Raw genomic sequence first — 72,089 nt, forward strand, 5'->3', positions numbered from 1 at the left:
TTTCAGGTGCTTCTCAGCCATTCGGTATTCCTCAGGTGAGAATTCTTTGTTCAGCTCTGAGCCCCATTTTTTAATGGGGTTATTTGATTTTTCTGGAGTCCACCTTCTTGAGTTCTTTATATATATTGGATATTAGTCACCTATCCGATTTGGGATAGGTAAAGATCCTTTCCCATTCTGTTGGTGGCCTTTTTGTCTTATTGACGGTGTCTTTTGCCTTGCAGAAGCTTTGCAATTTTATGAGGTCCCATTTATCAATTCTCGATCTTACAGCACAAGCCATTGCTGTTCTTTTCAGGAATTTTTCCCCTGTACCCATATCTTCGAGGCTTTTCCCTACTTTCTCCTCTATAAGTTTCAGTGTCTCTCGTTTTATGTGAAGTTCCTTAATCCACTTAGATTTGACCTTAGTACAAGGAGATAGAAATGGATCAATTTGCATTTTTCTATATGATAACCTCCAGTTGTGCCAGCACCATTTGTTGAAAATGCTGTCTTTTTTCCACTGGATGGTTTTAGCTCCCTTGTCAAAGATCAAGTGACCATAGGTGTGTGGGTTCATCTCTGGGTCTTCAATTTTGTTCCATTGGTCTACTTGTCTGTCACTATACCAATACCATGCAGTTTTTATCCCAATTGCTCTGTAGTAAAGCTTTAGGTCTGGCATAGTGATTCCACCAGGGGTTCTTTTATCCTTGAGAAGAGTTTTTGCTATCCTAGGTTTTTTGTTATTCCAGATGAATCTGCTGATTGCCCTTTCTAATTCGTTGAAGAATTGAGTTGGAATTTTGATGGGGATTGCATTGAATCTGTAGATTGCTTTTGGCAAGATAGCCATTTTTACAATGTTGATCTTGCATATCCATGAGTATGGGAGATCTTTCCATCTTCTGAGATCTTTAATTTCTTTCTTCAGAGACTTGAAGTTCTTATCATACAGATCTTTCACTTCCTTAGTTAGAGTCACACCAAGGTATTTAATATTATTTGTGACTATTGAGAAGGGTGTTATTTCCCTAATTTCTTTCTCAGCCTATTTATTCTTTGTGAAGAGAAAGGCCATTGACTTGTTTGAGTTAATTTTATATCCAGCTACTTCACCGAAGCTGTTTATCAGGCTTAGGAGTTTTCTGGTGGAATTTTTAGGGTCACTTATATATTCTATCATATCATCTGCAAAAAGTAATATTTTGACTTCTTCCTTTCCAATTTGTATCCCCTTGATCTCCTTTTGTTGTCTAATTGCTCTGGCTAGGACTTCAAGTACAATGTTGAATAGGTAGGTAGAGAGTGGGCAGCCTTGTCTAGTCCCTGATTTTAGTGGGATTGCTTCCAGCTTCTCACCATTTACTTTGATGTTGGCTACTGGTTTGCTGTAGATTGCTTTTATCATGTTTAGGTATGGGCCTTGAATTCCTGATCTTTCCAAGACTTTTATCATGAATGGGTTTTGGATTTTGTCAAATGCTTTCTCAGCATCTAACGAGATGATTATGTGGTTTTTGTGTTTGAGTTTGTTTATATACTGGATTACATTGATGGATTTCCATATATTGAACCATCCTTTCATCCCTGGGATGAAACCTATTTGGTCAGGATGGATGATTGTTTTGATGTGTTCTTGGATTCGGTTAGCAAGAACTTTATTGAGGATTTTTGCATCGATATTCATAAGGGAAATTTGTCTCAAGTTCTCTATCTTTGTTGGGTCTTTTTGTGGTTTAGGTATCAGAGTAATTGTGGCTTCATAGAATGAGTTGGGTAGAATACCTTCCGTTTCTATTTTGTGGAATAGTTTGTGAAGAACTGGAATTGAGGCTTGTTTTGTGACCAAATATGTGGTCAATTTTGGAGAAGGTACCATGGGGTGCTGAGAAGAAGGTATATCCTTTTGTTTTAGGATAAAATGTTCTGTAGATATCTGTTAAGTCCATTTGTTTCATCACTTCTGTTAGTTTCACGGTGTCCCTGTTTAGTTTCTGTTTCCATGATCTGTCCATTGGTGAAAGTGGTATGTTGAAGTCTCCCACTATTATTGTGTGAGGTGCAATGTGTGCTTTGAGGTTTACTAAAGTTTCTTTAATAAATGTGGCTGCCCTTGTATTTGGAGCATATATATTCCTAATTGAGAGTTCCTCTTGGAGGATTTTACCTTTGATGAGTATGAAGTGCCCCTCCTTGTCTTTTTTGATTATTTTGGATTGCAAGTCGATTTTGTTAGATATTAAAATGGCTACTCCAGCTTGTTTCTTCATACCATTTGCTTGGAAAATTGTTTTCCAGCCTTTCATTCTGAGGTAGTGTCTATCTTTTTCTCTGAGATGAGTTTCCTGTAAGCAGCAAAATTGGGTCTTGTTTGTGTAGTCAGTTTGTTAGTCTATGTCTTTTTATTGGGGAGTTGAGTCCATTGATATTAAGAGATATTAAGGAAAAGTAATTGTTGCTTCCTGTTATTTTTGTTGTTAAAGTTGGCATTCTGTTCTTGTGGCTGTCTTCTTTTAGGTTTGTTGAGGGATTACCTTCTTGTTTTTTCTAGGGCGTGGTTCCCGTCCTTGTATTGGTTTTTTTCTGATATTATCCTTTGAAGGGCTGGATTCGTGGAGAGATAATGGGTGAATTTGGTTTTGTCGTGGAATACTTTGGTTTCTCCATCTATGTTAATTGAGAGTTTGGCTGGGTATAGTAGCCTGGGCTGGAATTTGTGTTCTCTTAGTGTCTGTATAACATCTGTCCAGGCTCTTCTGGCTTTCATAGTCCCTGGTGAAAAATCTGGTGTAATTCTGATAGGCTTGCCTTTATATGTTACTTGACCTTTTTCCCTTACTGCTTTTAGTATTCTATCTTTATTTAGTGCATTTGTTGTTCTGATTATTATGTGTCAGGTGGAATTTCTTTTCTGGTCCAGTGTATTTGGAGTTCTGTAGGCTTCTTGTATGTTCATGGGCATCTCTTTCTTTAGATTTGGGAAGTTTTCTTCAATAATTTTGTTGAAGATGTTTGCTAGTCCTTTGAGTTGAAAATCTTCATTCTCATCCACTCCTATTATCTGTAGGTTTGGTCTTCTCATTGTGTCCTGGATTTCCTGGATGTTTTGAGTTAGGATCTTTTTCATTTTCCATTTTCTTTGATTGTTATGCAGATGTTCTCTATGGAATCTTCTGCACCTGAGATTCTCTCTTCCATCTCTTGTATTCTGTTGTTGATGCTCGCATCTATGGTTCCAGATTTCTTTCCTAGGGTTTCTATCTCCAGCGTTGCCTCACTTTGGGTTTTCTTTATTGTGTCTACTTCCCTTTTTAGGTCTTGGATGGTTTTATTCAATTCCATCACCTGTTTGGTTGTTTTCCTGCAATTCCTTAAGGGATTTTTGTGTTTCCTCTTTAATGTCTTCTACTTGTTTAGCAGTGTTCTCCTGTATTTCTTTAAGTGAGTTATTTAAGTCCTTCTTGATGTCCTCTACTATCATCATGAGATATGCTTTTAAATCCAGGTCTAGCTTTTCAGGTGTGTTGGGGTGCCCTGGACTGGGCGAAGTGGGAGTGCTGGGTTCTGATGATGGTGAGTGGTCCTGGTTTCTGTTAGTAAGATTCTTATGTTTACCTTTCGCCATCTGGTAATCTCTGGAGTTAGTTGTTATAGTTGTCTCTGTTTAGAGATTGTTCCTCTGGTGATTTTGTTACCAAGAGGAACACTCTTACATTGCTAGTGGGATTGCAAGCTGGTACAACCACTCTGGAAATCAGTTTCTGCTTCCTCAGAAAACTGGATTTAGTACTAATGGAAGATCCAGCAATACCTCTCCTGTGCAATACCCAGAAGATGTTCTAACTTGTAATAAGGACACATGCTCCACTATATTCATAACAGCCTTATTTATAATAGCCAGAAGCTGGAAAGAACCCTGATGTCCCTCAACAGAAGAATGGATATAGAAAATGTGGTACAATTACACAATGGAGTACTACTCAGCTATTAAAAACAATTAATTTATGAAATTCTTAGGCAAATGGATGTGGAGGATATCATTCTCAGTGAGGTAACCCAGTCACAAAAGAACACACATGATATGTACTCACTGATAAGTGGATATTAGCCCAGAAACTTAGAATACCCAAGATACAATTTGCAAAACACATGAAACTCAAGAAGAAAGAAGACCAAAGTGTGGATACTTTGTTACTCCTTAGAATGGGGAGCAAATTACACATGGAAGGAGTTACAGAGACAATATTCTGAGCATAGCTTGAAGGACTGAACATCTAGAGACTTCCCTACTTGGGGATCTACCCTGTAAACCACCACCAAACCCACACACTAGGCAGATACCAACAAGTGTCTGCTGACAGGAGCCTGATATAGCTTTCTCTTCTGAGGCTCTGCCAGTGCCTGGCAAATACAAAAGTGGATGCTCCCAATCTTCTATTGGATTGAACACAGAGCCTCGAATTAAGGAGCTAGACAAAGTACCCAAGGACCTAAAGGGGTCTGCAACCCTTTATTTGGAACAACAATATGGTCTAATCAGTACCCCCTCCCAGAGCTTGTGTTTCTAGTTGTATATGTAGCAGAGATTGTCCTAGTAGGCCATCATTTGGAGGAAAGGCCCTTGGTCTTGTGAAGATCATATGCCCAAGTACATGGGAATGCCAGGACCAGGAATGGTATTTAGTGGGCTGGGGAGCAGGGTGGGGGTAGTATATAGGGGACTTTCAGGATAACATTTAAAACGTAAATAAAGAAAATATCTAATACAAAAATAAACAGGATCCAATATTTTGCTGCATACAGGAAACCCACCTCACCAACAAATACCGAGATCACCTCAGAATAAAAGACTGTAAAACAATTTTCCAAGTAAATGGTCCCAAGAAACAGACTGGAATCGCCATTCTAATATCAGATAAAATTGACTTTCATGCAAAAGTTATCAAAAAGGATAAGGAAGGATACTTCATACTCATCAAAGGAAAAACCTAACAATAAGAACCCTCAATTCTGAACACCTATGCTCCAAATGCAAGGGCACCACATTCATAAAAGAAACTTTAGTAAAACTCAGAGCACACATTTTACCTTATACAATAATTATGAGAGACTTCAACACCACCCTCTCATCAATGGACAGATCATGGAAACAAGCTGAAACTCACAGAAGTTACAGACCAGGTGGATTTAACAGATATCTACAGTGTTTCATCCTAAGTCAAAATATATACCTTTTCTCAACATTTCCTGGTACCTTCTTGAAAATTGACCATAAAATTGGTCACAAAAAAGGCCTCAATAGATATAAGAAGATTGAAATAATCCCACTCATCCTATCAGATCACCACAGACTAAGGCTGGTCTTCGATAATAATAAAAACAACAGAACAACACTCTACTCAAGGATAATTTGGTCAATGAAGAAATAAAATAAGAAATTAAAGACTTTTTAAAATTTAATAAAAATGAAGGTATAACATACCCCCAACTTATGGAACACAATGAAAGCAGTGCTAAGAGGAAAACTCATAGTCCTGAGTGCCTCCAAAAAAAAAAAAAAAATTGAAGAGATCATACAGTAACTACTTAACATCTCACCTGAAAGTTCTAGAACAAAAGGAAGCAAATACACCCAAGAGGAGTAGATGACAGGAAATAATCAAACTCATGGATGAAATCAACCAAGTAGATACAAGAAGTTCTCAAAGAACCATGTAGAAACAAAAAGAAGTATTCCAAGAATCAACAAAGCCAGGAATTGTTTCTTGAGAAAATCAACAAGATAGATATAAGCTTAACCAGACTAACCATAGGGCACATAGACAGTATCCAAATTAATAAAATTAGAACTGAAAAGGAAGACATAACAACAGAAGCAGAGGAAATTTTAAAAAAATCATCAGATCCTAATACAAAAGGCTATACTCAACAAAACTAGAAAATCTGGGTAAAATGGACAATTTTCTAGACAGATACCAAATACCAAATTTGGATGCTTCAGTGTATCTCAGAAGGGTGAACAAAATACTCACAGGAGGAAATATGGTGACATAGTGTGTAGCAGAGACTGAAGGATAGGCCATCCAGAGTCTGGCCCACCTGAGGATCCATCCCATATATAGTTACCAAACCTGGTTGCTATTGTGGATCCTGGGAAGTGTTTGCTATTGGAAATGTGATATGGGTATCTTCTGAGAGGCTCTGCCAGAGCCTGACAAATACAGTGGTGGATGCTTGTAGCCAACCATTGTACTTAACATGAGATATCCAATAAAGGAGTTGGAGAAGGGACTGAAGGAGCTGAGGGGGTTTGTAGCCCCATGGAGGGAGCGATACTGTCAACAGGCCAGACACCCAGGATCTCCCAGGATTGGACAACCAACCAAAGTTTACTCATGGAGTGACTCATGGCTCCGGCCACATATGTGGCAGAGGATGGCCTTGATGGACATCAGTGGGAGGAGAGGCCTTTGAGTCTGAGGGTGTTCAATGCCCCAGTGTAGAGGAATGCCAGGGTGGGAAGAAGTGGGTGGGTGGGTGTGGGGAGCACCCTCATAGAGGCAGGTCAAGGGGGGATGCGATAAGCGGTTTCTGAATGGGAGACCTGGGAAGGGTAAAAGATTTGAAATGTAAAACAAGGAAATATCCAATAAAAAAAGGATAAATGGATAAACAAAATGTGGTATTATACAAAATGGAACTTTATTCAGTTGTAAAGGAGAATGAAATAAAGATAGTTTAGGAAAATATACAGAAGCTGGATTTATTATATTAAGCAAGTTAGGTCAGAATTTAAAGGATAAATATTTTTCCCTTATATGTATAATCTAAATTCAAATTACACACACACAATATGTATAATCTAAATTCAAATCACACACACACACACACACACACACACACACACACACACACACGCACACGGAATTAGAAAGAAGACAATGACAAAGAGAACTTCTCCACAGTAGAAGAAGTGAGCAAAGACAATATTTGAATATATGTGTCATGAAAGCCGAAAGCTGATCTATTTTGGGGCAAAGGAAAAGGAGAGCAGTGATAAGGGAGAACATGGAGGAATGAATGAGACCAAAGTATTACTGAATACAGGTAGGAATGAAATGTACTTTATGCATTCACTAAGAAATGAAAAAGAAATGATTATATGTAAGTACACAAGTAAGTTAAAACCAAAGGGAAGAATTTATTGTGTGCAGAGAGCAGGGGTAAGAAAGCAGGATTAGTGACTACAATATAAGACAGAGTAGATTTTAAGCAAGAAAATATACTATGAGAGATTATATATAAACAGACTTGTCAATTGTTGATGAAAATCTACCAGTGTAAGCAGTAATGCACTGAACAATAGATTTAAAAAACTTTCTATAAACTGAAAATATTTCAAAAATTCATGAGGCACACATATACATAATTTGAGAAAGAACCTGACAGGTATATAGAGACAGTGGAGACTATAAAAAATGATTTTCAGTAGTGAGTAAGATAACTGGAAAATCAATAATTTAAAGGACAATAGAAATATTACCAAACACCAATTTGAATGAACACACACACATACACACACACACACACACACACACACACAAACACACACACACACACGCACACACACATACATGCACACATATACATATATACACACATACATACATGTAAATATACATATGTGTGTGTGTGTGTGTGTGAGTGAGAGAGAGATTGATTCCTGCTTATTTCATATTCCAGGGTATATATTCAATGCCTGAAGTGAAGGGAGTACTAAAGAGGGGAGGAGAGTTACATGCACTAAGAAAATACCAGCCAACTGTTTAGTTGATTCTAGACCATTGAATCATGCCAACTATAATGGTTTTGTTAAGAGATGACAATGTCCGTACTTGGTGATCCATTATAGTTGAACACTATAATTAGAGGTCACTGTACTTTTTGAATGCATCAGAGTATTAGTATAGAAGGTATAATGCAATAATAATCATTCAGAATACTTTAATATATTCTATTCAAGAATTCTATTCTACAATTATCCCCTAATGAATACAATTTGAATCAGGTCAATTTTTTAAAAGTAATATTCATATTAAAGTACTGTCTTGTACAATTTCTTATATTTAATTCTCTAAAGATGAATGAATAAGTTCTTCCATCTCCTAATTGTTAAGACCTTAGGATGTACTTTCGTCTGTTCTCTCACTTTTAAATTAGGTGTGAAAACATTATTTTCTACATTTTGTCTTCCAGTGTGAGCTATTATTCTAGCTTCATATACAACTACAGGAAGCACTGTTATTGTTTAATAATAATAATGATAATAATAATAATAATCATAGATATATACACACCTGTATCTGATAATAATTATTGTAAATTACAATAAATACTATTTTATAAATAATAAACATTATTACATTTTCATTATTTTTAAATTTATTATTATTTTATAAATAATTTTAATATACTTATTAAACATACTATATTATAAATATTCTATTATACTAATATAAATATTAATATAATAATTATTGCTTTATTATTATTATAAATTGTTATCATTACCACCACCACAAACACCACTACCACCACCACCACTACCATCATCATCATCACCAACATCATCATCATCAACATCATCATTATCATCATCACTTCTTGAAAAGGAAATATTTTATTTTCAGGTTTTAATTCTTCCACTATACCTTTGATGAAAATCATTGCATCATCAATAATAAATGATTTATAATATGAATAAGATACACTAGAGTTAGTATCAATTGCTGATTGAATGTAATCAAATATCAGACAAAAGCCTGTAACCCTGACAAATTGAATAATGCTTTTATTCAGGGGCTAAAACAGTGAGGTTATATTTGAAGGCAAAAATATAACCCTGACATTTTCCTTTTCATAGAAAACAGATTCATGATGGCAGGTAATTTTCTATTATTAATAGAACTTTAAATTACAGCTTTTCCCCTTTCAGGTTGTTTTTTTCAGTAATGGAATTAAGCATTTGTGGAACAATTTTATAATCAAGATGAATGTCTATCCCACTCTGATTATGTTGCCAGAACAGGTAATTTTTGTCTTACTTGTTTATGTGCCCCATATCTAGCTTCATAGTGCTCCCAGTACCAAATTAACATTCTATCAAAGCAGATCTGAACTTTTCTTTTTCTACTTTAGTGCCTATTTGTCAAATTGATGTTGTTTTTAATCTATTTTGTGCATATCCCAGAAGTAGCTCATTTTAATGCACCTAAATATTTGCATATGCTTTGGAAGGGATATTAGTTTGGGTTTTCTGGAAGAACAGAACGAACAGAATGAATATATATTAAAGAGTTATTTATTAGACTGGCCTACACAGTATGCTCTGGGTAGTTCAATAATAACCAACACTAGATCCAAAATCTTAGGATTTATTCAGTCCACAAGGGTAGAGGCTTTAGCAGTCTCAGTCTTGTACTGAAGACCTGAAGAGCTTCTGACATCCAGATTCTTTGAAAAGCTTAGTTAAACAGATTTTGATATCAGTGAAGAAATGAAGCAACAACAGGGTAGATACATTTGCAAGTGAGAGTAAAGGCAAGTATATTTTAAAAAAGCAAAGCTTTTATTCTTTGTACATCTTATCTGCACTGTACCCCAGAAAGTTCTACCCACATCTAGGGCATTTCTTTCCACTTACAACAATCTGACCAGCAAAATCCCTCACAGGACTGCCCAGTAGCTTATATTTTAGTTGAACTCATAATGCCACCAATTTGACAATCAACACTATCACAGAAAGTATTATTTACCATTTAAGTCTTCAGCACAATTGGAACTACTGGAGCAAATTCATCTTCAGATGCAATCTCTCCAGTAATTTAGCTTCCTTTGTGCATGTCATAAATTTGTTTAGTAGAGGAGCTGACTTAGACTTCTTTTCATGCTTTACAGCAGTTATTTTTATCAATGTGTTTTATTTGTACAAAATAATTAGATTTCATTATAACATTTTAATGCATACATTCATGATACTCTAACTACCTCTTTTTAGCCCCCTCTATTTACCCAAAATGGATGCCCTTCAACTTTCATGCCTATTATTCTTAGCTCTATATTTGTGATACAAATGATGTTTTTTGAGATTATCTTATTTCACTGAATAAAATAAATATCAAGATCTTTCCATGTTTTCTGTAAGTTATATAATTTAATTTCTATATATGTATTTATAATACCACTATATTTTCTTTACTTGTTTATATGATTATGAGAACCTGGGTTGATTGCACAACTTGGCCATTGTTTTATTGTTACTAGAGTGACAATGAACATGGTTATGCATGTTTCTCTATTGTATGCTGACTTGGATCCTTTGGATATCAACCCAGGAATAGAATACTTGGATCATATAGTCATTATTTGGTTTTGTCAGGAATAACCACATTGATTTATACAATGACTACACTAATTTAAATTTCTCCAATAGCATCTATCTAAGTAGTTTTAATCCACAATTTTAGCAGCATTTACTTGTTTGTTTCCTTAATGATAACCATTCTAACTGGGGCAAGATGGAATTTCTATGCTCAAATATAAATGAGCAGTGTGGTACATGCCTATAATCCAAGCACTTGGAAGACAGAGGCAACAGTGTTAGGATTTCAAAATCTACCTGGTCTACACAGCACTGGATGACAGCAATAATGAGACTGAACGTCTAAATAAATAAAAAAATGACAAATATAAAAAGGAGAATGAGGAAGAGAAAGAAAAAAGAATAATCTATAAGAGAAAGAGAAGATGAAGAAGAAAACAATGGCAACACAATAAAAAGAAGTAGACAAAGAAAAATAAAGTCAAAGATTAAGAAGGAGAGCAAAATGTAGATCAACTAAAAAACAAGAAATGTGTCACCTTCAAATACAGATAACTTGTATTCATACCGATTTGATTTTCTTATTGATCTACTTAAGAGATCAAGTATAATAATGAGCAAGAAGGAAGACAATGGACACGTCCATACCTGCCTGGATGCTGCCATGCTCCTGTCTTGAAGATAAAGGACTGAACCTCTGAACCAGTAAGCTAGTCCCAATTAAATGCTGCCCTTATAAGATTTCCTTTTGTTATGGTGTCTGTTCACATCTGTAAAACCCTAAGATAGACACAACTTGGTACCAGGAGTGGGGTATTGATATAATAGGCCTGATCATGCTTTTGTTTGTAAGAATGTGGATTTGGGTACTTTGGTTTGGAAAACAATAGCATGCTTTAAGTGGGGCTTAATGGGCCATCCTAGTAAGATGGAAGACTTTTTTACTCAGAATTTTACATCTTCATCTGAAGGCTACTAGGAGAAAACGGTTTCCAGGCAGCTAGTACAAGTGTCTTAAAGTCCACTACATGGTGATACATTTCCTCCAACAAGGCCACACCTCCAAATAGTGCCGCTCCTAGGGCCAAGCATATTCAAATTACCCCAACTTTCTTTTGGTTAGATTGGTTTTTGGTTTCTTGATCTCTCTCACCTCAAAGAACTAACTTGTTGATTCTTTTTTTTTTCTCTAGATGGTTTATTAGCATCCTTATCATTTCTTTTTTTTCAATTTTTTATTAGATATTTTCTTCATTTACATTTCAAATGGTATCCCAAAAGTCCCCTATACCCTCCCCTCACCCTGCTCCCCTACCTACCCACTCCCACTTCTTGGCCCTGGCATTCCCCTGTATTGGGGCATATAAAGTTTGCAAGACCAAGGGGCCTCTCTTCCCAGTGATGGCTGACTAGGCCATCTTCTTCTATATATGCAGCTAGAGACACGAGTTCTTTGGGGGGGGGGGGTACTGGTTAGTTCATATTGTTGTTCCACCTATAGGGTTGCAGACCCCTTCATCTCCTTGGGTACTTTCTCTAGCTCCTCCATTGGGGGCTCTGTGTTCCATCCAATAGTTGACTGTGAGCATCCACTTTTGTATTTGCCAGGCACTGGCCTAGCCTCACAGGAGACATCTATATCAGGGTCCTTTCAGCAAAATCTTGCTGGCATATGCAATAGTGTCTGCATTTGGTGGCTAATTATGGGATGGATCCCCAGTTGGGTCAGTCTCTGGATGGTCCATCCTTTCATCTTAGCTCCAAACTTTGTCTCTGTAACTCCTTCCATGGGTATTTTGTTCCCTATTCTAAGGAGGAATGAAGTATCCACGTGTCTGTATAAGTAGGCAATCATAAGTATAAACTTCTTTCTTAAAACCTCTTTGCTGTATCCCCCCCCCCAAAAAGGGAATTGTTACTTCATCTTTTTTTTGGTTCTAGGAATTTGTGCAGGTTTGAATGAAAATGACCTCCATAGGCTCCTATGTTTGAATGCCTGGTACCCAGTTAATAGAACTGTTAGGAAAGGATTTGGAGGTGTGGACTTGTGGGAGGAGGTATATTCACTAGGAGTAGGGGTTTGAGATTTCAAAAGTCCTCACTAGACAATGCCTCCACTCCCCACCCCCACCTGCTTCCTGTGGCCTGAGCATTAATGTGTAAAGTCATTGACCATTCAAGAGTGTACTATTAGGCTGGCGTGTTGGCTCAAGCATGTAATCCTAGCATTTAATAGGTTGGAATAAGAAGGTGGTTGTGAATTTGAGGACAGCTTGGGAAGGAGAGAAAGGACGATGAACATACTATCATTTTGGAACAAGAAGGACCAATCTTGAACAGACCGAGGAATATTTCTATTTGCTGGCTAGTTTCCACAATTCCTGAAGGTACTGTGAAGGCTATTGTGTGAGTAAAGGTATCAAAGGTACCCAGCACTGAACATTCATCCTATAATACCATTTTACAGGTAAAAAACAAATGAATAATAGCACTAGTACATAGTGGCATGCTGATTATGGTAGTAACCAATTGCTTTTTTTTTTGACTTACATCTTCTTCCACAGAAGGAATTTCAGTTCCAGTACTGTACTAAAGGTCAAAAGCCCATGTATGGACAGTCAAAGTCTCTTGTGCAAGAACATACTATTTTATTTTATTTTATGTTATTTATTTTGATGAATGGTCATGTGGTCAAACTGTCTTTTTAAAATAATCCAATAATAATTTGTGTTTCTATTGATAGACCTGTGAGCCCTCAATCTTGGTCACAGAAACTGTTCTTTCTGGTAGTTACTAGTTAATGCAGAGATTCATAAATGGCCAAAGTTCTGAGACTAAGTGACTCTGAGTACTCATGCATAGATAGAAATGTGTGTGTGTGTGTGTGTGTGTGTGTGTGTTTGTATATATATAATCTATCTGCACATCTCCCTCAAGACTCCTGGAACATTGCAGAAAGATGATAGCAAGAAGAAGGTAAGATCCAGTGAACAAGAAAAACACCTGTAAAATGTTGTCTTCTGGATATAACATGACTGCTACACACATTCATTCATAGTAGCTGTGGTTACCTTCAAAATACACAAGATCAAGCCAGTCAAAATTTTAGTATTCATAGGGGAGTGATTCCTATGCCCTAACACTAACTAAGGAACTGTTAGAAGTTAGTAGCTGATTCCTTTACTTTGAGGATGTCATCCCTAGTTCCTATGTAAAATGGCCATTACTAATTGGATGAAATGGGTTACTAAAAAATGAAAAAAGTGAGGACTCAGAAATAAGAAGATACATTGCAGAGTGGCAGAGGGCCATCAGAGATTGATATGATCAAATACACTGCTTACATGTATAATATTTTAAAACACAAAATATCTTTTTAAAAAAGGAAGGTAAATGGAGTAATATGATATTTGCTCTCCTTTTTGTATATTTTGTTTCGTTCACAATTTTGTTTTTTTTTAATTAATTAATTAATTTATTTATTTATTTATTTATTTTCATGTTTGAATGCAAGATGTTTCTAATAAAACCAGGGTACCATTTGGAGTTGTTAGGGAGGTTTGGAACCTTTTGAAGGTGCAACACTCTGGAAGCAGTATGTCATTGGGAGCAGGGTTTCACAGCTTAGAGCCTTTTCTCACTTCCAGGTCACTCTTTTGACTTCTTTGCAGTTGAAGATGCAGTCTCTCAGCTTCCCTGCTCTGATCATCTGTTGCCATATCTCCCCTGACATTATGGAATCTTTTGGAAGTATAAGCCAAAATAAACCCTTTCTTCCACAAGCTGATTGTGTCCATAGAGTTTAATTACAACAACAACAACAACAGCCTCAACAACAAAATAACTAATATAATGCATGAAGTGCTGGTGGTAGCAGTGGTGGTGTTGGTGCCTGGCATATGCATATGTGGTATGCAAATATTCCTGTGCCAATGTACATGATTGTGCCTGCACATGTACTCAGAGACAAGCATGTGTGCAATAAAATTAAAAATTTAATGTGATGTAGCTTAAATACACATTTTTCTGCTAATTATGTGTCAATAAGGAGAGAATCTTACTCCTAGATTTGAATATGTATATATATATATATACATATGTATATATATATATATATATATATATATATATATATATATATATGTGTGTGTGTGTGTGTGTGTGTGTGTGTGTGTATATATAGATATTCATGTTACATACCAGGTTAATTTTTAAAATATAGTTGAACTCTAGCATGATGAGGTCAAGTTAGTAGTCCATGGAAAATGTAAATGAATTTGAGTTATATATTTAGTGTCCATGACATAAGCTGAATTAAGTTTAAGATGAAAGCTATATTCACGGCATCCCACAGGCAGAGAGAGTTTGGCTGTAATTCACTGGACAATAAGACAAAACAAAGTTTACCACTTGTTCTTTCATTTTCATTTACTTTGATAAATACATCAGTTATTCTTTAGTGTTTCTAAAAACTATTTGTTTCAACTGATGAATGAGTAACAGTTGTAGTATGTATTAATGGGGTAACATGCAGTGTTTCAATGCTTACCTCATTAAATATAAATTTATGCTAAAACATTAAATATTTTTTCAACATTTGGAAATACAGAATCCATTACTTTATTTATAATCACTGTGTTATATAATAACATACTACAATTTTGGGTTCTAATTACAATTTATTAGTCATTTATTAACATTACCAGTATCTTTGTTTTTTATTTACCCACTCTCTCAAAACCCTGATAACCGTTCTACTCTCAAATTCTGTTAAATGATTTTTTAACATTATGCATATAAGTGATACTATGTAGCCCTTGGTTTTCTGTCTTCTTTACTTTAAAAGAATAATGATCTCTGTCCTAGTTAGGGTTTTACTGCTGTGAACAGACACCATGACCAAGGCAAGTCTTATAAAAACAACATTTAATTGGGGCTGGCTTACAGGTTCAGAGGTTCAGTCCATTATCATCAAGGCATCAAGGTGGGAGCATAGCAGTATCCAGGCAGGCATGGCACAGGAGGAGCCGAGAGTTCTGTCTTCATCCAAAGGCTGCTAGTGGAAGACTGACTTCCAGACAACTAGGGTGAGGATCTTATACCCATACCCACAGTGACACACCCATTCCAACCAGGTCACACCTATTCCAACAAGGCCATACCTTCAGATGGTGCCACTCCCTGGTCCAAGGATATACAAACCATCACATTCCACTCCCTGGTCCCCATAGACTTGTTCAAAAACATGAGTCTATGAGGGCCATACTTAAACATAGCATAATGCAAAATGCATTTAGTGCAACTTTCAAAGTCCTCATAGTCTATAGCAGTTGCAACAATGTTAAAAGTCCAAAGATCAAGGTCTCTTCTGGGATTCATTCAACTTAATTAACTGTAATCCCCAAAGCAAGGCAGGAAACCAGCTGGGCAAACTCAAAACTCTGCATCTCCACGGCTGATGTCAAAGTGGTCTTCAGATCTCCACTCCTTTTTCATCTTTTTTGACTGCAACAAACTGCTTCCTCCTGGGCTGGTTCCACTCCCTGTTAGCAGCTTTCCTCAGCATGTATCCCATGGCTCTGGCATTTTTAACATCTTTGAGTCTCCAAGGCAATTTCAATGTTACATCTTCTTCTTTCAGTGTCGGAGATTCCACTTGATGCCTAAGGGCTGGCATCACTTCTCCATCTCTGTCCTCTGTAGCACTCTATGCTCAGGTTGATCCACTCTATTACGGCTGCTGTTCTTGGTGATCATCCCATGGTACTGACATCTCCAATACACTGGGGTGTTCCACTCCAACTAGGCTTCACCAATAGCCTCTCATAGGCTCTCTTCAGGGTGCCAAGCCTCAAATCCTTTGCATGACCCCTTCAATACTGGGCCATCAACTACAGCTGAGGTTTCACCTTCTCCAATGGGCTTCCCTGGCCTCTCACAGTGCTAAGCCTCAGCTTCTCTCCATGATCCCTTCATTCCTTCACAAGCAGTACCACCTGAGTGACTCTTACACATTACCAAGTCCAGCCGCAGCATGAGCTACAACCTTATCTATCTCTGGAACACAGCTTCTTTGTGCTCCCAGAAAACAATTTCCAGAAGATTTCACCTCAACGATGCTGGTCTCTTCTTAATCACCGCTTATTCCTTAGCTCCAGCTAACCAGCATCAATTTTCCCAGTAGTTCCTTCCATTCTTAACTCTAGAGCCAGAGGCACAATGGCGGAAGCTGCCGAGTTCTGCTGCTTACAGGAATTAGAACATGATCCCCTTGTATTATTACATTATCACTAGCTTTATGTTTTCTAAATCCTTCATTGCCTAAGCTTGGCTATCCTGGTTCTTGCTCTGTAGATTGACCCTGAATGTAGAGATCAGCATGCTTGTCTCATGGGATTAAAGGTGTGTACCACCATGCCTGGATCTAATTTAGCTGGGTAGGATCTTGCCCCAAGGTCCCTCTCCCTTAATCTTTATCTCCTAGAACACAAGATTTTGCTCCATTTCGCTTCCTGGTACTCCTTTAATACTCAAACCATATATTTTATATTTTTCCTTTCTAAGCTTGCTATGCTTGTTCAAACTTCTCTTCATAAGACTTAACCAGAGAACAAAGTCTCTGCTGGGCTTTTTTGAAACTTCTTTTGTCAATGCAATTAATCCAAGTCTCTTCACCTTAGCCTCAGGCAAACTTTTCAGACAAGGGCAAAAAGTAGCCACATTCTTCACCAAAATACCACAAAACCAGTCTTTATGCCACATTCTGAAATTCTTCTCCTTTGAAATCTCTTGGGCCAGGTCAACACAGTTCAAATTACTCCCAGCAACAAAATCTTCCATATTCCTACTAGGATGACCCATTAAGCCCCATTTAAAGCATTCCACTGCTTTCCAAATCCAAAGTCCCAAAATCCACATTCTTTCAAATAAAAGCATGGTCAGGCCTATCACAGCAATACCCCACTCCTGGTACCAACTTGTCCTAGTTAGGGTTTTACTGCTGTGAACAGACACCATGACCAAGGCAAGTCTTATAAAAACAACATTTAATTGGGGCTGGCTTACAGGTTCAGAGGTTCAGTCCATTATCATCAAGGCATCAAGGTGGGAGCATAGCAGTATCCAGGCAGGCATGGCACAGGAGGAGCCGAGAGTTCTGTCTTCATCCAAAGGCTGCTAGTGGAAGACTGACTTCCAGACAACTAGGGTGAGGATCTTATACCCATACCCACAGTGACACACCCATTCCAACCAGGTCACACCTATTCCAACAAGGCCATACCTTCAGATGGTGCCACTCCCTGGTCCAAGGATATACAAACCATCACAATCTCTATGCTTTACTTTGTTGATAACATGACAGCACTTCATTATGTATTATGGATTTTAAGTATTACATTCTGTGCACCTACAAACTTCCTTCTTTTTTCTATTAATCAGTTGATACATAGGTTCTTTCTATATCTTGGTTTTTATGACCAAGTACTACAATAAACAAGAGAATGCAGACATAATGAGAACAATTTTATTTCCTTTGGATATATTCAGGAATGGGATTTCTGAATTGCATGGCAGCTTTATTTAAAAAAATTCGAAGACTATCCATACTGCTTGGCATAAAAGAAAGTCTAATTTACATTCCAACTCAGAATGTCCTTGATTTCCCTTTCCCTCACAACCTTCCCAGTACTTATCTTTGTATTTCAGACACTGGCCATATTTAAAGGGTTGAATTTTGATTTTTTTCCCTGATAGCTAGTGATATTGAGCATTTCTATATACCCATTGCCAAAATTGATATCATTCTTTGAGAAATGCCTATTTGAGAGTTAGTATTTTTATTATGGAGTTATTGGAACTCCTGATAGATGAGGCATATTAACCCTTTTCTCAAACACATAATTAACAAGTATATTCTCTAATTATGTGTGTTGTACCTTCATTTTGGTGATTTTTTTTCTGTGCAGAAGTTGCTTGCTTTAATTTTATTTGCTTATTTTGGGTTTTATTTCCTATGTTTTTGAGCAAGTTGACAAGAAATATCTATGACAACTAATATCCTGAACCATTTTCTCTGTTACATTGCAGTAATTTTATGGCTTTATGTGTCACCTTTAAGACTTCCTTCTATTTTGAGTTTATTTTTGTAGTTAGGAGATATATGGGTCTACTTTTATTATTCTATAGACTCAGCAGAATTTATTGGAAGGCCTCCTTTAAAATGTATATGTTTATAGCTCATTTAAATTAAGCCAGATGGCTTTAAGTGCACTAATTTATTTTAAAGATGTCTAGTATGTTCCACTGTCTGTGTATTTTAATGCTATTACTTTGCAGTTATGATAACTATTGCTTTGTAGCATATTTTGAAATCAGTTTGTGTGATGCTTTTTGCTTTACGATTTTTTCCTCAAGACAGCTTCGGTCTTGTTTTTTTTTTTTTTCTCATTTTTATGATTACCTATACATTTTATAATTTTTAAAGTTCTCTGAAAAAAGTATAATACACAACTTATAACTGCATCTCAATGAATTAGAAAAATAGGAAGAAGCAAAACTCAGAGTTCATAGAAGGAAAAATAAATAGTAGATAGTAAATACATGAGACTAATTAATTTTTAAAAAACTCATGAAACACAAGCTTGGCTAAAAAATATGAAACATGGTTTTTTTTTTTTTTTTCCTTTTTGGACCAGACTTCTAAGAGATAACGAGAAAACACAACAAAATAAAATACAATAAAATAAAACAAAATTACATAGAGGTTGGATAATGCAAACTAACAGAAGGAAAAGAGCCCAAGAGAAGGCACAAGAATAAAAGATTCACTAGTTAAGACACTGAGAAGACCCATAAAAATACTAACCTGATATCGATAATATATAAGCAGAGGACCTGCTGCAGACCCATGTAGGCTCTGTGCTTGCTGCTTCAGTTTTTGAGTTCATATGAGCTCTGTTCAGCTGATTTAGAGGAACTTATCATCCATCCTAAAGACAGATGGAGGCACTTTCATCTTCTTTTCCACTCTTTTCTATACTCTATCTTCTCTTCCATCGAGTTTTCTGAGTTCTGAAGAGAGGAATTTGATGGAGACATCCCATTTAGCACTGAGTTTGAAGGTCTCTCTCCTCTCTCTCTCTCTCTCTCTCTCTCTCTCTCTCTCTCTCTCTCTCTCTCTCTCTCTCTCTCTCTCTTTCTTTCTGAATAATATATGACTGTATATCTCTGTGTTTGTTCTCATATGCTTCAAGAGGAAGTTTTTCTGATAATGACTGAATAAGGCACTAAAGTAAGTATATTGCAGAACATCATTAGGAGTCATTTTATCACTACCATTTTTTTGTAGGACTAGTAGTATTTGGTTTTACCCTAGGTCTCTGGGCTATCCAGTCTCTGGTTCCTTGTACAGTATGGGTTCCAGCTTATGAGGTGGGCATTAAGACATTGTTTGATTATTTTTAAAAGCTTCGTGCCATAATTTCCCTAGCACATTTTGTAGGTAGGTCAACACTGTAGATCAAAGATTTTGTGGCTGGTTTAGTGTATACATTTCTCCTTTGGTAGCCTTCAGAATACCTTTCCATAACAAAGATACTAGAAAATAGGAATAAACATTCTATGTAAGTATCATCTTGGCCTTTCCATGCCTAATGAGTTGTGTGTGTTGTCATTAGTTGTCAGTTTGTGGAGAGGAACATATTGTCTTGGCAAAAGACTGGGTTGTTTTGGAATAGGCATCCTTTGGCCAACAACTCAATTACATGTAACCTGGTCCTGGTACTGGAAGCTTTGTGACAAGAGATGATCAGTTGGAACTCCATTTCCCTATTATTCTGCTTCTAATGAAGTCTTCATATATTTTAGGAAGTTTTTACTGCACCAACTTTCCACACTACCCCTCAAATGCCTCTCGAGTCTATCTCTCTCCCCATGTTCTTTCTCACTCCATATGTTTCTCCCATTACAGTTGTCCCTACACCCAGTCTACCCATAAAATCTATTTTATTTTCCCTACCCAGGGAGATCCACACATCCCTGACCCACCATCTCCTTCCTCTATATAAAGTTTATGTAGGCTATCAAAGAAACAGAAAGCAAAGACATAAGTAAATTAAGACATGAAAAGGGAGGTATTAAAACTGATCCCATAATTATCAAGGATAATTAAATATAATTATCATATAATCTTCCTCCATTAATAATATAGGAGAAATCAATATTTTTCTCTTTTTTATTGGTTATTTTATATACTGACATTTAAAATGTTATCCCCCTTCCCAGTTTCTCCTTCACAAACCTCCTATTCCTTCACTGTCCCTCTGACTCTTTGAGGGTGCTCCCCCACCCAAACACCCACCCACTTACCAACTCCTGCAAGAGTGCTCTAGCATTTCCCTACCCTGGGTCATGGAGCCTCTACAGGACCAAGGGGCTCTCCTTTCAGTGCTGCCTGATAAGGCCATCCTCTGCTACATATCCAGTTGGAGCCATGGATCCCTCCATGTTTACTCTTTGGTTGGTGGTTTAGTCCCTTGGAACTTCAGTATTTTTAAATGAATCAATCATGAATAAATAGAAACTAGAAAATTTGAGTGGATCAATAGCAGATAATGATGTAGAATTTGTAACAAAACTTTTCCTATAAAAATATATTTTGGGCCAGAAAGTTTTTCTGCTGTGTTCTTCTGAGGTTTAAGGAAAAGCTAATGAAATTTCTCTTCATGTCTTCTAAAACAAATAGATGAAGGAATTCTACTTTAGCTTATACTTGAGTTCAGGCTCAGCCTGAAATTAAAACAACTCACTCTACAAAAGAAAAATAAAACAAACCCTCCAAAATCCTACAGGTAAATATTTGTGTTGAACATAGATACAAGTATTCTCACCCAAAACATGAAATTTAACTCAATTAAAATAGAATATTAACAACCATGATCAAATTGGACGAAGAGCAGAGATACGAGGATGGTTCAGCATAAGTGGGGAAAAGCCTGGAAGATATGGGCACAGGGGAAAAAATTCCTGAATAGAACAGCAATGGCTTGTGCTGTAAGATCTAGGATTGACAAATGGGACCTCATGAAACTGCAAAGCTTCTGCAAGGCAAAAGACACCGTCAATAAGACAAAAAGGCCATCAACAGATTGGGAAAGGATCTTTACCAATCTTAAATCAGATAGGGGACTAATATCCAATATATATAAAGAACTCAAGGGGGTAGACGCCAGAAAATCAAATAACCCCATTAAAAAATGGGGCTCAGAGCTAAACAAAGAATTCTCACCTAAGGAATACCGAATGGCCGAGAAACACCTGAAAAAATGTTCAACATCCTTAATCATCAGAGAAATGCAAATCAAAACATCCCTGAGATTCCACCTCACACCAGTCAGAATGGCTAAGATCAAAAATTCAGGTGACAGCAGATGCTGGTGAGGATGTGGAGAAAGAGGAACACTCCTCCATTGTTGGTGGGATTGCAAGCCTGTACAACCACTCTGGAAATCAGTCTGGCGGTTCCTCAGAAAATTGGACATAGTACTACCGGAGGATCCAGCAATACTGGGCATATATCCAGAATATGTCCCAACTGGTAAGAAGGACACATGCTCCACTATGTTCATAGCAGCCTTATTTATAATAGCCAGAAGCTGGAAAGAACCCAGATGCCCCTCAACAGAGGAATGGATACAGAAAATGTGGTACATTTACACAATGGAGTACTACTCAGCTATTAAAAAGAATGAATTTATGAAATTCCTAGGCAAATGGTTGGACCTGGAGGGCATCATCCTGAGTGAGGTAACACAATCACAAAAGAACTCAAATGATATGTACTCACTGATAAGTGGATATTAGCCCAGAAACTTAGTATACCCGAGATATAAGAGACAATTTGTAAAACACATGAAACTGAAGATTGAAGACCAAAGTGTGGACACTTTGCCCCTTCTTAGAATTGGAAACAATCACCCATGGAAGGACTTACAGAGACAAAGTTTGGAGCTGAGAAAAAAGGATGGACCATCTAGAGACTGCCATATCCAGGGTCCATCCCATAATTAGCCTCAAAACGATGACACCATTGCATACACTAGCAAGCGTTTGCTGAAAGGACCCTGATATAGCTGTCTCTTGTGAGACTAGGCCGGAGCCTAGAAAACACAGAAGTGGATGCTCACAGTCAGCTATTGTATGGATCACAGGGCCCCCAATGGAGGAGCTAGAGAAAATACCCAAGGAGCTAAAGGGATCTGCAACCCTATAGGTGGAACATTATGAACTAACCAGTACCCCGGAGCTCTTGACTCTAGCTGCATATGTATCAAAAGATGGTCTAGTGGGCCATCACTGGAAAGAGAGGCCCATTGGACTTGAAAACTTTATATGTCCCAGTACAGGGGAATGCCAGGGCCAAAAAGTGGGAGTGGGTGGGTAGGGGGTGAGGGGGGGAGGTTATGGGGGACTTTTGGCATAGCATTGGAAATGTAAATGAAGAAAATAAAAATAAATAAATAAAACAAAACCCATTTTGTATGGTAAAAGTATTGGAGAATTTAAAGAAGGAAGATATCTGATCTTAGCTTTAAAATAATTTAATAGTTACTATTACAATGACTCTGGAATGACTTAAAAATTACTGTCTAAGATCTGGAAGTAGAGAAACATGTTAATTTTGCCCTTGTTGTTCAACACAATGCAGGATATTTTAGCAGAGAAGTGAGAAAAGAACAATAAATAAAGGCATTGGAATTAGAAAACAAATTGTAATTTATACTGTTTTTGGAAGACATGATCTCATATATAGACACTCACAAAGACATTACCAAAAAGCTATTAGATCTTTAAAAATTTTAAGCAAATTTGTAGAATAATTAACATCCAAAATCCAGTAGTAGTGGTTTATGTTTACAGAAGACATCCTAAATATAACTAAGAGAGTTATACCATTACAATAGCTACAAATATATACCTAGGAACAAAATTTCATATAACAAAATTATAAAATATTGATGAAAATTTTAGAGGTAACACAAAAAGAATATCAATACATCATTTTGTTTATTTGTTGGAATATTTTCTATTGTTAAAATGTCAAACTGATTTACAGAGCCAGGGCAATTCTTAAGAAAATACCACTTTTTTATTATTATTTTCTTTATTTCTTATTACTTTTTTTAAAGTGATAAAAATGTTTGGAAAAAATTCAATTTCTTCTAACCAGTCATTTGTGGTTATTATTCAAAGTAGACTTTCATTTTAATACAATAGGTGTGAATGCTATTTATAAGATTTGTGTTTGATTTCATTACACTCAGTGTGAACGTGTTGATATTTCCTTGTTTGTATTTGTTTAGTTAGATTGTATTCCAAATCCAGAATTATTTTTGGTGCTACGCAAAACTATTACATTTAAAATGAGTGAGTAGTTCTTTGGATTTCTTTTCAGTTCATACATATTAGTCTAGAGTTCATGTACTTTTCCTAGTTACCAGATTCTTTGGAAAGTGATGGCAAGAAATATTCTTCATATTAGGCTTCTGGTTAGTATTCTCTCCTTTCACTTTTGATCAAACACAAGCCTTCAGTGGTAACGAATATTGTGATAATAACAGTGATGGAAATTATAGTAATTTTTGATACTTAAAATATCTTCCAACCAGGTCTAGAGTATTGTTAAGATTGTGGGTAAATGTAATTATTTAAAATTAGTAAATGGATGCATGGATAGTCACAAAGCAGTCAGAGAGGGCCTGAACAGCTGGGAATGTCTAGTAACTTAAGAAAGCATCTCATATATTTCTCATCATCTATATTTTTGCTGATTGTAAGAGTGTTAAATACAGGGGGAAAGATACTTCCTGAGATACATATGGCTTGATTACATTAGCAAGCTATTGGGTACCTTAGAAAAGTGCCAGAAATGTTTATCCATTCTACACCAAGAACATTATGTACATATTGACAGTCATATGCTTAATAAACTATTAAAAGATGGCAGAAGTCCCTTTGTAATACTAGCTAATAGTTATAGCTCTGGTAGAGCAATGGTAATTGGTCATGAGAAGTGAATTGCTTTTAAAACGTTGTTCCTAAACTCAGCAAACTCTCTAACATATTTTCCAAACAACATGAAGCAGATATTTAAAAAGTAGTATTAATATTAATTTTGTATAGGAGGGCTATGTTTTTCTAAGTGTATTTAGTCACATACTAGAAATCTATCTTTTTTAAAATTGTGAATAATTTTATTTTTCTACAGAGGATGTGACTTGCATTTTAGTGCACATGTCTTATAACAGCTCATATGATATTTATTTTTAATGATAAAATTAACAGTAAAATGTGCTGAACAAAACACACAAAAGTATCTTATATATGCACTTAACAAAAAGAAGAATCATATCTTGAATATAATAAATGCATTCTCAGATAGAAGTTGCATGTAGATATTTCTTATCCCAGATTAAAATTATGAAGTCATTTTCTAAAGCATATTAAACAATCAAAAATAATATGACCATGCCATTATAATTGTACTAAATTATAGGATATACTGTTTAGGTCTTCCTTTTATTTCTTTAACAAATTTTTTATTAGATATTTTCTTCATTTACATTTCAAATGCTATCCTGAATGTCCCCTATACCTTCCACGAGTAAGAGAAAAACCTAAAGCAAAATTCCTGGTATTTTTCCCACAAACAAACAAAAAGCCCTCACTATTTGAATGAAACAACAAATATGTTACTCAAATAATTCAGAGAAAGAAAAAGTTGGAAACAATCATCTGCCATCATCTCTTAATTAAGATCATATTATAAACCTATACTAATCCAAGCAGCATAATCCTGCAGGAAAGTAGAGACATAAACCAGTGGAACGGATTAGAGAATTTATATAAATTCACATATATAGTCAACTAACTTTAGCAAAGACAGAAAAGGTTAGAATGAGGAAAAGATGCTCTTTTCTGTAAAGTGTGATAAGAAAACTGGATATCTACATGCCCCCATATCTTACACTATTTACAAAAATCAACTAAAACTGTTCGAAGAGAGCATAAGGACTAATCTGGATATCAACATTGGCAATAATTTTTTAGTACTTCGTATAAAAATCTCATTTTATAAAACAAACAAACAAATAAATGTTACTGTATCAAATTAATAATATTCTGCAGAGCAAGAAAACAAATTAAAAAATAAACAATGTACTGGCAAAATCTTTGCAGACCACGTATATGATATGAAGTTAATGTCTAAAATTTATAATGAACTTGATAAACTTGGTAGAAAAAGACAACCTGATTTTTTAATATATAAAAGAGAGCATTTAACTGGGGCTCATTATTTCTGTGTAAGGTAGAATCCATGATCATAGTGGTGGTATGCATGGTAAAAAACAGGCAGATGGGTTCTGGAGGAGTAGCTGAGAAAACAACCATGAGGCAGAGAAAAGGCCAACTAGAATGGAATGGGCTTAAAAAAAAACCCCTAAATTTAGAACATTGTTTGAGATTTACAATATAATTACATTTTCCCTTCCATTTCCTCCTTTCAAGCCCTCCCATGCTTTCCTTCAAATTTAGGGTCCCTCTTTTTCACTAATTCTTACTGAATATATATATATTCACACACACACACACATATATATATATATATATATATATACATATATATATATATATATATACACATATATATATATATATACACACACATTTTTTCCTAATTTTAATTTTTTATTTTACCCAGACTCTAAGAAAGATAACAGGTTAGCTAATATAATATAGGAGTAGGAATATATGTAAATGACTAATGGAGAGGGAGTGGCCTCCAACAAGATCTACTTCCTTCTCTTTACTAATTCAGCTCTTTATGCAGTGGTCAGTTTTGTTGGAATTCCTTCTTGAACCTCAAGAAGATTACAATTAAATAGACACAACACAGGGAACCATGAGGCACAATAGAAAAGGCTACTAAGAAAAGAACTGAATGCCCATATCACATTAGGAAATAGAAGAAATCATTAAAATCCTCCCAACCAAAAAAAAGCCCAGGGCCAGATGGATTTAGTGCAGAATTCTACCAGATCTTCAAAGAAGACCTAATACCAATTTTCCACAAGCTATTCCACAACATAGAAGCAGAAGGAACACTACCAAACTCATTCTATGAAAGTCATAATTACTCTGATACCTAAACCAAGCACACAAGGATCCAACCAAAATGGAGAACTTCAGACCAATCTCACTTATGAATATTGATGCAAAAATACTCAAATTCTTGCAAACCCAATCCAAGGACACATTAAAACCATAATTCACCACAATCAAGTAGGCTTCATCCCATGGATGTAAGGTTGGTTTAATATAGGAAAATCCATTAATGTAATCCACTATATAAACAAACTCAAAGAAAAAAATCACATGATCATCTTATATGCAGAAAAAGCGTTTAAGAAAAACAACATCCCTTCATGTTAAAAGTATTGGAGAGATCAGGAATTCAAGGCCTATACCTAAACATAATAAAAGCAATTAACTGCAAACCTACAGCCAATATCTAATTAAATAGAGAAGTAATTGAAGAAATCCAAAGTGAAATCAGTGACAAGACAAGAATGCCCACTCTCCCCATATTTACTGAATATAGTACTCAAAGTGTTAGCTAGAACAATAAGACAACAAAAAGATATCAAGTGGATAAAAATTGGTAAAGAAGATATAATGATAACACTATTTGCAGATGATACGATAGTATACATAAGTGTACTGGCTGGTTTTGTATGTCAACTTGACACAGGCTGGAGTGTCCCAGAGAAAGGAATTTCAGTTGAGGAAATGCTTCCATGAGATCCAGCTGTAAAGCATTTTGTTAATTAGTGATCAAGGTAGGAGGGCCCCTTGTGAGTGGTACCCTCTCTGGGTTGTTAAGCTTGGGTTCTATAAGAAAGCAAGCTGAGCAAACCAGGGGAAGCAAGCCAGTAAGTAACATGCCTCCATGACTTCTGCATCAGCTCCTGACCACCTTGAGTTCTAGTTCTGACTTCCTTTGGTGGTGAACAGTGGTTTAGAGGTGTAAGCTGAATAAACCCTTTCCTCCCCAACTTGCTTCTTGGTCATGATGTTTGTAAAGGAATAGAAACCCTGATTAAGACAATAAGCTACCCCCAAAATTCTACCAGAGAACTTCTCCAGCTGATAAACAATTTCAGCAAAGTGGCCAGATATAAAATTAACTCAAGATTTTCCCTCTGGTGACTGTCTAAAGCAGGACCAGTCAGGAGTGCACAGGCTACAGGAGTAGTGGTGAAGCTCAGACGGGGTCCTTCCTGCCTCCATCTGCACCCAGGAGCTGGGGTTGTTCCTCAGCCATCTCTGCACAATCCTGACAGGGGAGAGCTGGTATTCCAGGAGTGCTGACACAGGCTCACAGGTCCTTAGGAGGGACAAGCTCAAGTCAGAGACAGCAAGACCAACTAACACCAGAGATAACCGGATGGCAAAAGGCAAGCACATGAAGCTTACCAAGAGAAACCAAGGCTATAGGGCATCATCAGAACCCATTTCTCCCACAACAGCAAGTCCTGTATACCCCAAGACACCAGAAAAGCAAGATTCAGATTTAAAAATCAAATCTCATGATGCTGATAGAGGACATTACGAAGGACATAAATAACTCTCTTAAAGAAATACAGGAGAAGACAGGTAAACAGGTATAAGCCCTTAAAGAGGAAACACAAAAATCCCTTAAGGAATTACAGGAAAACTTAACCAAACACGTGAAGTAATTGAACAAAACCACCTAGGTTCTAAAAATGGAAATAAAAACAATAAATAAAGCACAAAGGGAGGCAACCCTGGAGAGAGGAAACCTAGAAAAGAGATCAGGAGCCATAGATGTAATCATTACCAACAGAATACAAGAGATGGAAGAGAGAATCTCAGGTGCAGAAGATACCATAGAAAAAATTGACACAACAATCAAAGAAATTGCAAAATGCAAAAAGTACCAAACCTAAAACATTCAGGAAATCCCAGACACAATGAGAAGACCAAACCTAAATATAATAGGTATAGAAGAGAGCAAAGACTCCCAAGTTAAAGGCCAGTAAATATCTTCAACAAAATGATTGAAGAAAAACTTCCCTAACCTAAAGAAAGAGATGCCCATGAACATACAAGCCTACATAACTCCAAATAGATTAGACTAGAAAAGAAATTACTCCTGTTATGTAATAGTTAAAACTCTGAATGTACAAAACAAAGAAAGAATATTAAAAGCAGTAAGGGAAAAAAGTCAAATAACATATAAAGGCAAATCTATCAGAAATACACCAGACTTCTCACCAGAGACTATGAAAGCTAGAAGATCCTGGGCAGATGTCATATAGACTCTAAGAGAACACAAATGCCAGCCCAGGCTACTATACCCAGCAAAACTTCCAATTACCATAGATGGAGAAACCAAGGTATTCCATGGCAAAAACCAATTTACATGATATGTTTCTAAAAATCCAGCCCTTCAAAGAATAATAAATGGAAATCTCCAACAAAAGGAGGGAAACTACATTCTATAAATAACAAGAAAATAATCTTCTTTTAACAAACCAAAGAGAAGATAGCCACATAAGCATAATTCCAACTCTAACAACAAAAATAACAGGAAGTAACAATCACTTTTCCTTAATATCTCTTAATATCAATGGACTCAATTCCCCAGTAAAAAGATATAGATTAACAGACTGACTACATAAATAGGACCGAACATTTTGCTGCATACAGGAAACCCACCTCAGTGACAAAGACAGACACTACCTCAGAGTAAAAGGCTGGTAAACAATTTTCAAAGCAAATGGTCCCAAGAAAGAAGATGGGGTCCATATTCTAATATCTAATAAAATCAACTTTCAACCAAAAGTTATCAAAAAAAAAAAAAAAGGAAGGATGCTTCATATTCATCAAAAGGAAAACTACCAAGATTAACTTTCAATTCTGAACATCTATGCTCCAAATATAAGGGCATCCACATTCATAAAAGAAAGTTTGCTAAAGCTCAAAGCACACATTGCACCTCACACAATAATAGTGGGAGACTTCAACACCCTACTCTCACCTATGGACAGATCATGGAGTCAGAAACTAAACAGAGACACAGTGAAACTAACTGAAGTTATAAAACAAATGGATTTAACAAATATCTATAGAACATTTTATCCTAAAACAAAATAATATAACTTTTTCAGCAAGAAGCATGGTGCCTTCTCCAAAACTTACCATATGATTGGTCACAAAACAGGTCTTAACAGATACAAGAATATTGAAATAATGCCATGTATCTTATCAGGTCACCATAGACTAAGGCTGGTTTTCAATAACAACAAAAATAATAGAAAGTCCACATACACATGGAAGCTGAACAACACTCTACTCAAATGATAACTTGGTCAAGAAAAAAAAAATAATTAAAGACTCTTTAGAGTTTAATGAAAATGAAGCCACAACATACCTAAACTCATGGGACACAATGCAAACAGTGATAAGAGGAAAACTCATATCTCTGAGTGCCTCCAAAAGGAAACTGGAGAGAGCATACATTAGCAGCTAGAAACAAAAATAACTGTACAAAAATCAACCAAACCAGGAGCATGTTCTTTGAGAAAATCAACAAGATAGATAAACCCTTAGCCAAACAAACCAGAAGTCACAGAGACAATATCCAAATCAACAAAATCAGAAATGAAAAGGGAGACTTAACAACAGAAAAGGAGGGAATCCAAAGCATCATCAGATCATAATACAAAAAGGCTATAATCCACAAAACTGGAAAATCTGAATGAAATGGACAATCTTCTAGACAGATGCTAAGTACCAACATTAAATCAGGATCAGATAAATGATCTAAACAGTCCCATAACACCTAAAGAAATAGATGCAGTCATTAATAGTCTCCCAGCCAAAAAAAAAAACCAAAAACAAAAAACAAAAACAAACAAACAAACAAACAAACAAACAAAAAACCCCAGGACCAGATGGGTTTAGTGCAGAGTTCTATCAGACCTTCAAAGAAGACCTAATTCCAATTCTCCTCAAACTATTCCACAAAATAGAAACAGAAGGTACTCTACCCAATACATTCTACGAAGCCACAATTACTCTGATACCTAAACCACAGAAAGACCCAACAAAGAGAGAGAACTTCAGAACAATTTCCCTTATGGATATAAATGCAAAAATACTCAATAAAATTCAGCAAACTGACTGCAAGAACACTTCAAAACAATCACCCATCATGATCAAGTAGGCTTCATCCCAGGAATGCAGGGATGGTTCAATATACTGAAATCCATCAATGTAATCCAATACATAAACAAACTCAAAGACAAACAAAATAAAACAAACAAACAAAAAAAAACCCCACATGGTCATTTCATTAGATTCTGAGAAAGCATTTGACAAAATCCAACACCTCTTCATGATAAAAGTCTTGGAAAGATCAGGAATTCAAGGCCCATAACTAAACATAATAAAAGCAGTATACAGCAAATCAGTAGCCAACATCAAACTAAATGGAAAGAAACTTGAAGCAATTCCACTAAAAAGACAAGGCTTTCATCTCTCTACCTACTTATTCAACATTGTACTTGAAGTTCTAGCCAGAGCAATTAGACAACAAAAGGAGATCAAAGAAATACAAATTGGGAAGGAAGAAGTCAAAATATCACTATTTGCAGATGATATGATAGTATACTAAAATGACTCAAAAAAATTCCACCAGAGAACTCCTAACACTCATAAACAACTTCAGCAAAGTAGCTGGATATAAAATTAACTAAAACTTAATTTTATATCCAGCTACTTCACTGAAGCTGTTTATCAGGTTTAGGAGTTCTCTGGTGGAATTTTTAGGGTCACTTATATATACTATCATGTCATGTGCAAAAAGTGATATTTTGACTTCATCTTTTCCAATTTGTATCCCCTTGATCTCCTTTTGTTGTCGAATTGTTCTGGCTAGGACTTCAAGTACAATGTTGAATAGGTATGGAGAGAGTGGACAGCCTTGTCTAGTCCCTGATTTTAGTGGGATTGCTTCAGGCTTTTCACCATTTACTTTGATGTTGGCTACTGGTTTGCTTTAGATTGCTTTTATCATGGTAAGGTATGGACTTTGAATTCCTGATCTTTCCAAGACTTTTATCATGAATGGGTGTTGGATCTTGTCGAATGCTTTTTCCGCATCTAACGAGATGATCATGTGGTTTTGTCTTTGAGTTTGTTTATATAATGGATTACATTGATGGATTTCCATATATTAAACCATCCCTGCATCCCTGGAATAAAACCAACTTGGTCAGGATGCATGATTGCTTTAATGTGTTCTTGGATTCGGTTAGCGAGAATTTTATTGAGGATTTTTGCATCGATATTCATAAGGGAAATTGGTCTGAAGTTCTCTATCTTTGTTGGATCTTTCTGTGGTTTAGGTATCAGAGTAATTGTGGCTTCATAGAATGAGTTGGGTAGAGTTCCTTCTACTTCTATTTTGTGTAATAGTTTGTGCAGAACTGGAATTAGATCTTCTTTGAAGGTCTGATAGAACTCTGCACTAAACCCATCTGGTCCTGGGCTTTTTTTGGCTGGGAGACTATTAATAACTGCTTCTATTTCCTTAGGGGATATGGGACTGTTTAGATCATTAACTTGATCCTGATTTAACTTTGGTACCTGGTATCTGTCTAGAAATTTGTCCATTTCGTCAAGGTTTTCCAGTTTTGTTGAGTATAGCCTTTTGTTGAGGATCAAATGGTGTTTTAGATTTCCTCAGGATCTGTTGTTATGTCTCCCTTTTCATTTCTGATTTTGTTAATTAGGATGTTGTCCCTGTGCCCTCTAGTGATTCTAGCTAAGGGTTTATCTATCTTGTTGATTTTCTCAAAGAACCAACTCCGAGTTTGATTAATTCTTTGAATAGTTCTTGTTTCCACTTGGTTGATTGCACTCCTGATTTTGATTATTTCCTGCTGTCTACTCCTCTTGGGTGAATTTTCTTCCTTTTTTTCTAGAGCTTTTAGATGTGTTGTAAAGCAGCTAGTGTGTGCTCTCTCCAGTTTCTTCTTGGAGGCACTCAGAGCTATGAGTTTCCCTCTTAGAAATGCTTTCATTGTGTCCTATAGGTTTGGGTATGTTGTGGCTTCATTTTCATTAAACTCTAAAAAGTCTTTAATTTCTTTCTTTATTCCTTCCTTGACCAAGGTATCATTGAGAAGTGTGTTGTTCAGATTCCACGTCAATGTTGGATTTCCATTATGTATCTTGTTATTGAAGATCATCCTTAGTCCAATGTGGTCTGGATGGATGCATTGGATAATTTCAATATTTTTGTATCTGTTGAGGCCTGTTTTGTAACCAATTATATAGTCAATTTTGGAGAAGGTCCCATAAGGTGCTGAGAAGAAGGTATATCCTTTTGTTTTCAGATAAAATGTTCTGTAGATATCTGTTAAGTCCATTTGTCTCATAACTTCTGTTAGTTTCACTGTGTCCCTGTTTAGTTTCTGTTTCCACAATCTGTCCATTGATGAAAGTGGTGTGTTGAAGTCTCCCACTATTATTGTGTGAGGTGCAATGTGTGCTTTGAGCTTTACTAAAGTGTCTTTAATGAATGTGGCTGCCCTTGCCTTTGGAGCATAGATATTCAGAATTGATAGTTCCTCTTGGAGGATTTTATCTTTGATGAGAATGTAGTGTCCCTCCTTGTCTTTTTTGATAACTTTGGGTTGGAAGTCGATTTTATTCGATATTAGAATGGCTACTCCATCTTGTTTCTTCCAACCATTTGCTTGGAAAATTGTTTTCCAGCCTTTCACTCTGAGGTAGTGTCTGTCTTTTTCCCTGAGATGGGTTTCCTGTAAGCAGCAGAATATTGGGTCCTGTTTGTGTAGCCAGTTTGTTAGTCTATGTCTTTTTATTGGGGAATTGAGTTCTTTGATATTAAGAGATATTAAGGAAAAGTAATTGTTGCTTCCTTTTATTTTTGTTGTTAGAGTTGGCATTCTGTTCTTGTGGGTGTCTTCTTTTAGGTTTGTTGAGGGATTACTTTTTTGCTTTTTCTATGGCGAGATTTTCATCCTTGTATTGTTTTTTTTCCTGTTATTATCCTTTGAAGGGCTGGATTCGTGGAAAGATAATGTGTGAATTTCATTTTGTCGTGGAATACTTTGGTTTCTCCATCTATGGTAATTGAAAGTTTGGCCAGATATAGTAGCCTGGGCTGGCATTTGTGTTCTTTTAGTGTCTGTATAACATCTGTCCAGGCTCTTCTGGCTTTCATAGTCTCTGGTGAAAAGTCTGGTGTAATTCTGATAAGCCTGCCTTTATATGTTACTTGACCTTTCTTCCTTACTGCTTTTAATATTCTATCTTTATTTAGTGCATTTGTTGTTCTGATTATGATGTGTTGGGAGGAATTTCTTTTCTGGTTCAGTCTATTTGGAGTTCTGTAGGCTTCTTGTATGTTCATGGGCATGTCTTTCTTTAGGTTTGGGAAGTTTTCTTCTATAATTTTGTTGAAGAAATTTGCTGGCCCTTTAAGTTGAAAATCTTCATTCTCATCTACTCCTATTATCGGTAGGTTTGGTCTTCTCATTGTGTCCTATATTTTCTGGATGTTTTAAGTTAGGATCTTTCTGCGTTTTGTATTTTCTTTGATTGTTGTGCAGATGTTCTCCATGGAATCTTCTGCACCTGAGATTCTCTCTTCCATCTCTTGTATTCTGTTTCTGATGCTCGTATCTATGGTTCCAGATTTCTTTTTTTTTTTTTTTTTTTTTTCCGAGACAGGGTTTCTCTGTGTAGCCTTGGCTGTCCTGGAACTCACTCTGTAGACCAGGCTGGCCTCGAACTCAGAAATCCGCCTGCCTCTGCCTCCGGAGTGCTGGGATTAAAGGCGTGTGCCACCACACCAGGCCCAGATTTCTTTCCTAGGGTTTCTATCTCCAGCGTTGCCTCACTTTGGGTTTTCTTTATTGTGTCTACTTCCCTTCTTAGGTCTAGCATGGTTTTGTTCATTTCCATCACCTGTTTGGATGTGTTTTCCTGTTTTTCTTTAAGGACTTGTAACTCTTTAGCAGTGTTCTCCTGTATTTCTTTAAGTGAGTTATTAAAGTCCTTCTTGATGTCCTCTACCATCATCATGAGATATGCTTTTTAATCTGGGTCTAGCTTTTCGGTTGTGTTGGGCTCCCCAGGACTAGGTGGGGTGGGAGTGCTGCGTTCTGATGATGGTGAGTGGTCTTGATTTCTATTAGTAGGTTTTTTTCGTTTGCCTTTCGCCATCTGGTAATCTCTGGAGCTAGTTGTTATAGTTGTCTCTGGTTAGGGTTTGCTCCTTAGGTGATTATGTTAGCCTCTATCAGCAGACCTGGGAGACTAGATCTATCCTTAGTTTCAGTGGTCAGAGTACTCTCTGCAGGCAAGCTCTCCTCTTGCAGTGAAGGTGCCCAGATATCTGGTGTTCGCAGTGAAGGTGCCCAGATATCTGGTGTTCGAACCTGCCTCCTGGCAGAAGTTGTGTTCCACTCACCAGAGGTCTTAAGATCCCATGCAGGGTCCTGTGAATACCTTGGGGGTGTCCAGAAACTCAGCGCACAAGGAACCCCGGTGCAGAAGTGGACCAGAAGGGACTTGTGCCCCTGATCAGGCCAGGTTATCTGCTTCCCTGGTTAATGCAGTCTCAGGTCCCGCGCGATTGTATTGGAGCAGATGCTGTGTTCCACTCACCAGAGGTCTTAGGATCCCGTGGGGGATCCTGTGTGGGTCTTTGCAGGTGTTCAGGGACTCAGCAGGCCGTAATTACATTTTAAATGTAAAGTACTTTAAAAGGCTGAACTTGGACTAGAGGGATGGCTTGGGGCTTAAGAGCACATATCATCCTTACAGTAGTATCAGAGTTGGTTTCCCAACTCCCCCACATTGGACAGTTTGCCAACTGATTATAATTCCAGCCTCTCTCTCTCTCTCTCTCTCTCTCTCTCTCTCTCTCTCTCTCTCTCTCTCTCTCTCTCTCTCTCTCTCCTCTCTCCCTCTCTCCCTCCCTCCCTCCCTCCCTCCCTCCCTCCCTCCCTCCCTCCCTCCCTCCCTTCCTTCCTTCCTTCCTTCCTTCCTTCCTTCCTTCCTTCCTTCCTTCCTTCTGTATACCTCCCTCTCTTTCTCTCTGTTGGAAAGAAGGATACTTGAATCCAGATGGCTTTTATTCTTTTCAAAAAGCCTTTGTGAAGAGAGACCTCCCTGTAATCTTATTTTTCAACCAACTAAGCTGTATATTCCTGTGAATAATAGCTAAATGTTGTATAAAATATAATAGCTAAATTTTGGATAAATCAAAAATTAGACTCCTCTCTTGGAGTCTAATTCATTTTCAAAATTGAAGTTACTATGTTGGTTCAACATTTCTTTAGAGTTATTGCTAAGGAAGACATTATTTGCCTGTCACTCTGAGTAAACTTGCCTTAGTAGATTCTGGTAGAAGGCTACTGTGAACCTATTCCCATAGGTTCACAATAATACCTAAGTTTTTTTATAGGGATGGAATGGCCACTTTGCTTGATGGTATTTCTAGGTAGGCCATGGAAGAAATGTTAAGGACGTCTTTGATACTTTTGAGTTATTATTGAAATAAGCATATACTCAAATTTTTTAGTTAATTTTCATATGCATTTTACCTTTCTCGTGTTTGGACAATTTCAAACATTTAAATATTTTAAGTATTTAATTTTTGTTTTAAAAATATGTTTATTAATTCTTATAATGTAATTTGAACATATCCAGCCTGCTAAACTCCTCCTGTTTAGTCCTCTCACATTTCACATTTATTCTTTCTGTTTCCTTCTCATTTTTTATCCATTCCAGCTAATCTTAGGATTGGGGTCAACTCTTGTGTGTGGACAGCCTGCCATGGGAATCACCTAATTAAAAACAAAACAAAACAAAACAAAACAAAACAAAACAAAATGTAAAACATAAAAACAGTTTTTCCCTTTCCCAGCAGATATCAAATGTCAATAGCTCCTCAGTTAGTGTTTAGGGTTTTGTGTCCATCTTCATTCCTCTATCATGTGATCTTATTCATTTTAACCTTAGGCAAGTCCTGTGCATGCTGTCACAATTATCGTGAATTCATGTGTGCATCTTCCCTGTCGTGTGTGAAAAACACTGTTTCCTTAAAGTTGTCTACCACCTCTTGCTCTTAAAATCTTTAGGCCTTCTCTTCTGAAAAGATCCCCATCAGTGGTATGTGATATGAATGCCCTATTTAGAGCTGAACACTCCGCAGTCTTTATCTCTGCCAGTTGACCAGTTGGTAGTCTTGGGTTAATTGCCATCTAATTCAAGGAGAAGCTTCTCTGATGAGGGTTCAGAGACACTCTGATCTATGGGTATAGAACTTGATTATTAGAAGTTATTTCTGGTAAGTCCTGTAATCAGTTATAAAAAGCCAAGGGAAATTAGCAGGGACTACTGAAATACATAGTACTAAAAGGAAAATATATAACATTTAAAAACTAACCAGATACACACAGTCATCTATCAGATGGAACACAGAGCCACCAGTGGAGGAGCTAGAGAAAGTACCCAAGGAGCAGAAGGGGTCTGCAATCCTATAGGTGGAACAACAATATGAACTAACCAGTACCCCCAGAGTTCGTGTCTCTAGCTGCATATGTAGTAGATGGCCTAGTCAGCCATCATTGGGAAGAGAGGCCCCTTGGTCTGGCAAACTTTATATGCCCCAGTACAGGGGAATGCCAGGGCCAAGAAGTGGGAGTGGGTGGGTAGGGGAGCAGGGCGGGGGGGGGGGAGAGTATAGGGGACTTTCGAGATAGCATTTGAAATGTAAATGAAGAAAATATCTAATAAAAAGTTAATTCTAAGTTCTAATTAATTTATTAATTAATTTAATTAATAGTCTAAATGATGACATAATTACTATGTTAGAACTAAAATATCAAGAGATATGAGATAATAATAATTATTATTTATAAATTATATTTTTTATTCAATTGATATCCTGATCACATTGGATTTTTCATTTATTTATTTATTTATTGACTGTTTAAATTTTCTTTTTTTAATAATTTTTTGCACTCCATATTTTATTCCCTACCCCCTGTCCAACCTCCTACTGTTCCACATCCTATACCTCCTCCCAACCCCTCCTGTCTCCACGTGGATGTCCTCACCTCCACCACATCTGACCTCTAAACTCCCTGGGACCTCCAATCTTTTGAGGGTTAGATACATCATCTTTGAATAAACACAGACCCAGAAGTCCTCTACTGTTATGTGTGTTTGGGGCCTCATATCAGCTGTCTGTTTGGTGGTCCAGTGTTTGAGAGATCTCGGAGATACAGATTAATTGAGACTGCTGGTCCTCCTACATGGTCCCCCTTCTCCTCAGCTTCTTTCAGCCTTCCCTAATTCAACAACAGGAGTCAACTGTTTCTATCCAGTAGTTGAGTGCAAATATCTGCATCCGACTCTTTCAGCTGCTTGTTGGGTCTTCTGGAAGGCAGTCATGATAGGTCTCCTTTTGTGAGCACTCCATTACCTCAGTAATAGTATCAGGCCTGGGATCTCCCTTTGAGCTGGATCCCACTTTGGGCCTGTGGCTGGACCTTCTTTTCCTCAGGCTCCTCTCCATTTCCATCCCTATAATTCCTTCAGAAATGAGCAATTATGGGTCAGAGATGTGACTGTGGGATATCCCCCACCCCCGCTCCCTCATTTGATGCCCTGTCTTCCTGCTGGAGGTGGGCTCTATAAGTACCCTCAAGGTCCCTCCCTTTGAGTTCTGAGAGTGTCTCACCTCCCAGGTCTCTGGTGCATTCTGGAGAGTCTCCCCAACCTCCTATCTCTTGAGGTTGCCTGTTTCCATTCATTCTGCTGGCCCTCAGGGCTTCAGTCCTTTTCCCTCAACTAATACCAGATCAGGTTCCCTTCACCTCCCCCACTCTCTCCTCTCCCCATCCACTTTCCCTTCCAGGTCCCTCCCTTGCTACCCACTTGTGATTGCTTTCTTCTACCTCCCAAGTGGATCTGAGGCATTCTCACTTGGGCCCTACAGCTTGTTGCCTTTATTGAGTTCTGTATCTTGGGTATTTGGAATTTTCATTTTTGGCTAACATTAGATTTTAATCCAAACTAAATATAATTTTATTCTTAAACTCATAGTGTTTTAAAAAATATAAAATTAATACCTATTTTAGAGAGTTTTCCCAAATATTATAAAATGCCTCTAGCTATATCTGACATACAATATGACAATTATTAGTATTTCTAAGAGAGGAAAATATTACTCTCCTAATATATCCAGGTAAGATTTAAAAATTTATTTTTCAGAAAAACATACAAATAACAATTAGTTGAAATTCTTGGTCTATGTTAGAGTATATTTGCAGAAAAGTATATTACAAATTAACACTCCAATAAATAGAAAATTGAATTCTAGAAAATTCTAAAAATTCAAAATTATTTGAACTGTTTGTAGTTCTAACCCATCCCTTGGAAGTCAGGCAAACAAATGCCTGTCCATTGAGTGTGGTGCATTTTTGCTGTTATTGTTTTGTTTTGTCCTTATAGGCAGGTGTGTAATTGTGTGTGTGTGTGTGTGTGTGTGTGTGTTTGTGTGTGTATGCACATGTTTGTATTTTGTACAATGGTGTAGCTGGAGACAAGGAAGAAATTGTGGTACATTTTTTAAGTGGATTCATCAGATTTGTAGTTATCCATTAATTTTTGTTGTCCTTTCTAGAAATTTTCTTAGATAAACCTGTGGAAAAAACTGCTCTACCTCCCTAGACTTCTCCAATCTACCTTGGGCTTTCCCCACTGGGTATCTTTAGAAGAAATGTTTACTGATATTTCCTATGCTTCCTACTTAAGGACTTAAAGTGGACCTCCTCCATATATAGAATATTTGTATTTACAGAGTGGTCAATGTATGACCTCAAACACAAAATTTCAACATTTAACGAAGTAGTATCATAATAAGGAAATTGCATATAACAATGAGCATAGAGCATGTATTCAGATATTTGATTCTACAAGTATATCTACTTGTACTGACACTTTGGAATTATACAGGAAGTAAGTAATTTCCAATTGGAATGCTGTCTGAAAGAATCTTCTCTGAATACTTGAGAAGTCATTCATGAACAGCAATGTGTCACTATCAAATATATCTCTCCCCCTTCTCCTTACCAGCAAACAGCAGCTGAGGTTCAAATTGCACACATTTGTTGGCCCACTGGAATTTGCTATTAAATATACCACCCCACAGTACATAGAGTGCATATGGTCGGCTGAAGAACATATCTATGAGACTGCCATCCACAAACAAAGCAGTCAGCACCTAAGATCTCCTGGGGCATTTGTCCTTTTCATTTTTTCTTTGTGCTATTTAATTGTTTTTAATCATTCATATCCAATTTCATGTCGAGACTGACTTGACATCTACAATAGATCTATTGATTTTATAGTTTTGTGGAGTTAGTTAAAAACATAAGTAGTTTTGCTTGAAATTAATAAATAGAAATGTAAATTTTGGCAAACTTCTTGATTCTCTCACTCTTACAATCGTCCTGTCCCTCTTTTCTACCATGATTCCTTAACCTTAAGTGGGGAGTTGTAGATGTAGCGACTCATAATGTCCTCTCTTGATTTTCTTTTTTTTTCTGATGTCAAAGTGGTTTTTATTTTTTAATTAGGTATTTATTTCATTTACATTTCCAATGCTATCCCAAAAGACCCCCACATCCTCTCCCACCCACTCCCCACCTACCCACTCCCACTTCTTGGCCCTGTCGCTCCCCTGTACTGAGGCATATAAAGTTTGCAAGACCAATGGGCCTCTCTTTAATTTGATGGCCGACTAGGCTATCTTCTGATACATATGCAGCCATAGACAGGAGCTCTGGGGGATACTGGTTAGTTCATATTGTTGTTCCACCTATAGGGTTGCAGATACCCCCAGCTCGGGTACTTTCTCCAGTTCCTCCATTGGGGGCCCTGTAATCCATCCAATAGCTGACTGTGAGCATCCACTTCTGTGTTTTCTAGGCTCCGGCATAGTCTCACAAGAGACAGCTATATCAGGGTCTTTTCAACCATACTAGACCTAAAAAGGGAAGTAGACACAATAAAGAAAACCCAAAATGAGGCAACACTGGAGATAGAAACCCTAGGAAAGAAATCTGGAACCATAGATACCAGCATCAGCAACAGAATACAAGAGATGGAAGAGAGAATCTCAGGTGCAGAAGATTCCATAGAGAACATCGGCACAACAATCAAGGAAAATGGAAAATGCAAAAAGATCCTAACTCAAAACATCCAAGAAATACAGGACACAATGAGAAGACCAAACCTACGGATAATAGGAGTGGATGAGAATGAAAATTTTCAACTCAAAGGACCAGCAAACATCTTCAACAAAATTATAGAAGAAAACTTCCCAAATCTAAAGAAAGAGATGCCCATGAACATACAAGAAGCCTACAGAACTCCAAATAGACTGGACCAGAAAAGAAATACCTCCCGACACATAATAATCAGAACAACAAATGCTCTAAATAAAGATAGAATACTAAAGCAGTAAGAGAAAAAGGCCAAGTAACATATAAAGGCAAGCCTATCAGAATTACACCAGATTTTTCACCAGAGACTATGAAAGCCAGAAGATCCTGGACGGATGTTATACAGACACTAAAAGAACACAAATTCCAGCCCAGGCTACTATACCCAGCCAAACTCTCAATTAACATAGATGGAGAAACCAAAGTATTCCACGACAAAACCAAATTCACACATTATCTCTCCAGGAATCCAGCCCTTCAAAGGATAATAACAGAAAAAAACCAATACAAGGACGGGAACCACGCCCTAGAAACAACAAGAAGGTAATCCCTCAACAAACCTAAAAGAAGACAGCCACAAGAACAGAATACCAACTATTCTTCTTTTCTTGAAGGAGAATTTGAGCTGCTATGTTGAGCCTGTTGTCACACTTGTTGGGGGCTAATATTGTGGGATCTTTAGGTCAGAGAAATTTGAGACTGAGATTGAATAACCATCTTGCAAGAGCGTAGCTTTTTTCAAGGTAAGGTTGTCCCTATCATAGACAGTCAGGTACTTGGAGGTAGTCTAATTATGTATTTCATAAGACATAAGGCCCCTTGCCACTCTAATTTTTGACAGTCTGTAAATATTGGTGTATACAAATGAGAATTCTCATTTTTGATGCATTTTTCCTTCAGATATTATTGTGCTTTTCTCAAGAAACAGTGAATATGTCTATTTAATTTTTAAGTTTTTTTTTTCTTCTTCTTTTTTTAACATTTGACAGTGAAAAAAAATAAGACAACAAATGACACTTGGGAAGAACTATATTCTTTTTAAAACTGCTACATAACAATTCATCACATGCCCTTAGTAACTTAAAGCAATACGCACTTACAATGTTTCAATTCTGAAAATCAATAGGATGGATGAGCTTATTAATCATTTACACAGGCTGAAATTGAGGTTTTGACCTGGCTGAGATCTAAAATGGGAAATATGTAAAGAATGTTCACTTTAACCTCATTGTGTTCCAAAGAACTCATTTCCTTGCAGAGGTAGAAGTCAGGTACCTGTTTCCTTGCTACTTGTCAGTCAAGGTGTGTTTTTAGTTTTTAGAGGTCACCTCAGTCTTACCAGGTCACCTCTCCACCTTCCATGTCAATAACACTATGAATCCTAACTTGCAGTCTCTGACATCTAGCCACAGAAATAAAGGGCTTATTTGAATAGATCAGAATCACCTTGATGTTCAAGTCCAGTGTGCTATATAAGTTAATGCAATCAAAGAAGCAAAATCGTCCATTGCTGAAATATTACATAGGAGCAAAGATCTTAGGGATGTCTTGTCTTATTTAGGGTCACATTGCTATGGTGAAATACCATGACCAGAATCAAGCTGTGGAGGTATGGATTTATTTGGTTTATAATTCTACATTGTAGTCCATCACTGAAGGAAGTCAATACAGGAACTTGAGTAGGGGCAGGACATGGAGGCTGGAACTGATACAGAATCCATGGAGGAGTTCTGCTTATTGACTTTATCATCATGGATTGTATCTGGCTTTCTCTTGAGGTCTTTGATCCACTTGGACTTGTGTTTTGTGAAGGGTGATAAATACCGATCTCCTTGTGTTGTTCCACATGCAGATATCCAGTGTGAAAAGCACCATTTGTTTGAAGATGCTGTCTTTTTAAAAACTGTGCATTTCTGCCTTCTTTATAATATTCAGCTGTCTTTATATGTTTAGATGTATGTCTAGGCTTTCATTTTAATTCCATTGATCAACCTATCAGTTTTTATGCCAATTCCATGTGGTTTTATGTGCTGTAGTACAACCTGAAATCAGGGGTAGTTATACCTTCCATAGTTATTTTATTTTTTAGAATTGTTTTTAGCTATTCTGGCTTTTTGTTTTTACATATAAATTGAAAATTGCCCTTTCAAGATCTGTAAAGAATTGTGACAAGATTTTGATGAGGATTGAATTGAATCTGTAGATTGCTTTTAGTAGGACAGCCATTTTTACTAGTCTGGGATTATTTATTCCTTGTGTTTTCTTGGGTGTAGTTAAACTCTTTAGGTTGGAGTTTTCCTTCTAGCACTGTCTTAAAAGCTGGATTTGCAGATAGATGTCACTTAAATTTAGTTTACGATGGAGTGTCTTATTTTCTCCATCTATTGTGATTGAAACTTTTGCTGGATATAATAGCCTGGGTTGCCACCTGTGGTCACATAGAGACTACCATACATCTGTCCAGGTCTTTTGGTGTTTAGAAACTCCATTGAGAAGTTAGATATAATTCTAATAGATCTGACTTTAAATATTGCTTGGTCTTTTTAAATAGCTTTTAATAGTCTTTCTTAGTGCTGTATGTTTACTCTTTTGGTTATTATGTGGCAGGTGGACTTTCATTTTTTGTCCAGGTTATTTGGTGTTCTGTTTGCTTCTTGTACTTCTATAGGCATCTACTTCAGGTTAAGGATAATTTTTTTCCTTGAGCTCATTGAAATATTTTCTGTGTCTTAAAACTGAGTTTCTACTCCTACCTTTATAACTTATTTTTAAATTTGAATTTTTCATGTTTCGCAGATTTTCTGAATAATTAGATTTTGCATCTTCTTTGGTGGATTTATTCATTTATTCTCTGGTATCTTCAATGTCTGAGCTTCTCTCTTCCATCTCTTGTATTCTTTTAGTGAAGCTTACCTCTGCAGTTTTTGTTTGAATTCATAAATTTTTTTCATTTCCAGATCTCCTTCATTTTGAGTTTTCTTTATTGGTTCTATTTCCATTTCTAGTCTTGAACAATTTTAGTTATTTCATTACACTGTTTTTTCCTGTATTTCTTAAGGGATTTATTGATTTTCTCTTGAAAGAACTTTATCATATTTATAATGGTTTGTTAAAACCTTTTTCTTGATTTTCAGCTATGTTAAAATATTCAGGCCTCCAGTGGGAGAGTAGCTGGGCTCTAGTGGAGACCCATTGCCCATGTTTTTACATTGGCTTCTCAGCTTCTGGATTAAGAATGATGAAAGTATAGGTGCTGGGTTTTGGATTTGATTTTGTTGGATGAGTATTTTGTTTATTGTTTTATATTTTCACTCTAGATTTTTAGAGAGTGTGATGGCTATGTGTGGCCTATTTTCCTGGCCTATTCAGTTGGTGCATTTATAGAGAAGGCCTGCTCATTTGGGAGGGCTAAATAGTTGGGATGAACTTGGAGAAGCAAACTTGAAGGAGACAGTCTTTGTGATCTGTTAAGGATGGGGTCAGAGATGAAAGGGAGGCCAAGAAGATCTTCTGGAACAAAGCTGGTGATGAGACTCAGTGGGGGCTGAATCTTATGAGCAGTAGGAGAACTATAGTTCTGCCTTCATCCTACTTGCTGTGCTGGGAGGAACAGTCCTTAGCATGGGGTGTCTGTTGGATTTGTGGTCTGGAATACAATAACAAGTCTGGGGAAGGAGGTTAGGAGGGGATAGTTTGTGAGATTCATAGGATATATGGACAGAAGTTAGGGAAGGGTGCAGCTGATATTCTGTTGCAGCATTTGAGATGACACTGTAGAACTGGGTCTATAAAAACAGAAAGATAGGAGAAGGTCTTTGTCAGTCTACCTGATTTTTTGGCAAGTGTGGATACATATTCTTAATTGAACTTCACTTCTCTCAGATGACTTTAAGTTGAGTCAAGTTGACATAAAACTACCCAGTACAGAGACCTTGTCTCAAAATTAAGGTGGAGAATGATAGAGGAAGGTACTTGACACTGACCTCAAGCCTACACATATACCTAAATGGACACATGTTGTACTGGCTGGTTTTGTGTCAACTTGACACAAGCTGGAGTTATCACAGAAAAAGGTGTTTCAGTTAAAGAAAATACCTCCATGAGATCCAGCTGTGGGGCATTTTCTCAATTAGTGATCAAGCAGGGAGGGCCCTTTGTGAGTGGTACCATCTCTGGGCTGGTAGTTTTGGGTTCTATAAGAAAGCAAGCTGAGCAAGCCAGTAAATAACACCCCTCCATGGCTCTGCATCAGCTCCTGCTTCCTGATCTGCTTGAGTTCCAGTCCCGACTTCCTTTGGAAGTGTAAGTTGAATAAACCCTTTCCTCTTCAACTTGCTTTTTGGTTATGATATTTGTGCAGGAATAGAAACCCTGACTAAGACACATTTATACACCACACATGTACATATACAGCTTAATAAAAAGCTATTTAAATTTAAATTTCTATTTAAATTTCTATTTAAATTTCCTTTATAACTAATCCTTCTATAAAATTCTACAAAAATCTACATCTTATCCATTGTTTGGTGAAATAATTTAGAAACTTTTTTTGAGAATTGCTTGTGTTCAATCTCTTTCATTTTAAGGAGTAAAGAAACTTGATTTTGATGGATTGTAGATTGTTTCTGGTGTTTTAAAGGTAATTAGATGAACAAATTGATGTATTTTTAGTATTTCTATATGTTATCCTTAATGTAATTTGGTGAGTTTTATGTTCACATAGCTCCTTGCTTAATTTAACTGTTATTACTATATTTTACCTGACACATCAAATATAAAGTATAAAAAGCAAAGCTCCCCTTTGTTTCTGAAAGGTTGTTCCTCCACCAACCTATCCACTCCCACTTTACTCTACTAGCACCCCCCCTTCCCTGGGGCATCAAATATCTACAGGATTAAGCACATCCTTTCCCACAAATTCCAAATAAGTCAATCCTCTGCTACATATATAGCAGGGAGGAGAGACCATAGACCAGCCAATGTGTGCTCTCTGGGACCTCTGAGGGGTCTGGGTTAGTTAATACTGTTGTTCTTCCTATGTGGTTGCAATCCCCTTTAGGTCCTTCATTCCTTCCACTAACTCTTCCATAGGGTTGCCTAATCTCAGTCCAGTGTTTGGCAGTAAGTACCTGCATCTGTCTCAGTCATCTGATGGTAGAGTCTTTCAGAGGACAGCCATACTAGGCTCCTGTCTACAAACACAATATGGCATCAGTAATAGTGTCAGGGTTTGGTGACTGCACGTGAGACGAGTCCCAAGTTGGGCCTATCTCTGCATGGCCTTTCCTTCAGTCTCTGCTCCATTTAGCTCCATGCATTTTCTTTAGACAGGAACAATTTTGAGTCAAAAATTTTGAAGATGGGTTAGTGGCCCCATGTCTCAAATGGTGGCCATGTCTATCTACTGGAGGTGGTGTCTTTAGGTTCCATCTCCCCACTGTTGGGCATTTTGGCTAAGGTCATCCTCATTTAGTTCTGGGAGACTTTCACATCTTTGGTATCTGGGACTTGCTAGAGGTTCCCTGTGCCCCACCACTGCTGTATATTTCCATTCATTCTCCATGCTCTCTGGGCTTCTCTCCTGTATTCCCCATATCCTGCAATCTTTTCTCTCCCTCTCCCAGCCAAGTCCCTTGTACCCTCTGCTTTCTATGATTATTTTGTTCCCCCTTCTAAGTGGTATTGAAGTATCTACACTTAGACCTTCTTTCATGTTAAGCTTCATAAAGTCTGTGAGCTGTATCATGGATATTCTAAACTTTTTGGCTAATATCTGCTTATCAGTGAGTATATACCATGTATGTTCTTTTGGGTCTGAGTTACCTCACTCGGTGATATTTTCTAGTTCCATCCATTTCCCTGCAAAGTTCATGATGTCCTTGCTTTTAATAGTTGAATAGTATTCCACTGTGTAAATTAACCACATTTTCTGTATCCATTCTTCGGTTGAGGGACATCTGGGTTGTCTCTAGGTTCTGGCTATTACAAATAAGGCTGCTATGAACATACTATTGTTTCTTTAAAGTAAAATGCTTAAAATATTTCTTCATTATTTATTGATTTATTTTCATTCCCTTCATTTACATCTCAAATGATATTCCACTTCCCACAAACCCCCATCCCACATCTGTCCCCCCTTCCATTTGGTTGTATGAGGGTGCTCCCCACCCACCCACACTCTCCCTCCCCACCACTCCAAAATCCCCCTATGCTGGGGCATCAAAACTCCTTAGGATGAAGGGTCTTCAGGCAAATTAGAGACAGCACAGTCTCCCACTGTCAGGAATCCCACCAGAACAGCAAACTTCTCAGCTATAACATCTATGTCAGACCCCTACAGTATTCCTGAACTCTGTGGGCCTCCACTGACTCCTTGGTGGATTCTGTCAGCCATGTTCAATATGGCAGTTTCTCAGAAAACAGAATTGTTCTACCTCAATACCCAGAGAAATAGATTTTATGAGTGGATTGGTAACAAGTGGGGTTGGGAACAGGAGGAATCAGGTTGTGGAAGAGACAGAAAATACTCTGAAAATGAAATAGTCAGATTTTAAATATAGCAAGTAGTCTACAACATTTTAGTATAAGTAGAGAGTAGCAGAATCCTAGCTTTTGAATTCTGATTGTTTCTCCAAATTCAAAGACCCAGCCACTTTGGTTTTTACACTGAGGAAAGATTCTGAGCTGCTTCTTAAATTTAGGTTACTCTGACCAAGTTTCAGAACACAATACTTTCTAAAAGGAATGAATACGTTTTAAATTTTATATCAAATCACTCCAATTGTAACCACCATCATCTGAGTGTGATAGGATCAGGGCCAAGTGTGGTCATGATTTCCTTTCTCTGTTCATGACAGGTGTTTCAGTCAAAGATTCAACTGATAACATGTTGCTGCTCAGAGATTTAAGTAATGGCACTTTTTAAAGTTTGGTGGGAAAGCTTAGTAATGTTAGCGATATTTATTAATTATCATCAGGATATATTAGACAGTGAGGTTAAAACAATACAAAAGATGGTGATTTATGATCTGCCTCCATTAAATTTTAATAAGAAAAAAAATTAGGGGCTGGTGAGATGGCTCAGTGGGTAAGAGCACCCGACTGCTCTTCCGAAGGTCCAGAGTTCAGATCCCAGCAACCACATGGTGGCTCACAACCATCCGAAACGAGATCTGGCGCCCTCTTCTGGAGTGTCCGAAGACAGCTACAGTGTACTTACATATAATAAATAAATAAATCTTTCAAAAAAAAAAAAAGAAAAAAATTAAAAGGGAATTTTTTTATTCTTAAGGCTGCTCTGTGAGTATTATGAAAAATATTATGTTTGGTGTTTATTCTTATTGAAAAACCTACACCTTATTAAGCAAAAATCTTCACTATTTTGAATTTTTTTATTTTTAAAGTTTATATCCCAATCACTGCCTCTGCTCAGTATCTCCCTTCACACATCCCTTCCCCCAACTCCCTCCCCTTCTTCTCTGAGAGGGTGGAGGACCAGCTGGATATTGCCCAATACTGGCACATCAAGTCTTTGCAGGGCTAGGAACATCCTCTCCCACTGAGCCCAGACAAAGCAGCCAAGTCAGAGGAACAGAATAAACAGACAAGCAACAGCATTGGGGTAGCCCCTGATCTACTTGAAGACCAAGCTGCATTTCTGCTACTTAAGATCCAGGGGCCTAGGTCCAGCCTGTTTATGCTCTTTGGTTGGTGCTTCAGTCTCTGAGAACCCCTAAGGGTCTAGGTTACTTGATTCTGTTGGTCTTTCTGTAGAGTTCCTATGCTGTTTAGGCCCCTCAATTCTTCCCCCAACTTGTCCATAAGAGTCCTTATCCTCTATCCAATGTTTGACTGTGGGTTTCTGCATCTCTTTCAGTCAGCTGCTGAGTGGAGTCTCTCAGAAGGCAGCCATGCTAGACTCCTGTCTGCAAGCATAACAGATTATCATTAATAGTGTCACAGGTGCTTGCCCATGGCATGGTTCTCAAATTGGGCCAGTTGTTGGTATGCCATCCCCCCAGTTTCTGCTCCATTCCTGTCCCTGAATTTCTTTTAGACAGGATATATTTTGAGTTGAAAGCGTTGTGGATGGGTTGGTGTCTTTACTTCTCCACTGGGGGCGGGCGTGTGTGTTCTGATTTGCTACAGGACGTGGTCACTTCAGGTTCTATATCCTCACTGCTATCTATGTGTCTCAGGTAAGATGGCTTCAATTGACTCCCCCCCCCGATCCCAGGTCTCTGGCATATCCAACGCACCCCAACTTCCACCAGCTGCAGATTTCCATTATTTTGTCTGGCCTTCTGGCTCTCTCTCCTTTCTTTCTCCACACCTGATCCTGAAACACCCCCATTCCTTTCCCCATACCCTCTTAGAGCCTGAGCCATTGATGTTCTGTTCAGGAAGTTGGCTCCTGTACCTATGAGTTCAAAGCTATTACACACTTTCTGTTCTATTAGATTTAGTACATCTGATTTTATGTTGAAGTCTCAGATCCAGTTGGATGTGAGTTTTGTTCAGGATGATAGAGGTGGATTTGTTTGTATTCTTCTACATTCAGACATCCAGTTAGACCAGCACTATTTGTTGAAGATACTCCCTTCCTCCCACTGTATTGTTTTGCCTTCTTTGTCAAAAATCAAGTGTCCATAGGTGTGTGGGTTTCTTTCTGTGCCTTCAATTCACATCCTTTGAATGACTTGGCTGTTCTGTACCAATACCATGCAGTTTTATTGATATTGCTTGGCAGTACAACTTGTGGTCAGGGATGGTGAAATATCTGGAAGTTCTTTTATTGTTCATGATTGTTGCAGATATCCTGGGTTTCTTGTTTTTTCATATGATGTTGAGAATTGCTCTTTCCGTGTCTGTGAAGAATTGTGTGGAATTTTGATGGGAATTGCATTGAATCTGTAGATTGCTTTTGGTAGGATGGGAATTTTCACTATGTTAGTCCTACCAATCCATGTGCATGGGAGATCTTTCCATCTTCTGATATCTTCCTTAAATTCTTTATTCAGAGACTTGATGCTCTTGTCATTCAAATCTTTCACTTGCTTGGTTAGAGTTACACTAAGTTATAATTTATGGCTATTGTAAGTGGTGTTATTTTCCTAATTTCCTTTTAACTTCTGATACCAGCTTTGGGTTTTTGTCTTTTTAACAACACCCAGGTTTTCTTTAAATTTAAAGCCAGTTGTTATGATCAACATCTTTAAACAAGAAAGTATAACTAAATATTGAGAGATTTGACAAAGCAATGGAGGACTAAAATCTGAAGTCTTTATTTGAAGAAATAGATGTTGAGTCCTAATAATTAGTATTTTTTTATTCCTTTATGTTAACAACAACTTCTATTCATCTCTTTTATAAAGAACGTTTTGACCATATTAATGCATGGCTTACTAAAGTGAAGTGAGCTCTTAAATTACTACAAATGTTCTATGAAAGGAATATATAAAATGGTCTGATGGATAAAAATACAGATGGATTCTATTTGAAATCCAAATATTTTATCCTGAGCAATGTCATAACATATGTGTGGTTAAAGCTTTGGTTTAGGTAGTGTGTCATGAGATAAAGACTCCAGGCTATCCAGTGCTCTGCACTTTATTCCTTTTTGCAGTTCTCAAAATTAAAAAAAAAATTAATGTCCAAAAGTCCTGGTGAGTATACATAACTTTATACCAAGGCAATTTTTCATTGTTCTTTAGTATAAATGAAATAAATAAAACAACTATCCTGTAAATTATGCTTCCAAATCCTCAAATTTGAAAGCAAAATATGAAATGAATATTTATAAATACATACAGAAAGGAGAATTTTGTATCAACACAATGAGAAAGGAAATCTGAGAAGACATATTCCCTGCTAAAAATTCTGGGAGAAAGAGGTCATAAATAAACAGGATTTTTCAACTGTTTTATTTTTCAACAACCATCTTTTATTAATCAATTCCTGTTTGGATGTTGGTGCTATGTAGTAACCAGTAGAAACATCACTTTTTGAGAACGAAATATTGTTTCATGGGAAGTCCTTCTTGAAAACACAAACATGCTAGGGAGGGGCAGGCAACAAATTTAGCTCCAGTAGTTATTATCACTAAGGACAATAAACTTGAAATTGAAATGATAGCCAACATATTTTTTATATTTAAATTTTTATGAGATGTTTTCTTCATTTACATTTCAAATACTATCCCCTTTCCTAGTTTCCTCTCTGCAAATCCCCTTTACCCTCCCCCTTCCCCTTGCTCCTCAACCTACCCACTCCCAATGTTGTTGTTTATTTACTGATTTATTTATTTACATCCCAAATGCTGTCACCAGTCCCACCCCTACCTCACAAAGTCCCTCCCCCAATTCATTCTCCTCTTTTCTGAGAGGGTAGCCTCCCTGGGTATCACCTCACCCTGGCACATCAAGAATCTGCAGGGTTAGGAGCATCCTCTCCTACTGTAGTCAGTCAAGGCAATCCACTGTGCCATGAGCTTTGGTCTATGCTGTTTGGTTGGTTGCTCAGTCTCTGAAAGCTAACAAGCATTCAGGTTAGTTGACTCTGTTGGTCTTCCTGTGGAGCTCCTATCTCCTTCATGGTCTTCAATCCTTTCCCCACCTCTTCCAGAATATAAATGTCACCTGTTCCCTCATATTCAAGTGTTAGTCTTGAACCTTCAGATATTTGTGCTCTACTAATTACTAATTTCAATGATTTTAGTTTTAATTTGCTCTTAATAGGTCATGGAAGATATATATTAGCACTATATCAATTTAAAGGTTACATGTAAAGAAGCTTATTTGAAAATGTTTGTAAAATAGAAGTATATTAGAGAGAGAAAGAAATTTTATAGCACAACTGATTAGTTTATTACTATATTACTCAAATATATAGTACTTCTCATTTCAAATCCTCTTCCCTGCCTAAGAAAATTCAGAACTCTAGAATTTAAAAACTTTTACTTAGAAAAATAAAGACAGATAAGAACAGAGCTTGAAGATCTAAGAAACACTTAGACAATTCTAGTCTGATATGAAATTCTGAAGTGTGGGGAATAAATGGAAATCAGCAGATAATTATATTTGGTTCCCTGAGAAAACAAGGTAAGAACAATTTTGCAATTATGCCTAGCACATTTCATCATCTCTGACTCATTAAACATATTATCCTGGCTACAGAAGATATATCTTTTAGCATTCTCCAGGCTCCAGGAAAGGATATAAGTGGTAGAATTGTGGAGCACAAGAGTCATGTTTTTCTTCAACATGTAGTTTGGTTCTATATCACAGGTCCTCTTGACTGTGTGTATTTGTGTACTTTGTGCATGCACTCAGGCTCAATATATTTCTTCAACTATGAAAAAATGTTCCTTGACCATTCCTCAGGCATAAGCATCCATGTATTAGTGGATAAGTTCACACTTGAAAGATTATCTATAATCAAGAATTCTGGAAATCAGGTTCTTGGATACTTGTATATAAAATCATAGCTTACACAATTATTCAATGGTTATAATTTTGTGCATATGAAAAATGGTTCATACTTGAAATTAAGCATTCAGCTGCTGTACTTTCTCATGGAGGTAGATCTCTGTTATGGTATGGGGTAAATAGAAAATCTGGGTTGTACAATCAGTTTAATTTAAGAAAGCTTGTTAAAAGGGAAAGTAGTACAGTAATCTTAGAAAGGGTTTCTTGAGTTAGTTGACTTTGCCATTTAATAGCTATGTGGCTAGTGAATAGTTATGCAACCACACTTTGCTTTTCTCAATGTTAAAATTAATATTACATCATTTAGATCACATAATTATTAGGATGAATCAAAATGCCCATAAGATCTCTGCTAAAGTGTTTGACATTTGGTAATAAAAACATATATACATCAGCAAGCCCAGTCCTGTTTGTTATTAAGCAAAGTTTACTTATAGAAGAGAGGAGTTTAACTTGAGTTATATATTGAGAAATTCTCCTCCCAGAAGCCATTGATTGTAAAATAAAAAGTCCAGATCTTCCACTTGAATTATTGGTAAAAGAATGTCTAGAGATTCACAAAATAATACAGGCTATTACCATTTCTCTTGATTGCATATCAGAACTTGAACATAAGACCTTATTGCTGAAGACACTACACAAATTTGGACACAGGACTTGGAGAAAACTAGCCACTATTGATCAAGAAGCTTCCTATCTACTGGTTATCTTTCATAGTACAGAAAAATCCAACCTTGAACCTCTGGTTCAAGTAGGTTATAAAACCTAGAGGTTCAACCTAATAGTTTTATTTTCTTTTTTTAAAAAAAATTATTTTTATTTTACTTATTCACTTACTCATCCCCTCGATTGTTTCCCCATCCTCCATCACCTTCTACTCTGAGCAGATGGCCCCTCCCAAACCCCCTGCCTAGATCTCCCTACCCTGCCACTTTAAGTCTCTACAAGTCTCGGTGCTTCCTCTCTCATTAAGATCAGACAAGGCAGCCCAGCTGAAGAAAATATCCCAACTACAGGCAACAGCTTTTTTAGGATAGCTCCTGCTCCAGTTGTTTGGGACTCACATGAAGACCAAGCTTTATGTCAGCTACATATGTGCGGGTCGGCCTAGGTCCTTTGTTATTTGGTTGGTGATTCAGACTCTGAGGGCCCCAAGGGTCCAGGTTAGTTGACTCTGTTGATCTTCCTATGGTCTTTTTATCCATTTCAGACTTCACAATCCTTCCTCCTATCCTTCCAAAAGAGTCTCCAAACTCCATTCCACTGTTAGGCTGTGGGTGTCTATGTCTGTCTAAATGATATAGCAAGACAAATTCTCAAAATGAATCTCTATTCCTGTAGATCAGTACAGCTCTCTCAGTCCTCATCGGAGAAGTGTCTTTGTACAGGGAACAGGACATACAACATAGACATACATGTAGGCAAACCACCAATACACACACAATAAAAAAATAATGAACTAGATTGATAGTATATAGTGAAGTTCATGCAGTCCAAAGCATGAGGCAATGATGAGACTAAGAAAAGTGTTTACTATTTATAAATAATTATAGTTACTATATGTCATATAGAACCACAATGCACAATTTTAGGGTGATATGAGATTAGGAGATCAAGAGAAAGAAAAAAAAACCCTAAGACTAAAATCGTATGATGCATTTTTTTAATATTTTTTATTACATCTTTTCCTCAATTACATTTCCAATGCTATCCCAAAAGTTCCCCATACCCTCCCCCCCCCCCCCTATCCACCTATTCCCAGTTTTTTGGCCTTGGCGTTCCCCTGTACTGGGGCATAAAAAGTTTGATGAAAAGAATGATGTATGATGCATTTTTTTTTCTGTTCCTGGGTTCTTTTTTTTTTGTTTGTTCTTTTTTTTTTAATATTTTTATTACATATTTTCCTCAATTACATTTCCAATACTATCCCAAAAGTCCCCCATAGCGCCCCCCACTTCCCTACCCACCCATTCCCATTCTTTTGGCCCTGGCATTCCCCTATATTGGGGCATATAAAGTTTGCAAGTCCAATGGGCCTCTCTTTCCATTGATGGCCGACTAGGCCATCTTTCAATACATATGCAGCTAGAGACAAGAGCTCCAGGGTTCTGGTTAGTACATCATGTTGTTCCAACAATAGGGTTGCAGATCCCTTTAGCTCCTTGGGTACTTTCTCTAGCTTCTCCATTGGGAGCCCTGTGATACATCCAATAGCTGACTGTGAACATCCACTCCTGTGTTTGCTAGGCCCCGGCATCGTCTCACAAGAGACAGCTATATTTGGGTCCTTTCAGCAAGATCTTACTAGTGTATGCAATGGTGTCAGCGTTTAGAAGCTGATTATGGGACGGATCCCTGGATACAGCAGTCTCTAAATGGTCCATCCTTTCATCACAGCTACGAACTTTGTCTCTGTAACTCCTTCCCTGGGTGTTTTGTTCCCAATTCTAAGAAGGTGCACAGTGTCCACACTTTGGTCTTCATTCTTCTTGAGTTTCATGCGTTTAGCAAATTGTATCTTATATCTTGGGTATCCTAAGTTTTGGGCTAATATCCACTTATCAATGAATACATATTGTGTGAGTTCTTTTGTGATTGTGTTACTTCACTCAAGATGATGCCCTCCAGGTCCATCCATTTGGCTAGGAATTTCATAAATTCATTCTTTTTAATAGCTGAGTAGTACTCCATTGTGTAAATGTACCATAATTTCTGTATCCATTCCTCTGTTGAGGGACATCTGGGTTCTTTCCAGCTTCTGGCTATTATAAATAGGGCTGCTATGAACATAGTGGAGCATGTGTCCTTTTTACCGGTTGGGACATCTTCTGGATATATGCCCAGGAGAGGTATTGCTGGATCCTCCGGTAGTACTATGTCCAATTTTCTGAGGAACCGCCAGACTGATTTCCAGAGTGGTTGTACAAGCTTGCAATCCCACCAACAATGGAGGAGTGTTCCACTTTCTCCACATCCTCGACAGCATCTGCTGTCACCTGAATTTTTGATCTTAGCCATTCTGACTGGTGTGAGGTGGAATCTCAGGGTTGTTTTGATTTGCATTTCCCTGATGATTAAGGATGTTGAACATTTTTTCAGGTGCTTCTCTGCCATTCGGTATTCCTCAGGTGAGAATTCTTTGTTCAGTTCTGAGCCCCATTTTTTAATGGGGTTATTTGACTTTCTGGAGTCCACCTTCTTGAGTTCTTTATATATATTGGATATTAGTCCCTTATCTGATTTAGGATAGGTGAAGATCCTTTCCCAATCTGTTGGTGGTTTTTTTGTCTTATTGATGGTGTCTTTAGCCTTGCAGAAGCTTTGTAGTTTCATGAGGTCCCACTTGTCAATTCTCGATCTTACAGCACAAGCCATTACTGTTCTATTCAGGAAATTTTCCCCTGTGCCCATATCTTCAAGGCTTTTCCCCACTTTCTCCTCTATAAGTTTCAGTGTCTCTGGTTTTATGTGAAGTTCCTTGATCCACTTAGACTTGACCTTAGTACAAGGAGATAGGAATGGATCGATTTGCATTCTTCTACATGTTAACAACCAGTTGTGCCAGCACCATTTGTTGAAAATGCTGTCTTTCTTCCACTGGATGTTTTTAGCTCCCTTGTCGAAGATCAAGTGACCATAGGTGTGTGGGTTCATTTCTGGGTCTTCAATTCTATTCCATTGGTCTATTTGTCTGTCACTATACCAGTACCATGCAGTTTTTATCACAATTGCTCTGTAGTAGAGCTTTAGGTCCGGCATGGTGATTCCACCAGAGGTTCTTTTATCCTTGAGAAGAGTTTTTGCTGTCCTAGGTTTTTTGTTATTCCAGATGAATTTGCAGATTGCACTTTCTAATTCGTTGAAGAATTGATTTGGAATTTTGATGGGGATTGCATTGAATCTGTAGATTGCTTTTGGCAAGATAGCCATTTTTACAATGTTGATCCTGCCAATCCATGAGCATGGGAGATCTTTCCATCTTCTGAGATCTTCTAGAATTTCTTTCTTCAGAGACTTGAAGTTTTTATTATACAGATCTTTCACTTCCTTAGTTAGAGTCACGCCAAGATATTTAATATTATTTGTGACTATTGAGAAGGGTGTTGTTTCCCTAATTTCTTTCTCAGCCTGTTTATTCTTTGTGTAGAGAAAGGCCATTGATTTGTTTGAGTTAATTTTATATCCAGCTACTTCACCGAAGCTGTTTATCAGGCTTAGGAGTTCTCTGGTGGAATTTTTAGGGTCACTTATATATACTATCATATCATCTGCAAAAAGTGATATTTTGACTTCATCTTTTCCAATTTGTATCCCTTTGATCTCCTTTTGTTGTCGAATTGCTCTGGCTAGGACTTCAAGTACAATGTTGAATAGGTATGGAGAAAGTGGACAGCCTTGTCTAGTCCCTGATTTTAGAGGGATTGCTTCAAGCTTCTCACCATTTACTTTGATGTTGGCTACTGGTTTGCTGTAGATTGCTTTTATCATGTTTAGGTATGGGCCTTGAATTCCTGATCTTTCCAAGACTTTTATCATGAATGGGTGTTGGATCTTGTCAAATGCTTTTTCCGCATCTAACGAGATGACCATGTGGTTTTTGTCTTTGAGTTTGTTTATATACTGGATTACGTTGATGGATTTCCGTATATTGAAACATCCCTGCATCCCTGGGATGAAACCTACTTGGTCAGGATGGATGATTGTTTTGATGTGTTCTTGGATTCGGTTAGCAAGAACTTTATTGAGGATTTTTGCATCAATATTCATAAGGGATATTGGTCTGAAGTTTTCTATCTTTGTTGGGTCTTTTTGTGGTTTAGGTATCAGAGTAATTGTGGCTTCATAGAATGAGTTGGGTAGAGTACCTTCTGTTTCTGTTTTGTGGAATAGTTTGTGAAGAACTGGGATTAGATCTTCTTTGAAGGTCTGATAGAACTCTGCACTAAACCCATCTGGTCCTGGGCTTTTTTTAGTTGGGAGACTATTAATGACTGCTTCTATTTCTTTGGGGGATATAGGGCTGTTTAGATCATTAACCTGATCTTGATTCAACTTTGGTACCTGGTATCTGTCTAGGAACTTCCCCATTTCATCCAGGTTCTCCAGTTTTGTTGAGTATAGCCTTTGGTAGAAGGATCTGATGGTGTTTTGGATGTCTTCAGGATCTGTTGTTATGTCTCCTTTTTCATTTCTGATTTTGTTAATTAGGATGCTTTCCCTGTGCCCTCTAGTGAGTCTGGCTAAGGGTTTATCTATCTTGTTGATTTTCTCAAAGAACAAGCTCCTAGATTGGTTGATTCTTTGAATAGTTTTTCTTGTTTCCACTTGGTTGATTTCACCCCTGAGTTTGATTATTTCCTGCCGTCTACTCCTCTTGGGTGAATTTGCTTCCTTTTGTTCTAGTGCTTTTAGGTGTGTTGTCAAGCTGCTAATGTGTGCTCTCTCTAGTTTCCTTTTGGAGGCACTCAGAGCTATGAGTTTTCCTCTTAAAAATGCTTTCATTGCGTCCCATAAGTTTGGGTATGTTGTGGCTTCATTTTCATTGAACTCTAAAAAGTCCTTAATTTCTTTCTTTATTCCTTCCTTGACCAAGGTATCATTGAGAAGAGTGTTGTTCAGTTTCCACGTGAAGGTTGGCTTTCTATTATTTATTTTGTTATTGAAGATCAGCCTTAGTCCATGGTGATCTGATAGGATGCATGGGACAATTTCAATATTTTTGTATCTGTTGAGGCCTGTTTTGTGACCAATTATGTGGTCAATTTTGGAAATGGTACAATGAGGTGCTGAGAAGAAGGTATATCCTTTTGTTTTAGGATAGAATGTTCTGTAGATATCTGCCAGATCCATTTGATTCATAATTTCTGTTAGTTTCACTGTGTCCCTGTTTAGTTTCTATTTCCATGATCTGTCCATTGGTGAAAGTGGTGTGTTGAAGTCTCCCACTATTATTGTATGAGGTGCAATGTGTGCTTTGAGCTTTACTAAAGTTTCTTTAATGAATGTGGCTGCCTTTGTATTTGGAGCATAGATATTCAGGATTGATAGTTCCTCTTGGAGGATTTTACCTTTGATGAGTATGAAGTGTCCCTCCCTGTCTTTTTTAATGACTTTGGGTTTGAAGTCAATCTTATCAGATATTAGAATGGCTACTCCAGCTTGTTTCTTCATGCCATTTGCTTGGAAAATTGTTTTCCAGCCTTTCATTCTGAGGTAGTGTCTATCCTTTTCTCTGAGATGAGTTTCCTGTAAGCAGCAAAATGTTGGGTCTTGTTTGTGTAGCCAGTTTGTTAGTCTATGTCTTTTTATCGGGGAGTTGAGTCCATTGATATTAAGAGATATTAAGGAAAAGTAATTGTTGTTTCCTGTTATTTTTGTTGTTAAAGTTGGCATTCTGTTCTTGTGGCTGTCTTCTTTTAGGTTTGTTGAGGGATTACCTTCTTGTTGTTTCTAGGGCGTGGTTCCTGTCCTTGTATTGGTTTTTTTCTGTTATTATCCTTTGAAGGGCTGGATTTGTGGAGAGATAATGTGTGAATTTGTTTTTGTCGTGGAATACTTTGGTTTCTCCATCTATGTTAATTGAGAGTTTGGCTGGGTATAGTAGCCTGGGCTGGAATTTGTGTTCTTTTAGTGTCTGTATAACATCCGTCCAGGATCTTCTGGCTTTCATAGTCTCTGGTGAAAAGTCTGGTGTAATTCTGATAGGCTTGCCTTTATATGTTACTTGGCCTTTTTCTCTTACTGCTTTTAGTATTCTATCTTTATTTAGAGCATTTGTTGCTCTGATTATTATGTGTCGGGAGGTATTTCTTTTCTGGTCCAGTCTATTTGGAGTTCTGTAGGCTTCTTGTATGTTCATGGGCATCTCTTTCTTTAGATTTGGGAAGTTTTCTTCTATAATTTTGTTGAAGATGTTTGCTGGTCCTTTGAGTTGAAAATCTTCATTCTCATCCACTCCTATTATCCGTAGGTTTGGTCTTCTCATTATGTCCTGTATTTCTTGGATGTTTTGAGTTAGGATCTTTTTGCATTTTACATTTTCCTTGATTGTTGTGCCGATGTTCTCTATGGAATCTTCTGCACCTGAGATTCTCTCTTCCATCTCTTGTATTCTGTTGCTGATGCTCGTATCTATGGTTCCAGATTTCTTTCCTAGGGTTTCTATCTCCAGTGTTGCCTCATTTTGGGTTTTCTTTATTGTGTCTACTTCCCTTTTTAGGTCTAGTATGGTTTTGTTCATTTCCATCATCTGTTTGGATGTGTTTTCCTGTTTTTCTGTAAGGACTTCTACCTGTTTGATTATGTTATCATGTTTTTCTTTAAGGATTTGTAACTCTTTAGCAGTGTTCTCCTGCAATTCTTTAAGGGATTTTTGTGCTTCCTCTTTATTGTCTTCTGCCTTTTTAGCAGTGTTCTCCTGCATTTCTTTAAGTGTGTTATTAAAGTCCTTCTTGAAGTCCTCTATCATCATCAGGAGATATGCTTTTAAATCCGTGTCTAGCTTTTCCGGTGTGTTGGGGTGCCCTGGACTGGGCGAAGTGGGGGTGCTGGGTTCTGATGATGGTGAGTGGTCTTGGTTTCTGTTAGTAAGATTATTACGTTTACCTTTCGCCATCTGGTAATCTCTGGGGTTAGTTGTTATCGTTGTCACTATTTAAAGATTGGAGCAGAAGCTGTGTTCCACTCACCAGCAGTCTCTAAATCCTGCGGCGGGGGTCGTGGGTAGCTGACGGTACCCCGGTGCTGGTCCAGCCAGAAGAGGCCTGTGGTCCTACTCAGGCCGTTTTTCTGCTTCCCTAACTAATGCAGTCTCTGGTCCCGCGTGCAATTGGATTGGAGCAGAAGCTGTGTTCCACTCTCCAGAAGTCTTAAGATCCTGTGGTGGGTGTTGTGGGTAGCTGGTGAGTGTCAGCTGACCCTGCGCCCCAGCTGCCCCGGTGCTTTTCTGACCGGAAGACGGTTGTGGCCCTATGTAGGCCGGATTTCTCTCTCCCCAACCAGAGCAGTCTCAGGTCCCGCGTGATTGGACTGGAGCAGAAGCTGTGTTCCACTCACCAGTAGTCCCAAAATCCTGCGGCGGGGGGGGGGGGGTCGTGGGTAGCTGGCGGGTGTCAGGCAACCCTGCGCTCCCGCTACCCTGGCGCTGATCCGGCCGGGTGAGGCCTGTGGCCCTACTCAGGCCGGTTTCTGCTTCCCTAACTAATGCAGTCTCAGGTCCCGCGCAATTGGATTGGAGCAGAAGCTGTGTTCCACTCACCAGCAGTCCCAAAATCCTGCGGCGGGGGTCGTGGGTAGCTGGCGGGTGTCAGGCAACCCTGCGCTCCCGCTACCCCGGTGCTGATCCAGCCGGATGAGGCCTGTGGTCCTACTCAGGCCGGTTTCTGCTTCCCTAACTAATGCAGTCTCAGGTCCCGCGCAATTGGATTGGAGCAGAAGCTGTGCTCCACTCACCAGAAGTCTTAAGATCCTGTGGCGGGTGTTGTGGGTAGCTGGCGAGTGTCAGCAGACCCTGCGCCCCAGCTGCCCAGGTGCTTTTCTGACCGGAAGAGGGTTGTGGCCCTATGTAGGCCTGATTTCTCTCTCCCCAACCAGAGCAGTCTCAGGTCCCGCGTGATTGGACTGGAGCAGAAGCTGTGTTCCACTCACCAGCAGTCCCAAAATCCTGCGGCGGGGGTTGTGGGTAGCTGGCGGGTGTCAGGCAACCCTGCGCTCCCGCTACCCCGGTGCTGATCCAGCCGGATGAAGCCTGTGGTCCTACTCAGGCCGGTTTTCTGCTTCCCTAACTAATGCAGTCTCAGGTCCCGCGCAATTGGATTGGAGCAGAAGCTGTGTTCCACTCACCAGCAGTCCCAAAATCCTGCGGCGGGGGTCGTGGGTAGCTGGCGGGTGTCAGGCAACCCTGTGCTCCCGCTACCCAGGTGCTCATCCGGCTGGATGAGGCCTGTGGCCCTACTCAGGCTGGTTTCTGCTTCCCTAACTAATGCAGTCTCAGGTTCTGCGCAATTGGATTGGAGCAGAAGCTGTGTTCCACTCACCAGCAGTCCCAAGATCCTGCGGTGGGGGTCGTGGGTAGCTGGTGGGTGTCAGGCAACCCTGCGCTCCTGCTACCCCGGCGCTGATCCAGCCGGATGACTCGTATGATGCATTTTAATGCCAAAACCAGGTAGAGAAAAGTAAGCAACTTAGGATGTTAATTTAAGTAATTATTAAGTAAGTAATTACTTAGTTACTTAACAGTAATCTATTGCTCTATTGTGGCTCTGGGATGATTAAGGCAGAATAATATCACCTTTTGAAATTTATAGTCCAGTTAGAGAAATTGCTCTGGATTGATTAATTTCTGATAAAGTATATTCCTGGCTATGCCCATTGGTAACTATAATAATTAATTAGTTTCAGGCATGGAAGTCCCCTCCATTCAACTAGGAGGAATTTTAAATGCACTCAAACTCCTTAATATGCACAATTTCATAAACACACAACTACACACACACCTTGTGACACAGAGTAGGACTGTCTTTGAAAATACCAGGCAATGTGTTTTCATCAGCCTGAAGGAACACAGAGGGATCACTTTAGGGCAGATACTGTTAAACTCTTTTAGAATGGGATGATTTAAAAATCAACATCTGTTGAAAGAATTTAAAGACATCAAATGTCATTTTCTTTTCTAGTCCATACATTCAAGGAAGCCTCTGGCTGACTATAGAGAAAATAGAAATTATGCTTAACTACATAAGAAACAAGAATATAATTCTTAAAGAGACGGATTGTCAAGTCACTAAACAAATGAACAACTCTCACCTTTAAGAATGCAAACGAGTAATTCTGAGGAGGAGGGAATTTGATTTCTAGTTCCCACATTTAAATATTCAAAATTTCTCCCTTTTCTCTAAATACTGTGTGATGCATACTAATACACAAGGAAGTGTGATCGTTACACAAGAAAGGATACAGAGAAACTATCACTGAAGAACCCCAGCTGTTGGACTAATATAACTAAGAATTATAAATTTCACAGATAATTTCCTCACATTCTATACATTCTTTTCTATATATTGAAGATCTTACTCAAAGGAAACACAATTATCCAGAATAATATAGATTTTGGAGCAATGTATAGAGTCTCATATTGATCATTAAAAAACATTAAGAATACTTTATATCATGAAATTTGAGGAACTCATTATATATATATATATATATGTGTGTGTGTATATATATATATATATATATATATATATATATAAACTATTAAGCTGATTTAGTTTCCATGTGGAAATAAAAATGACTCTTACCTAGATTTAAAAATCTAAGGAAACAACACATAGGATTATATATATATTTACCTATTGAAAGGTATTATATTTACTTTTTAGATGAACATAGAAAATTGTAAGTCTAATTATTGTATTTTCATAGTTTAAGTTGATATTCCTTTTTTATACTTCTCTCCTATCACCTTTCCCTATCTACTTGTACCCCCCACTATGGTAGTAGCCATGCTACCTGCATGTCACATGTGCTCTATTATTCTCAATGTGCCCCTCCTATCCATAAGATCTCTTAGTTTTCTCCATCTAATTTTGTGCCCTCTACCTACAATCAGACACATTTATATATACTATATGAAAGTTAAAAAATGTTTTCATGTGAGATAAAACATAGCATGTGTCTTTCAGAGTTTGAGTTTCTAGGGTTGATAATAATGTCTAGATTTATCCATTTTCCTGTGAATTTGAAGTTTTCCTTCACAGCTGCATGAAATTCTGTTATATATATGTACCATATTTTGTTTTAGATACATAATTTCCTATACCAGGGAAAAGGTATGAACTTGTATTAATGGTACCTTAATACAGAGAAATGATATAAAATAACCAATGAATAGACTGAAGCTAGATATGAAATAGGTGAAATAAAAAAAATCAGTTATAGGTATTCAATGGCGGATTTCAGGAGGCAAAAAGATTGATGAATATCAAGAGATAATTGGAATTACCCATTCTAAATATCAGAAAGAAAAAAACAATAAGGACAAAATAAATAAACCTTAAATTTTACCTGTAACACAGTGAAACATGTGAATTTATGCATTATGGAAGTTCCAGGAAAAAAGAAAAATAAATGATAGAAACATATTTGAAAAATAAAGGCCATTTTCTATCAGGTGTCTCTCTGAGGAGGGTCTGCGCAGGAGAGTGCATGGGCCACAGAAGCAACAGAGCTTTTTGGACAGGGTCCCTTTGGGCATTCATTCTCAGCCAGGAGGTAGAGCTGATCCTCAGACCTTTGTGCACCTTCCCTGCCAGAGAAGAGTTGGCCTCCAGGGAGTGCTCTGACCCCAGGACTCAGTCATCAATTGGATGGAACACAGGGCCCCCAATGGAAGAGCTGGAGAAAGTACCAAGGGGCTGAAGGGGTCTGCAACCCAATAGGAGGATCAACAATATGAACTAACCAGTACCCCCGGAGCTCGTGTCTCTAGCTGTATATGTAGCAGAGAATGGCCTAGTCCATCAATGGAAGGAGAGGCCCTTGGTTTTGTGAAGATTATATTCCCCAGTACAGGGGAATGCCAGGGTCAGGAAGCAGCAGTGGGTTGGGGAGCAGGGAGAGTGGGGAGGTTATAGGGGATTTTTGGAGAGAAAACTAGGAAAGGTAATAGCGTTTGAAATGTAAATGAAAAAATATCTAAGAAAGAAAAGGAAAAGAAAGACTGAAAATACCAAAATTTGACTCAATGATATATATATCATTTTGGATAGTAAAAATTTGAAAACATTTTTCATAAGATCAAGAACATAACAAGGACCTTTTCTTTCAGCAGTAATATTCAAGATTGTTATAGAAATCCTAGGGTAGCAAATGGAAGAAAAGTGGAAGAAAATACAGTATGACATACAAGAAATGAAATACAAGGAGTAGTGACACATCTGAGAACAAAGCTCTCCACATCCAGGTCCCGCCAGGAGAGAGCTGGTCTCCCAGGAGTGCTTACATACCTGTGAGCATAGGTGGGACCACCAATTCTGCTCTGAGGAACCCTCCTGGAGCCCTCAGGACAATGAAACCTAGGAGCAGCCTGGGACAGGATCTTTCCAGTTTCCATCGGCTTCTGGAGCTGACCCTGTGCCACAGATCTCTGTACCCAGATCCTGCCAGGAGAGAGCAGGTCTCTCAGGAATGCTGACACACCTGAGAGCACAGGTGAGACCACCACTTCTGCTCAAATTCCTGGCCTGAGATGCACCTGCCCAGAGCCATCAGTACACAGGAACAAAGGAATAGCTGGGGAAAGGATCCTTCTGGTTTCTGTCTGCACCCCTGAGCTGATCCTGTGCCACAGCTCTCTATACTCAAATTCTTCCTGGAGAAAACTGGTCTCTCAGGAGGGACAAGCCACAGTCAGAGACAGAAAGATCAGCTAATTCCAGAGATAACAAGATTGCGAAAGACAAGGGCAAGAACATAAGCAACAGAAACCAAGGCTACTTGGCATCATCAGAACCCAGTTTTCCAACCACAGCGAGATAGATCTGGATACCCCAACACACCAGAAAAGCAAGACTTTGATTTAAATATCATATCTCATGATGATGATAGAGGACTTTAAGAAGGAGCTAAATAACTCCATTAAAGAAATACAGGTTATCCATCCCATAATCAGCTTCTAAACGCTGACACCATTGCATACACTAGCAAGATTTTGCTGAAAGGACCCAAATATAGCTGTCTCTTGTGAGACGATGCCGGGGCCTAGCAAACACAGGAGTGGATGTTCACAGTCAGCTATTGGATGTATCACAGGGCTCCCAATGGAGAAGCTAGAGAAAGTACCCAAGGAGCTAAAGGGATCTGCAACCCTATTGTTGGAACAACATGATGTACTAACCAGAACCCCGGAGCTCTTGTCTCTAGCTGCATATGTATCGAAAGATGGCCTAGTCGGCCATCAATGGAAAGAGAGGCCCATTGGACTTGCAAACTTTATATGCCCCAATATAGGGGAATGCCAGGGCCAAAAGAATGGGAATGGGTGGGTAGGGAAGTGGGGGGCGCTATGGGGGACTTTTGGGATAGTATTGGAAATGTAATTGAGGAAAATATGTAATAAAAATATTAAAAATCAAAAAAAAAAAAAAAAGAAATACAGGTTAACACAGGTAAAACAGCAACCCTTAAAGAGGAAACACAAAAACCCCTTAAAGAATTACAGGAAAACACAATGAGGTTAAGGAGTGGAATAAAACCATATAGGATCCAAGAAAATTGAAATAGAAACAGTAAATAAACCAAAAAGGGAGGCAATCCTGGAGATAAAAAAAAAAAAACTAGGAAAGAGAGCAGGAGTCATAGATGCAAGCATTACCAACAGAATAAAAGAGATAGAAGAGAGAATCTCAGGTACAGAAAACATTGACACAAAAGTCAAAGAAATTGCAAAATGTCCTGGCAGTGGTGGTGCACGCCTTTAATCCCAGCACTTGGGAGGAAGAGGCAGGCAGATTTCTGAGCTCTAGAACAGCCTGGTCTACAAAGTGAGTTCCTGGACATCCAGGGCTATACAGAGAAAACCTGTCAAAAAATAAAAAGAAAGAAAGAAAAGAAAAGGAAAGGAAATAAGAGAAAAGGAAGAAAAACAAGAAAAATAAAAGAAAAAGAAAAAAGAAAGAAATTGCAAAATGCAAAGAGCTCCTAACCCAAAACATCCAGGAAAAGACCAAACCTAAGTATAATAGGTATAGAAGAGAGTGAAGATTCCCAACGTAAAGAGCCAGTAAATATCTTCAAGAAAATTATAGAAAACTTCCCTAACCTAAAGAAATAGATGCCCATAAATACGAAAGAAGCCTACAGAACACCAAATAGATTGAACCAGAAAGGAAATACCTCCCATCATATAATAGTCAAAACACAAATGCACAAACCAAAGAATATCAAAAGCAGTAAGGAAAAAGGGTCAAGTAACATATAAAGGCAGACCTATCAGAATTACATCAGCCTTCTCACCAGAGAGTATGAAAGAATATTCTGTGCAGATGTCATAGGGACCCTAAGAGAACACAAATGCCAGCCCAGGCTACTATACCCAATGAAACTCAAGGCCCACACCTAAACATAGTAAAAGCAATATACAGCAAACCAGTAGCCAACATCCATCTAAATGGAGAGAAACTTGAAGCAATCCCACTAAAACTAGGGACTTGATGAGGCTGTCCACTCTCTCCCAATCTATTCAATATAGTACTTGAAGTTCTAGCTAGAGCAATTAGACAACAAAAGGAGGTCAAAGGGATACAAGTTGGAAAGGAAGAAGACAAAATATCACTATTTAGAGATGATATGTAGTATACTTAAGTGGCCCCCAAAATTCTGCCAGAAAACAACTACAGCCGATAAACAACTTCAGCAAAGTGGCTGGCTATAAAATTAACTCAAAGGAATCAGTAGCCTTCCTCTACTCAATAGATAAACTGGCTGAGAGAGAAATTTGGAAAACAACACCCTTCACATTAGTCAAAATCAATATAAAATATCTTGGTGTGACTTTAACCAAACAAGTGAAAAATCTATACAAGTCTCTGAAGAAAGAAATCAAAGAAGACCTCAGAAGACAGATCTCCTATGCTCATGGATTGGCAGGATTAATATAGTAAAACTGTCCATCTTGCTGAAAGCAATCTACAGATTCAATGCAATCCCTATCAAAAGTCCAACTCAGTTCTTCATAGAGTTAAAAAGAGCAATTCTCAAATTCATTTGTAATAACAAAAACCCAGAAAATCAGAAACTATTCTCAACATTAAAAGAACTGGGGAAATTACCGTCCATGACCTCAAGCTGTACTACAGAGTAACAGTTATAAAACCACATGATATTGGTACAAAGACAGGCATGTAGATCAAAGGAATAGAATTGAGGGCCAGAAACAAACCCACACACCTATGATTAGTTAATCTTTGCTAAAGAAGCTAAAACCATTCAGTGGGAAAAAGAGAATTTTCAACAAATGGTACTGGTTCAAGTGGCTGTCAACATGTAAAAGAATGCAAATTGAACCATTCTTTTTTTTTTCAGCTTGCAGATATTTTATTGAGAAATATTCCATTTATGATCATAGGAGAAATTGGTCTCTAATTTTCTTTTTTTAATTATTTTTTAATTAGGTATTTTCCTCATTTACATTTCCAATGCTATCCCAAAAGTCCCCCCCTCCCCCCCTCCCCTACCCACCCACTCCCACTTTTTGGCCCTGGCGTTCCCCTGTACTGGGACATATAAAGTTTGCATGACCAATGGGCCTCTCTTTCCAGTGATGGCCGACTAGGCCATCTTTTGATACTTATGTAGCTAGAGACAAGAGCTCCAGGGTACTGGTTAGTTCATATTGTTGTTCCACCTATAGGGTTGCAGATCCCTTTAGCTCCTTGGTTACTTTCTCTAGCTCCTCCATTGGGGGCCCTGTGATCCATCCAATAGCTAACTGTGAGCATCCACTTCTGTGTTTGCTAGGCCCCGGCATAGCTGAACCATTCTTATCTCCTTGTACAAAGCTAAGTGAATCAAGGACCTCCACATAAAACCAGAGACACTGAATCTAATAGAAGAAAAAGTGGGGAAAAGCCTCGAACACATGGGCACAGGGAAAAATTTCCTGAATAGAACACCAATGGCTTATGCTCTATAATCAAGAATTGACAAGTAGGTACTCATAAAATTGCCAAGCTTTAGTAAGGCAGAGGACAGTCAATAGGACAAAATGGCAACCAACAGATTTGGAAAAAATCTTTACCAATCCTAATTCAGATAGAGGGCTAATATGCAATAAATACAAAGAACTCAAGAAGTTAAACTCCAGAGAACCAAATAACCCTATTTAAAATGGGGAACACAGCTAAACAGAGAATTCTCAACTGAGGAAAGTTGAATGGCCAAGAAACACCTAAGAAATATTCAACATCCTTAGTCATCAGGAAAATGCAATTCAAACTGACTCTGAGATTCCACCACACACATGTCAGACTGGCTAAGATCAAAATCTTAGGTGACAGCAGATGCAGGCAAGGATTTGGAGAAAGAGGAACACTCCTCAATTGCAGGTGGGATTGCAAGCTGGTACAGCCACATTGGAAATAAGTCTGGTGATTCCCCAGAAAATTGGACATAGTATTACCTGAGTATCCAGCTATACCATCACTCCCGGGCATATACCCAGAAGTAGCTCAAACATGCAATAAGGACACATGGTCCAGTATGTTCATAGGAGCCTTATTTATAATAGCAGAAGCTGGAAACAATCCAGATATCCTTTCACAGAGGAATGGATACAGAGAATGTGGTACATTTACACAATGGAATACTACTTACCTATTAAAAACAATGACTCTATGAAATTCTTAGGCAAATGAATGGAGCTACAAAATATCATCCTGAGTGAGGTAACTCAGTCACAAAAGATCGCACATGGTATGTACTCACTGATAAGTGGGTATTAGGCAAAGAGTGTGTAATACTCACGATACAACTCATGGACTACATGAAGCTCAAGAGGAAGGAAGACCAAAGTGTGGATACTTCAGTCCTATGCAGAAGGGGGAACAAAATAATCAAGGGAAGTAGAGGATGGGAGGGTCCTGGGAGGAAGAGAAGAGGGAGAGGGGAAAAAGAGGGGAAAATTAGGTATGAGAGGAGATAGAGGAGATGTACAGAGGGTCAGGAATCTGAACAGAGTTGTGTAGCAAAGGGGTGGGAAACTGGGGTAGCAACCAGAAAGTCTCAGATGCCAGGAAGGCAAGAGGCTCCCAGGACCCCCGGGTATTACATAAGTTGAAATACCCCCAAAAGATGAATGAGAACCTGTAGGGACCCTATCCAGAGGTTAGGTATGGCACCCTGGTTGAGGGATGGGGACACCCACCCATCTCCAAATTTTAACCCAGAATTGCTCCTGTCTAAAGGAATACAGGGACAAAGAATGGAGTAGAGACTGAGGAAAGTCCATCCAGAGATTGCCCCACTTGGGGATCCATCCCAAAGGCAGACACAAAACTCAGTCTCTATTGCTGATACCAAGAAGTACTTGCTGACAGGAGCCTGATATAGCTGTCTTCTGAGAGGCTCTGCTAGATTCTGACCAATATAGATGATCAAAATATGGAAAACTAATAAAGGTGTGGTACACAGCTTCAAAAGGACTCATCTACAAACAAAACTTCTGAAGCAAAGACTGAAGGAACATTGTTGAAGAGTGGTTGAAAAGATAGTATGAGCCAGAGAACAGTATGTCTTCTGTGAGACTGAATCTCCATGAATGTCAGGGATGCTACAACCATGAAACCTCAGCAATATGGTTGCCTAACAAGACCTGGATAAGGGGAACACCATCAGATACGTTATCATGGAAGAGAGAAATAACACAGGGCCTCAATTATATACCAAGAATTGCAGGCAATTTAGAAATACTATAAGCAGGAAAAATCATTTTTCCCAGAGAAGAGTATCCCAATTTGCTATCCATTGCCATGTTTTCACTCCTGAGATCATATACATACAAGAGACACAATAGAGATTAAGCAGAATGTATTTATATATTTAGGAATGTGTGAGTCTCCATGAGGATGTCCTCAACCCTCCTTCCCACCCTACTAGACCTCTCTACTCCCTGGGGCCTCCATTCTCTTGAGGGTTAGGTGATTCGTCTCTGACTGAACCCAGACCTGGCAGTCCTCTGCTGTCTATGTGTTGGGGGCCTCATATCAGCTGGTGTATGTTGCCTGGTTGGTGGCTCAGTGTCTGAGAGATCTCGGGAGATGGGGGTGTCTAGGTTAATTAAGACTGCTGGTCCTCCTACAGTGTCCCTCCTCCACAGCTTCTTCCCTAACTCAATCACAGGGGCCAGCAGCTTCTGTCCACTGATTAGGTGTAAATATCTACATCTGACTCTTTCAGCTGCTTGTTGGGTTTTCCAGAGTGCAGTCATGATAGGACCCTTTTTGTGAGCACTCCATAGCCTCAGTAATAGTGTCAAGCTTTGAGGCCGCCCCTTGAGCTGGATCCCACTTCAGTCCTATCGATGGACCTTTTCCTCAGGTTCCTCTCCATTTCCACCCCTGCAGGTCTTTCAGACAGCAGCAATTATGGGTCAGAGTTTTGACTGTGGGATGGCACTCCTCTCCCTCATTTGATGCCCTGTCTTCCTGCTGGCAGTGGGCTCTATAAGTTCCCTCAAGTTCCCTTTGAGTCCCCAGAGTTTCTCACCTCCCAGGTCTCTGGTACATTCTGGAGGGTCCCCCCAACGTCCTACATCCTGAGGTTGCTTGTTTCCATTCTTTCTGTTGACCCTCAGGGCTTCAGTCCTTATAAAGTCCTTTTCATTTCAAAATGTTTTATTTATTTTGTTAAAGATTGGGAGGTGTATTTTATTACTTCATTTCATTTTATTGCTTCTGATGGAAGTCGTTAACCTTTATAAATAATGTTTTTTACATAGTGAAAAATATTTTTGTTATTTAAGAGTATATGTAACAGAAATTAAAAGAGAAATGGTTATGATATATACATATAATGGGCCATTCATACCCCACAAAATGGTGCTTAAGCAGAGGATTTAGTAACAGAAATGCTTATGTTAAAAAATTTTAAGGATATAAATTGTATTCCAAATTTTTTAAATAATAAAAGATAGTGATAGTGAAATATTATGCAAAATTTTTCAGTGCAAGCATTATGGTAAATTAGAATTATTTTTATATTTACATTAACTTCTATATTTCCTTCCATAAATACTTTTGCTTATGTCCTTCATACGATAGGAATTTAGAATAAATAATGAGTAGAAAGTACCATTAGATTTGACTTTGAGGTCATGAAAAGTTATCCAAATTTTGACATAAAAAGTTAGTCTCATTTTATTTCTGTAATTCATATTACTTAACAATTTAAGTCATTAAAATTACAGATAGTAAGTTCAAGAAGAATCATAATGAATAATTATGTTCTTTGGGGGGGATAGTTTAAAATCTAACTGTATGATATTAAGACAGAACTCATAAACAGACACCACCTTGACTAGAAACAGGTATAAACAAATTTTATTCTTTGTTTGATATTCTGAATCATCACCACATTTTAATTATTCACAAGGTTTCTATCCATTGCATTTTACTGAAGATGTAAGCTTTTAAAACCACTGGTATTTTGAAAATCTAAAGCTGGGGTGATACATGCTCAGGTGCTAATTTATTTACATCAATTAACTTCAGGCCTCTGATGTAAACCAATTAGTATTCAGCACTTAATGGAGTCATTATCTGTCAGATTAGCAGTAGGAATGCTTGTCACTACTACAGGACCAGGCACCAAAACTTTGCTAATAAAAGTAGCAGAATTAATGGAGTGAATAGCTTAGATAATGACTTAATGTGGAACATAGAGTACAGTAAGAGGCTGATCAGCTGTCTCCCAAAGAATAAAGATATCAGAGAAGCAGCTACTTCCTGATCCCCCAAGTGAGTTTAAACATTAGTGCTAAAAATATGTTAAGTATTTGAACACACTGTAAAACTGTGTCATAATTACTCCAAGCCTTTTTTGTCTGGTGGTCAGATGGCATGGCATACAAATAGACATGAATTATATTTTATTAGAAATTCAAGTTGCTAATTTTAGTAACAGAAAGGACCAGCAAGAAGGGAAGGTGAGGCTACAATGGCCATGTATATCAAACAAAGTAAAACCAAGTGGAGTTCACAAACATTCTGTACATTCCACATAGCTTAAGTGATAAAACATAGTCCCAGAGGCAGAATATAT

Source organism: Mus caroli, unplaced genomic scaffold, assembly GCF_978045245.1.
Source record: "Mus caroli unplaced genomic scaffold, Mus_caroli_1 scaffold_5, whole genome shotgun sequence".
NCBI classification, from domain to species: Eukaryota; Metazoa; Chordata; class Mammalia; order Rodentia; family Muridae; genus Mus; species Mus caroli.